The 71628-nt window shown below is 46.1% G+C and overlaps 1 protein-coding gene, 2 long non-coding RNA genes and 1 pseudogene across 4 annotated transcripts in view; 2 read left to right on the top strand and 2 right to left on the bottom strand.

The window, feature by feature from the left end:
- LDLR (low density lipoprotein receptor) overlaps positions 1-20979 on the bottom strand; it is a 36180-nt gene extending 15201 nt beyond the window's left edge. The window contains exons 1-8 of the mRNA XM_083419743.1: positions 20675-20979; positions 10689-10811; positions 7983-8105; positions 6287-6655; positions 5524-5646; positions 4142-4264; positions 1538-1657; positions 193-318 (exon numbers count right to left, since the gene is read on the bottom strand). Coding sequence (XP_083275869.1) covers positions 193-318; positions 1538-1657; positions 4142-4264; positions 5524-5646; positions 6287-6655; positions 7983-8105; positions 10689-10811; positions 20675-20747 — 1180 coding nt within the window. The 5' untranslated portion in view covers positions 20748-20979. The remainder of the gene's footprint in view (positions 1-192; positions 319-1537; positions 1658-4141; positions 4265-5523; positions 5647-6286; positions 6656-7982; positions 8106-10688; positions 10812-20674) is intronic.
- Positions 10844-18399, top strand: LOC310668009. The gene is made up of 2 exons (XR_014506536.1): positions 10844-11226; positions 17932-18399. It is a non-coding gene; the product is annotated as an uncharacterized lncRNA (long non-coding RNA).
- Positions 20980-46134: 25155 nt separating the features above from the next.
- Positions 46135-51314, bottom strand: LOC310667276 (TATA box-binding protein-like 1; annotated as a pseudogene). Its single transcript has 3 exons — positions 51309-51314; positions 49047-49136; positions 46135-46832 (listed from the first exon to the last, which is right to left on the bottom strand). The product of its transcript is annotated as a TATA box-binding protein-like 1 (transcript).
- Positions 51315-65406: 14092 nt separating this feature from the next.
- LOC310668191 lies at positions 65407-68069 on the top strand. The gene is made up of 2 exons (XR_014506651.1): positions 65407-65472; positions 66856-68069. It is a non-coding gene; the product is annotated as an uncharacterized lncRNA (long non-coding RNA).
- The last annotated feature ends 3559 nt before the right edge of the window (positions 68070-71628 follow it).

Raw genomic sequence — 71628 nt, 5'->3', positions numbered from 1 at the left:
GAAGGGGGGGAGGAAAAGAAGTAAATTCGGGTCCCCAATATTACATTAAACAGGAAGGAACTGCAAAAACAAGTTTCTGGGGCTGGATGTATTCCCAGGTGAATGACGGCTCCTGCAGGTACCCTAACTTTTTTGCCACCACCCTGCAATGGTTACAGTAATACTCTAGAGTAGAACACGCCCAAGACTTACCAATGGCTTTGCAGGCCTTCGTGGTAGGGTCAATCTGATAGCCTTCATTACATTCACACTTATAGCTTCCTTTCAAGTTCACGCAGATTTGGCTACAGGTATCAGGATTGAGACACTCATCGATATCTAGGAAAATCAAGAGGATGATACTCATCGCCTGAAGTCGGTAACGTACGACAATACATTGGGTCTCCGAGGCTCAAGTAAGTTTTCTCTACTGCGGCCAACCTGCTACTAGCCTGGAATCTCCCAAACAAAGAGGAGCAGGAAGTATCCCATAATGGTCTTGGGCTTTGAACTACTCAGATTTTTTCCACAGTGGTCACCACAAGAAACATCAGCCCAAAGTTCCATGACCAGGTCTATGGGATTCAACTTGACAGAGGCGCAAAAAAACATTTTATAGACCAGCTTGGGGAATCAAGTGACCGAGTTTGTTGCCTATGTGTAAGGGGAGAAAGGCACATTCGATTGTATCTTGCCTGCCTTTTTCTTACAGAGGTGGGACAACGCAAGGCTTTGCCAACGGCATGTTCATCTACAACTTCAGAAGCCACATTCGCAGACATCCTTTCGGAAAGGCCAAATTTTTCAACCTGGGACTGTGGCCTCAGCTGGATGGACTTGGCCTTGCTTTTCCCCAAGAAAACATATCATGAGAAACACCATGACCTCCCTGACTCCCATTACCTTTCAACCAGATGACAGATATGAATTACCATATTTTTCGCCCTATAGGACGCACTTTTTCCCCTCAAAAAATGAAGGGGAAATGTTTGTGCGTCCTATGGGGCGAATGCAGGCTTCGTGCAGCTCTCCGCAAGGCACGGGAGCCCGGCTCTGGGCTCCCATGGCTTGCAGAGAGTTGCCTGCATGCTGAAGCCTGGGTGCGCTGAGCTCAGCACGCCCAGGCTTCAAGCTTCGCGCAGCTCTCCACAAGCCGTGGGAGCCCAGCACCAGGCTCCCAGGCTTGCGGAGAGTTGCCTGTTCTGGGGGCTGGGGAAGCTCGGGCTTCCCCCGCCCCAGCCCCACGCCTGGGGGGGAAATAATTTCCCCCCCTTTATTTCCCCCCCAAAAAACTAGGTACGCCTTATGGGACGGTGCGTCCTATAGGGCGAAAAATACGGTACCTTATTTTTCCGTGTATAAGACGTCCCCAAGTATAAGACACGCCCTAATATTGGGGACTCCAAATTAAGAAAACACTCCTCAGCACTACTCGTGTATAAGATGAGCCCAAATTTTAAACCTAATTTTTTGGTTTAAAAAACCCCCATACACAGAAAAATACAGAGGTGCATTAAGAAAGCTGTTGTGGAAAGAGGAAGAAAACTTTCCCATTTACCTTCACATTTTCTTTGGTTAATCAGCTGGAATCCTTCAGGGCATAAACACTCGTACCCAATTTTGAGATCGTTGCATATATGGGAGCAACCACCCTTATTATCCAAACATTCATTTGTTCCTGGAAGGGGATAACAAAGAGCTTATAATGATGCTATTCTTAGAGAATGAATGAACGAATGAATCTTCATTTGCGTCAGCCATCGGCCATAGCAATAAAACAACAATACAATATACAAATAATAGAAATAAAAAGTCTATTATATAAAATACATTTTGGGGTTTTAAATCAATAGTCAAATAGTGGATCTTATTCCGATTGCCCCAGCTAAAAACCTTGCAACCTTTGCTGTCATCTGCTCATCTTGATCTGCCAAGAGAAAGGACAACGTGGCAGTGGCTGGCTGACCCAGAAAGGAAATAAAAGAGGGGTGATAATCTCATTCCTCAAGTCTTTATAAAGAGTGCAAACCAGAAGGGACTTGGGACTGCCATCTCCACAGGGACATAAGCATTTTCCGTGTGGAATCTATTGGAATCGTCCCTCTAATATTCTTAGAGAAATTGCTTACGGTCCTGACGAGACTTGTATAAAACAAATATTCAAATATTGACTCCGCCCCCCCATCCCCCAAAAAGAAGAGATTGATCAAATAATGCCATTTACACAAAGGCCTCCCATCAGTGAGCATTTACGCTGGGTTAGGTAGCGTGGATCTTGTATATTGCAAGAACTTCAAGTTATTACAAATTCAAAAAAAGTGTATGGATTATTAAACAAATATATTGATTGATATTATTGTTTCTAATTTGCTTTTTTAAAAAACCATTGTACTCATTTGATCACGTGAGATGTTGTGAGTCACTTTGGGCGCAATTTTGTGGAAAAGTGGCGTGCAAATAAACACACAACGACGATAAATGTCAAAGACCAATGAAGAAGATTGCATTGCAAATTTTGCCTCTGCCATCAGCTAGCGTGGATGGATGGGGAAAGCCATCACATCTAAAATATGGGGCTTGTAACAGGCTTGTGGTGAGGATTTCTGGCGCGAAGCACGTACATGTTGCAATCGTGTCCCCATTTTCAGGGACCTGCACCTCCGTGCTCAGCCTGGCAATTCCATGCTGTCTCTTGCAGAAATAGGAGCTCTAGAACTTAAAGTTACTTAAGATGTGCTACACTGGTCTTCCAACTTGTGGCGTCCCATTGGGATCCTCCTGCAGATTTAAAAGCTGCTGGGAAGGGTGAAGATTACCCTATCAGAGGCAACTTAGCAATTCATCACAAGAACTATTGCAGTGGGGAAAGCTTCTTTACAGCATCAAGATACAGAAGCTCTCCAAGGATAGGCAAATTTGAACTGGCAACACCGAAGAATGCAGCTCAGTCTCAGTGCTGGCGCAGGTCGATCCTTTATTGTGGCATGGAAGAAAAATGCCTCTGGGTTTTTGACTCACAAAACAACTTCCCTTCCACCTCTTGTGCTTTGTAATAAACTTGGGTTTAATCTGTTTCCACAAGATACAGTGGTGCCCCGCAAGACGAATGCCTCGCAAGACGGAAAACCCGCTAGACGAAAGGGTTTTCTGTTTTGGAGGTGCTTCGCAGGACAAATTTCTCTATGGGCTTGCTTCGCAAGACGAAAATGTCTTGCGATTCCTGGGGGTTTTTTTTCGCTCCCCACCCCCTTTTTCTAAGGCACTAAGCTGCTAATAGCCTTTTAGCAGCTAATCCGCTAATCCCTTAAGCCTTTAATAGCCGCTAATAGCCGCTAATGGGCTTGCTTCGCAAGATGAAAAAACCGCTAGACGAAGAGACTCATGGAACGGATTCTTTTCGTCTTGCGAGGCACCACTGTAACAAGATACATACGGGCTCATATCAGCTCCTGCTATTCATTATTGCAGCAGGGAACTAGTTACAGACCACAGCTGAATCTAGACATTTATTTTTAAAAAATGCTGCAAAAATGCCTTTTTTAAAAAACAGAGAGAATTTGCCCTCAGCTCACTATCGCTATCTAGTGTCACATTTGTATAATGCACTTAAAACATTATAGAGATAAAAAGGTAAAGGGCCCCTGGACGGTTAAGTCCAGTTAAAGGCGACTATGGGGTTGTGACGCTCATCTCGCTTTCAGGCCGAGGGAGCCAGTGTTTGTTCACAGACAGCTTTCCGGGTCATGTGGCCAGCAGGACTAAACTGCTTCTGGTGCAACCGAACACCATGATGGAAACCAGATCGTACAGAAACACCATTTACCTTCCTGCCACAGTGGTACCTATTTATCTACTTGCGTTGGTATGCTTTTGAACTGCTAGGTTGGCAGAAGCTGGGACACAGCAACGGGAGCTCACTCTGTCGTGGGGATTTGAACTGCCGACCTTCTGATCGGCAAGCCCAAGAGGCTCAGAGACTTAGACCACAGCGCCAACCAGGTCCCACCTAATTTGCAGCTGTATACCCAAGTCCCAGATGTACGGCAATACATCACTTTCATAGAATCATAGTGTTGGAAGGGACCTTAAAGTCCAAGCCAGAGGAGATGCAAGGCAGCCGTCTTACAGCACACCAACAGAGACAAGTATTAAAAATTCTTACGGCACTCCTTGAGGGGCTCATCCGACCAATCCCTGCAGTCTTTCTTCGCATTGCAGACCTTGTCCATGGTGATACATTCTCCAGAATGGCACTTGAATATGTTTGGTCCTTCACAGGTTGTCACTGTTACAAAATTAAGAAAGCACCTTTTTAATTCCGTCATTGCATTTCGGACCAATTTCCTTTTCAGTAGCCCTGGGAAAGCTACTGTAGCTTGAGGTAGGGTCTAGGGAAGCTTACAACACTTGCTTGGGAATAAGCCCCATGGAACTGAGTGAGCCAGGCAAGGATATACAGGGTCTTGGGCAGTCAGTCCTTCAAAACACACCTTCCCTCTGGGTTGCTGAGCTAGTGTTGGCTTTCAGACCGCAGCAAAGTCTTCCCTTCTTCACAGAGAAGAAATAAGAACCTAACAGGGGAAAGCTTTGCGAGAAGGGCGGCTGTTCTGAAATCCTACTTTTATATCTAGTTGTTTTAGAGTGCAATCCTAGCGTTTTCTACTCAGAAATAAGTCCTATTTAACTCAAGCAGCCTTACTCCCAAGCAAACAGGTTTAGGATTGCAGCAATTCTGGAAGCAAGCTCCGTTAAACACACTATGGCTTGCTTCCACATAAGCATGCAAAGGCTGGGGCTGCAAATAGTCCGTCCCGTTTATTTCCATGTTCTGCAACTCGATCTTATGCTTGTATATTGAGAAGCAAGCTTAAAGGGCTAGAATGCAGCTGGTCTTCTATATAAGCACAGGGCCTGTTGCCTTAGGATCACTGCTGAAACTTACAGGTGGGAGGAAAACAGTCCAACCGAGCCCTAACTGGTTTCTAAGTCCAACAGTTAAAATAGCTTCTAAGGTGAAAAAAGGCACCAAGCCAAAAAGAGGGAAGCAGTGCGAGGAGAGAAACAAATTCTTCTTCCACTTGCAAAATCTGCTCAACATTAACAGTTTGAGAGATGCACTGCCGTGCAAAATGTTACATATAAAAATCAATCATCTCTCAGATTCTCATAGCAGAAACCTGCTGCTGCTTGCTATTAAATGACTTTCTGGGGGTTACTTTTGTCCCACTAATGCCACCATAACGTAAATGGCACCATCTCATTTAAGCAGACAGAAATCTTAAGGAAATTTCTCGACAGTCACTGAGCAAACAAGAGAATATGAGAAGATTAAAGGATCTTTACCTGAGCAGGAAGAATTTTTAAACTAAGAGCCGGGATGATTAAACTGAGTAAAACATCTTAATTTAAATGGGGGGGGGGTGCTTTAGATCTCATTTTAAGGGTGTGGCCTATAATGTTGATGTAGTAGTTGTCACAGCAGTGCTGGCTCAAGCCAGGCTTCAGATCTGCCCTAGGTCCACAAAACCTGTTTGGGTTACATACCGTTGACACAGCCAACCTCGTCGCTCCTGTCTTTGCAGTCAATCTCCTTGTTACACTGCAGGCTCCCATGGATGCAAGTACCATCATTGCACTGAAATTCATCTGGGCGGCATGTGACTTTAGCTGCGGGGGGGGGAGAGGAAGCAGAGACTTAGAGAGAGTACCACTATGCTGAGATTTTAATTACCCAACAGCCTATCTCTTCACAGTGTAGAGTTTAATATGATTCCACATCACAATAGCTGCCCATGTTGTTAAAGGCACCCCAACAGCGTGCAAACTGCTGGCCCTAACTGTGGGCAGAAAGCAGTAAACGCCATCACTGTACCAAGTGCAAAATGATGCACATCCACCTTAACCTCTCATTTATCCCCTACAACAATTCAAAGTGTTGGTGCTGACCTTTAAAGCCCTAAACGGCCTTGGCCCAGCATACCTGAAGGAGCGTCTCCACCCTCATCATTCAAGCCCAGACAATGAGGTCCAGCACCGAGGTCCTTCTGGCGGTTCCCTCACTGTGAGAAGCGAGGTTACAGGGAACCAGGCAGAGGGCCTTCTTGGTGGTGGTGCCCGCCCTGTGGAACACCCTCCCATCAGATGTCAAGGGAATAAACAACTATCTGACTTTTAGAAGACATCTGAAGGCGGCCCTGTTTAGGGAAGTTTGTAATGTTTGATGTTTTATCGTGTTTTTAATATTTTGTTGGGTGCCACCCAGAGTGGCTGAGAAAACCCAGCCAGATGTACGGTACCCAGAACTTACCACAGTCTGCCTCGTCTGAGTTGTCTGCACAATCAAAACCCCCATCGCACTGCCATTTCTGATGGATGCATTCTCCGCTTCCGCAGTGGAACTCCAGCGGAGAGCAAGGATTGTCTTTCTCCAGCTTCCCACAATGCTCGGGCGACTCATCCGACCCATCCTTGCAGTCCGCATCTTTGTCGCAGGCCCAGAGCTTGGGAATGCACTCGGAGCTGTTGCAGTGAAACATTTCGGGGCTGCAGGTCGGGCCAGAGCAGCCTTCTTCGTCGCTGCCGTCCTCGCAGTCGCGGTCTTCATCGCAGACAAAACTCAAAGAAATGCAGTTCCCATCTTTGCACTGGAACTCGCTGTCGGCACAATGCTTAGGGGCTGCAAGGGCAAAAGACAAGAACGTCAAGTCATGTTCTGTGCCTGCAGGCTGGGCCAATGGCTGCAGCACGCTGCCCTTTTAAAAACAGCATGATCAATACACAAATGACTTTTACCAAGTAACAAATGACTTATTATTTATTGAATTTACCGTATATACCGCCGTATACCCAGGGGTCTCAGGCTGGTTCACAGAATAAAATCAAGATATAAAACCACAAAATACATAATAAAAATAAAAACAACAACCCAACAGCCCCCCCCCCAAAAAAAAACACAATTTAAAAGGGCATAGGATGTAAATCAGATCAACCACATGCCTGGTTAAAAAGGAACATTTTTGCCCAGCGCCTAAAGGTATATAATGAAGGTGCCAGGTGAACTTCCCTGGGGAGAGCATTCCACAGATGGGGAGCCACTGCAGAGAAGGCCCTGTTCTCGTGTTGCCACCCTCCACACCTTTCAAGGAGGAAGAACATGAAGGAGGGCCTCAGAAGATGATCTCAGGGTCCAGGTAGGTTCATATGGAAAGAGATGGTTCTTGAGGTATTGCAGTCCTGACTTAGGGGCATTACAGTCTAAACTATTCCTTTAGATCTTTCCCAACTGCCTTTCAGTTAAAATTTCCAAGGTGCTTTAAAGCGAAGGACAGTGAGGGGTGTATACAAGCTACTGCACCTATAGGCACTAGAACAGGCTTCCTCAACCTCGGCCCTCCAGCTATTTTTGGCCTACAACTCCCATGATCCCTAGCTAGCAGGACCAGTGGTCAGGGATGCTGGGAATTGTAGGTTGAGGAAGCCTGCACTAGAAGACAACAGATTAATCTCAATTACTTCCCTTTGGTAGTTTTTTCTTAGTCTCCCCCACCCCCAAAAAAGTACCCAAAAAGGGAAATCATGGGTTTGGAGGTCTGGCTGCTATATCTGTTTTCCTAGACTACAACAGGACAGAATAGATGAAGTTCTGTGCTATGGAAGCAACTCTTGAAAAGCAATGTGAAAGCTTTAACTGAGCGGCTACAGACAGGCAAAGAGAGAAGCTCTTCTATTTGCCAATAAAGATTACTGGTCACGCAGAGGCGCTAGGCTGCCAATTCAGTTACAGGCAATAGGCCCTGATGTAGAAGAACTGGTCATCGGCTTCAAATTTCAGAGTGTTATTGAAGCATGGGTTTTTACAATGCTAGTCTCCAAACCCAGCCTAAATCCAGAGAGAGGAGCAGAATCCAGGCGTTTTGCCCAACATTTTCCACCCCCTTGACCCTGCCCCACACTTTGGTAAAGCTGCATTACTAACATAGCAAAGCCCACAGAGTCCGACTTACGGCAGTTATCTTCATCGGAGCCATTCTCACAATCAATCTGCGAGTCACACCGCCAGGACATGTCAATGCACCGATTGATGCGGCCGCCACAGCTGAACTGCCCTGGCTCACAGGTCACGGACTCTGGAAAAGACAAGCCAGGCGTTAAAATGCCACCTCACGGTCGCCAGCAATGGAATGGGGCTCTGTGCCTGCTCTTGCATGGATGGCACAGAGCCACCAAGCGGTTATGGGGCACTACAGTGTCCATTACAGGTCAGCCTCTGCTAGGAAGACAGAAAACCAATAGTGTCAATGGAAGGCTGTCAAACTCACCTGTGCCAAAAGTCCAAGGCTTACATAACATGAAACAGAGTACTCCTGCCACATCAGCACACAATTGCCAAATTCCACTTGCACTCCCATGTATTGTACATACAGTGGTACCTCTGGTTACGAACTTAATTCGTTCCGGAGGTCCGTTCTTAACCTGAAACCGCTCTTAACCTGAGGTACCACTTTAGCTAATGGGGCTTCCCACTGCTGCTGGCGCGCAATTTCTCTTCTCATCCTGGGGCAAAGTTCTTAACCCGAGGTACTACTTCCGGGTTAGCGGAGTCTGTAACCCGCAGCGTTTGTAACCCAAGGTGTTTGTAACCCGAGGTACCACTGTATTGTGACTGGGCCAGGGGCAGAAGAGAGGTGCAATTTTCTTCCTGTTGCATCTAAACACAGCAAGTGGATACATTTCCCCTATTTCTGGCAGGATTTTTGCACCCTTCCTTTGGGGACACCCCACAGGACCCCATGCATTTCCACTCAACCCTCTAATACTAAACCATCTGGGATAAAAACAAACTTTGCTGTTGATCAGATTGATTCTGCTTTGCCTTAGGGCGTGTGCACACAACAAACAAAGCAATGTATTCATTTCTGCTCCTTTGGCAACCCCTTGGACCTTGTGAATAGCCGTTTCCTAAGGAACCCCTACTGGAAACAACTCCTGGCTCAGAGGCAAAGTTGTCAATTCTCAAGTTCCTTGGGGGCAGCTTGAAACCTGAAACCCATAAAATAGGTAATATCCTCTGATGCATCTGGAAAGGTTAACTCTCGACTTTGAGGGGGAATAACAGGAAATTATCAGAGAACTGCTATGACACATAGCAGCAGCGCTTTTGCATTTATAAGGAAAGCATCAATGCTTGCTTGGCTCACTCTTGACTACGAGGGGAAGGAGAGAAAAGAAATGGCCACCATTCTTGTTATTGCTTCCTTATGTCTGAACAGAAGCAGGTTGCTGACCAAGAGATGCCAAGGTCATTGGAAAGACCTTTTGACACCGATCCATTTGACACAAAAAGAAGGCTTGAGGCACCTGAACCAATCTCTCACGACTTTCAAGGCGCCCCAAGACACTTTGCTGTTTTGCTGCAACGGACGGGCATGGAAACTGATTTAATAAATGCACCGTTGCTTTGAGTCAATATCACATAGCTCAAATCTCTCAACAATCCCCTGAACGCCCAATGGAAATCCATCTGCCTAGCATTTAAGCCATAATGTCCCATGGTTTTTCACAGTGTGGAGATGCTGCTCAAAGTGGACTCCCTAGCTGCAAGGCTGCAGCCTCATATGTCGAAGTAAGTCCATTCCAAGGCAAGGCATACCTGCCCCAGTGTGATTTAAGGTTTTAAAAAAAAGAAGGTAAAAGACCCTTGGATGGTTAAGTCCAGTCAAAGGGAACTATGGGGTGCGGCGCTCATCTCACTTTCAGGCCAAAGGAGCCGGTGTTTGCCCACAGACAGCTTTCCAGGTCATGTGGCCAGCGTGACTAAACCACTTCTGGCGCAACGGGACACTGTGACGGAAGCCAGAGCGCAGAGAAACACCATTTACCTTCCCGCCACAGCGGTACCTATTTATCTACTTGCACTGGTGTGCTTTTGAACTGCTAGGTTGGCAGGAGCTGGGACAGAGCAACGGGAGCTCACCCCGTTGTGAGGATTCGAGCCGCCAACCTTCCGATCGGCAAGCCCAAAGAGGCTCAGAGGTTTAGACCACAGCGCCACCCGCATTCCCAGTAAGGTAAAGCTAACAGGTCTCTCCCCACACTTGGCTTTCAAAAATTCCTATTTCACCTGGCAGTTAAGCTAGTCACCCACCCTCAATCCAAGTCTTGCTTTCTTCATCTAGATCCCACAGGGGTGCAGAAGAGACTGCTCAAAGGGTTTAAGGAGGTTGGAGCATGATCTACCCTGTTTCCCCAAAAGTAAGACATCCCCCGAAAATAAGATCTACTTCCAGTTTTGCCTCTCGCTGTAATAAAAGGCCTCCCCTGAATGTAAGGCCTCCCCGATAATAAGGCCACCCCAGAATATATGGCCCCTGAAGCTACCATAAGGCGTTGTACCGTATACAGGTATTAAATTTCCTTTTTTGTTGTTGTTGTTAACAATAAATGTGTACCGTATTCTTCTTCATGGAAAAATAAGACATCTCCTGAAAATGAGACCTAGCGCATCTTTGGGAGCAAAAATTAATATAAGACACTGTCTTACTTTCGGGGAAACAGGGCACAAGACTAGAAGCCCTTAAGTGTTCCAGTATTGGCAGGGTCAAGGAAAACCCGGAGTGTTTTCTTACACGCACACAGAGGTTTTCCTTCAGCGCCCTCCTACGCAGGATGATTTGGGAGAGGGGGCGGGGAGTCAATAATAGTCAACTTACTACAGGCATCCAAGGATTCATCAGAGCCGTCCTGGCATTCAGCCTTGCCATCACATATCCATTTGTAAGGGATACATTCGCCATTCCCGCACTGGAACTCCTTCCTGCTACACTTCTCCACACCTGCAAGAGAGAAGCAAGCAACATCCTTAGCCGCCAGAAAGGCCAGTGAAACAATGATCTCATGGGATCTCCCACTGCTGCAATCAGAGTGTGAATTGCGCCAACATAATAGCTTGATAAGAGCCAACAAACTGAAGCACAACCCTTGATAAGCTTGAGGCAGTTTGTGGCTGGCTCCCTGTAACAGAAGCAGCAGCGTCTCAAATTTCAGTGGCGCCCTCTGCGACGCCAAACTCTGACACACACCCTTCCTCTCACCTGCCGTTGTGCGTCACAACAGCGCCGCCGGTCGAGGTGCCCCAGAGTTTCGGCACCTGGTGCAACCAAACTGGTCATGCTCCCTGAGATCTGCCTTTGCCACATGGCTAGGAGGTTGTCTTCTCCTGGTGGAGTTACTCTCTGTCTAAAGGAGTAGGTATGTAGCTTGGGGCTAGGTCTGGATCCTTTTGTGTTGCTTGAGTGTCAGGTGGCCTCAGTGGGGCAGAATGCCTTCCACCAGCTGCACCCCTCTTTGGACAGGGATAGTCTAACTTCTGCCATCTATGCTCTGGTAACCTCTAGGTTAGATTACTGCAAAACATTATACGTAGGGCTGCCTCTGGAGACAGTTCAGAAGCTTCAGCTGGTGCAGAATTCGGCAGCCACGTTGCTCACTGGGGGGCAAGACAGTTTGAGCATATTGCACCGATCCTGGCTCGACTGCACTGGCTGCCAATTTGTTTCTAGGCCCAATTCAAAGGGCTGGTTTTGACCTAATATGGCTCAGGACAGCAATACCTCAAGAACCACCTCTTCCCATACGAACCCTGCAATCATCAACAGAGGCCCTTCTTCATGTGCCTCCACCACAAGAAGTCCAAAGGGGGGCAACACAAGCGGGCCTTTTCTGCACTGGCTCCCCATTTGTGGAGGATTTTGACTGATTAACATCTTATACCCTTTTAAATGTGTTTGTGATTTTTGGCTGAAGGGCAGTACAGACGTACCTTGGTTGCCGAACGCCTTGGGACTTGAACGTTTCAAAAACCAGAAGTGAGCGTTCCAGTTTTTGAACGACTTTCAGAAGCCAAACATCTAGTGCGGCTTCCGATTGGCCACAGGAACTTCCTGCAGCCAATCAGAAGCCGCGCTTTGGTTTCCAAACGTTTTGGAAGTCGAACCGACTTTCGGAACAGATTCTGTTCAACTTCCAAGGTACGACTGCATACAAATTTAATAAACAGTAACAGCAGCAAAAATAACGACAACAATACAACAAGCAATGTCTTCGTTGTATTGTGGGATAACCCAACTCTACACTACAAGAACTCAGACTTGGACTTCTTTGCAACAAGAAGTACACTACTAATATGTAGCTACAGACAGCAACCACCACTTCCAATTTTAGACATAAGTGTTTAAAGAAAAGAAAATCCAGCTCCGGTCACTTCAGATAAAGGGGAAATACCTTAAACACTCAAATAAAGAATGTACACTCATTCTGCAAGATGAGCCTCTTTAGAAACTTGACAGTTTCCAGAAAGGAGCAGGGAACATACGCTCTGTCGTGCAGCTAACATCCTAAAGAAGATTTTGCAGATTGTGATGGGAGCTTCAGAGCAGCATGTCTGGCAAAACATGCTTCTGTGTTTCAGAGGCTCTTTTTTAAATACCTACTTACGGCTGCAGGTAGACATGTCAGCAAAATAAACAGCTGGCACGGAGAAGCTGTGTACATTTGCCCTGCCACGTATAAAGGTTTCAAACATAACTACCAGGAGCTGCAGGCTTTTTTGCGTGGAAATTGTAAAATTTAACCAGACACTCCAATTTGGGGCCATCCTGACCCAATTATCATAAAAAATTAACCTGGCCCTGGGCCCCTCTGATCATCCTATTTCACAGGGTTTTTGCAGGGAATCATCAAAGGGGCTAGAATCAAAGTGATGATATTGCTGTATCTCAACCATGGACATCCCTAGAGCCCACAAAAATGACCTTGTATTTAAGGTAAAAGGTAAAAGGACCCCTGACAGTTAAGTCCAGTCACGAACGACTCTGGGGTTGCGGCACTCATCTCACTTTACTGGCCGAGGGAGCCGGCGTTTGTCCGCAGACAGCTTTTCCAGGTCATGTGGCCAGCATGACTAAGCCATGGCGAAACCAGAGCAGCACATGGAAACACCGTCTACCTTCCCGCCGGAGCGGTACCTATTTATTTACTTGCACTGGCATGCTTTCGAACTGCTAGGTTGGCAGGAGCTGGGACCGAGCAACGAGCGCTCACCCCATCGCGGGGATTCGAACCGCCAACCTTTTGAGTGGCAAGCCCAAGGCTCTGTGGTTTAGACCACAGCGCCACCCACATCCCGACCTAGTATTTAAATATTAACTAAAGGTGGGGATGGGAATTATGAACCCCTGAAGACCCATTGCCAGCTAGATGGACCAATGATCTGATTGCAAGGCAATTCTGATGTTTACTCAGAAATAAATTCCGCTCATCCACTGGGGCATATTTCCAACTGATGATGCACATAACCGAAGCCGCTGCACAAGTGATCTCCCTTCGTGTATCCTTGCATGTGTGTATACTTTGCCTATAAGCCAATGTAATTCTCGGTGGGCTTCATGGTGCCTTTAGCTTAAAAAAATGCTCTGTTTCATTGAAAACCAGCAGGCTATAATCCTTAAAACAGGATGCACGGCTCAGGAAACATGCTTATTTCAAAACAAGGAAAACTAATTAAACTGGTCGCTCTCTTTTTAGCTGATTTAAATCCATTCGCTTTGCGCAAGGTTTTCTGCCAGTGTCAGCAAGGCAAGTAGGGAGGAGGAGGAGATTCAGTCGAGATATTGGCCCGTCCTCCTCTCTCCACCCTCCGCTATTAGCATAAGGCAGAGAATTGACAGGCCCAACACTTTTACAGCACAGGACTCTTACTTAGCAAACAGCTCTCTCCACCAGCAGAGTTAAAAAGAACAAACAAGGATATCCTCTCTACAAGCAGCACACACAACCATATAGGGACACACCCCGTTTTATCACTAATCGGGCCTCTCCCATTTTGCACTTTTGCCGGAGACAAAGGATTCTGAAAGAGAGAGAACCATTTCACACATCTGCATTTAAGCCTCAGCTAAAATACAAGAGCGGTTTTGGGTTTTGGGGGTGGGTTATTCAAAGCACCTGCATGCTTGATCCTTCCTGTTCTTACTTATCCCTGGTGCTCAGATACAGACCAATTCTGCGCAACATAAAAAACAACAACATCCAGCTTGCCTTACATTTGAACGGCATGTGCTGAATGTTTTCTAAATCGTTATCTGCAAATGTTTGTCCTTTACTGAGATGTAGGAAAAGAGAAAAGGTCAACAAGAGAAAGCCTGAAGGAATTTGCTGCAACCGTTTGTCAGAAAGTTCATTAATAAGGGAAATACGTCAGGGCTAGTGTAGTTAAACATCCACACTGATCTAGAATTTTTTTTAGGGGTGGTTGGCTTTTGCTGCCCAACTCCCCATGGGACTCTGAGTCCCATAAGTCTACGATGGGTCAGAGATAGATGGAGGCAGGAGGCCACGAAAGCAAGGCAGATCTTCATTTTTCTGTTGCAACAGAGTACCCTCTCCTGGCGAGGAGGCAAGAGAGACCCAGAACCAAGAAGAAACTTCTCTTTTAAGGGTTTGCAGGAGAAAAAGGACATCCCCCCTACAAACAGAAATTACATCACGTGGAGCTGTGGGTAAAAGCCTCAGCGCCTAGGGCTTGCCGATCGAAAGGTCGGCGGTTCGAATCCCCGCGGTGGGGTGCGCTCCCGCTGTTCGGTCCCAGCGCCTGCCAACCTAGCAGTTCGAAAGCACTCTTGGGTGCAAGTAGATAAATAGGGACCGCTTACTAGCGGGAAGGTAAATGGCGTTTCCGTGTGCGGCTCTGGCTCACCAGAGCAGCGATGTCACGCTGGCCACATGACCCGGAAGTGTCTTCGGACAGCGCTGGCCCTTGGCCTCTTGAGTGAGATGGGTGCACAACCCTAGAGTCTGTCAAGACTGGCCCGTACGGGCAGGGGTACCTTTAAAAGGACACCCCCCCAACAAACAGAAATTACATCACACCTAAGGTGAGGTCACTGCGGCTCACACAGGCCAAGGGGCGATTTAGCAAGTTTCACAGAGTTCCAGGTTTGCACAAAACATTAGCTTTTGATAAGACAATCGGGATGCCCAGGTTGGGCATCCCTCAATGCAGAGCATCTGGGCAAAAAATGACAATTAATACAAAGGTGGTTCATAGATATAGGAGAGGAATCCCTTCAAGAACTTCCCCTGATTGCTATCTGCCTCTGTGTTCTCAAGGGAGATTAACGAGGGAGAGGAGATATTGAGAGTCATTAGGAGAGCCAAGATGGCTTTTGGATTGCTCTCCTGTAGTATTTTAGACATGTGGTTTATATACTTATGTACAGTGGTACCTCTGGTTACGAACTTAATTTGTTCTGGAGGTCAGTTCTTAACCTGAAACTGTTCTTAACCTGAGGTACCACTTTAGCTAATGGGGCCTCCTGCTGCGGCGCAATTTCTGTTCTCATCCTGAGGTAAAGTTCTTAACCCGAGGTACTACTTCCAAGTTAGCGGAGTCTGTATCCCAAAGTGTTTGTAACCCAAAGTACAAACACTGTATCTGAGTTTACCTTGCGCAATTATCAACATTTATTCTATACAGTGGTGCCTCGCAAGACGAAATTAATTCGTTCTGCGAGTTTTTTCGTCTTGTGAATCTTTCGTCTTGCGAAGCACCGTTTCCCATAGGAAATGCATTGACGGTTTCCCATAGAAATGCATTGACGGTTTTAAGAAAAAGGCGTAAGACGTTTTCGTCTTGCAAAGCAAGCCCATAGGGAAATTCGTCTTGCGAAGCAACTCAAAAAACAAAAACCTCTTTCGTCTTGCGAGTTTTTCGTCTTGCGAGGCATTCGTCTTGCGAGGTACCACTGTATTTGAGACCTTTGAATTCCTATAAAAACACGCAGCCTCATCCAAGGAAAGGTGTCAAGAATAGCTAGAAACTGAAATCGCATGCCTCTCCCATGCCCCAAATACCACTTGGGAGCCAGGCGCCATCAGTGGCAAAGCCCACCCAGTGCCTCCTTGCTCACTTGCCCCATTAACACATCCTTTCTATAACCTTTTGGCTGGACCACAGTCAACACCAGCATTGCCTCACAGGTTGAACAAAGATGGCAGGAGACAGGAAAGATGGAGGGAAGGGAGATGCGACAGAGAAGGTGCTGGAGGAAATACGAGAGAGATGATAAAGGGCCAGGTTTTTTGTTGTTTTTTTAAAATAAGGCCCATATTTTTAAAATAACAATGCAACTAGAAATAGTAAATGGAGGGTGCAGGAGAAGGAAGCTGTTCTAAGAGAAAAATGGTGTAGGGAGAAGGAGGAAGGGTCAAGGAAAACTAAAATGGAAAAGCAGAGTTAAAATATACCCAAAAACCAAGGTCTGTGCACATATGTGAAAGGTGAGTTCGTCGCCAAGAGGAAATTGTTGTGGGAAAGAATTTAGCAAATTCTAAAGAGGGATTAGATATGAACAGAAGAATGACATCAGTAACGTCAAGCTGCTTGTGCCAGTCACCACTTGCCACCATTTCATGAATGGCTCTGCCTCTGCGCCACCATTTTGCGATTGGTGGGCCTCAGTAATTTTCTGTCCTCTCACGTAGGGATTGAGGGTAATGGGTTTTGAGACCCCTGAACCCTAGCAAAGACTGATAATTATTCAATAATTTTGAACAAGCGGAGTTGGCAGCTATAGTACCAAAATGCACTGCTAAATCCAGCTATTGCTCCTTAATCTCAGGGGAAGGAGAGAAATCCTGTTAGATTATGCTTGGCTCTCAGGTCCATCAGGGAACGGGATTGATAAACTCGAGGGAGTTGTAGGAACAACTTAATTTGAACATATTCGTGAACAGGGTGAAGCACAGTCTTGTTAACATCGAACCTAAAACATCTAGGCCTACCCTTGAAACATTACTGTGGAAAACCCAAATCCACCCGGCCCTGTTTTTATTTGGCAGAAATTTATTTCCAAATCTGTCACTTCTTGGTCCCCTTACATTTTCAAAGTCTTCTCCTTGCATACAGACCGGGAACTTTTTCTTACACAAGTGGATGTGAGGGTCCTTGGTTACTCTTAAAAACCCACAGACTAAAACTCATGAAATTCATGTGGCCCATACATAGTTGGCTTTTTATGTTCATTTCCCCCCTTTTCTTTTTTAAAAGCGTACCAGAGTCATGAGCTTCGAGTTGCATTGATCACAAGGTGACAGTAAATGAAAGCAAAAAGAGGTTTCTTTCTGCTGGAAGGCAACCCCGGGCTGTTGTCCGACCACAGCAAGTCCAAGTCTGGAAGTTTTCAGTGGTTAGTGGTGTACTGGGCATGGATGAGCTCAAATATCACCTGATCTAGCCTCAAAGCTGCCGCCAGAATGAGTCAAGAACGTACAGCATAGGCACCTACGGCCCCCAATTTTAACCACGGGTACTGGAAGAGATTTGAATCCAGAGAAGTACAGTTAGGATTCTAGCCTCTGAGAAGTAGCAATACCACCAATATGTTGCCCTAGCCAAAGCGACACTGTGGTACCTTGGTTGTCGAACTTAATCTGTTCCAGAAGTCTGTTTGACTTCCGAAAATGTTCGTAAACCAAGGCGCGGCTTATGATTGGCTGCAGGAACTTCCTGCACTCAATCGGAAGCTGCAGAAGCAGCGCCAGACGTTCAGGTTCCAAAGAACGTTTGCAAACTGGAACACTCACTTCCAGGTTTGCAGCGTTCGGGAGCCAAAACGTATGAGTACCAAGGCGTTCGACAACCAAGGTACGACTGTACAAGCTGCTAACTAAGAAGTATCGCTCTTGGCAACAAATGGCTGGAGTATGCATCATAAGAGGTCAAACCAACCTCTCTATCTAGCACACATAACATGCAAGCAGCGGGGTAGGATGTTGCAAACAGGAAGGCCACACCGTTTACGATGGTCTCTGTATCACAATGTGGTTTGGGCAGGGCAGATGGGTCGGCATTCCTGCTTCTTCTTCACAATTACCCATTTCCTCCTTTGATTCTAGGGCTAGCAACATTCCTCGGAGGGCTGAGAGAAGGTTGACCAGGAGCACCTTGCAAACATTGATTGCTGCTCAGGATGAAGGTGGGAAAAGGGAACCTTGTCAGTGCAAAAACACCTGGGAGGCACCAGACTGGGGAGCACTTAAAGAGAACGATTTCGTCAGAACTCCTATTGTTCATAAAGAGGAATCCATGCTCTGGGAGTCGCACCTTAATATTACCAGAATGGCGAAAAGGGGTTTCAAAGTGGAGCTTCACTACAATGTCCAACAACCTCCTTTTGTAAACATGACTGAAGTTCACAGCAAAGTTTTTAAAGCAAATACCCAGGACGCAGCCAAACCTGGTGCTACCGTCCTTCAGAACTTTGCTCCCAAGGGGGCAGAAACGGCGTCCCTCAATAATTAACAGCTTCATGGCAGGAGATACGCTGCCTTTCACATTAAAAGACGGACATGCAACTATCAAAACTTTGCATGGTGTTAAGCTTTTGGAATAGCAGCAAGGATCTAGGTCACTCCTAATGGGAGTGATGCCATTCATTTCTACATCGGTTCGGCGTCTTGTATAACCAGTTAAACTTAAATTTAAGTTGCAATCAAGAACTGGCAATACATCATAGGCTTCTTCACAGATGGAGAGGCTGTTTCTACACATGCAAATGTCTGCATTTGTTGGTTTGTACAGCTACAAGCGTACCACTCAGCTAACTGTGTACATAGGAAGACGGATTGTACACTTGTTGAATGTAATGTGTGAACATGCCTTATGAGCCCAGGAGGCCACACATCTTGCGCTCTCTTTGACACAAAAGAAAACAAACATTTCTTTCGCTGTCACATCGAGACACCAGCATACAGGGTTAGTTCAGGCTGGCAGAGGTGAAATTAGCAGAGGCCAATAGGCTGAAGGGTCCAAACAAACAAAACAGTCAGAGAATCCTTCACATTGAAGGAAGTTTAGCCCACGTTTGCCAGAGGTGCCTTCCCAAGCAGAGCCGAGAGGGTGTTTCTTTCTACGACACCCATTGGCGGATTGCAAAGAAGCCGACAAATGGCCCGTTTGGCCCACAAGCCAATGGGGAAGCAGAGCGTGTGGGGAAGGGGAACGAATGGGCGAGGGCCGGGTAGCGGGTTGGCTGGACTTTGTGCCGCTGAAGAGCAGAGGTGCCTCCCTTTCTAACATGCACCTTCCGATAAACCCCACCCAACACTGACACTCGCTCCCCTGCCTATCCCTTCTTCCACCCAAGTAGTTGCTACTTCCAAAGAGGCAAATGACACCATTGCATGTCCTGAGATCCATAGCCCTTTAAAAACAAAAGGGCTTGCGGTCATTCCTTTCCCCAGGTCTTATTAAAAGATGCAAACATGCCAGGAGGTGCAGTTCCTCTCTGCCATCAAACCACCATCCGTTTCCCAGACCTCCTGCCCATTTTCAAAAAGACACAAGACACTCCGCAGCATTTCCAAACATTCTTGCTTTCTCCACCTCGCCCCCCCCCCTCCAATATTGTTTTACACACAATCCCCTCCTGGTAAAAGGGTCCCATTTGGAGCCTAGGCTAGCAACTCTAAAGCAGAGAGTTCCATGCATGTGTCTTTGCTTCTTCTCAAAAATCAAGTTTTAACTACTTCTTTCCATGTGCATGCCTGACCCCTCCCTGGGGGGAAAAGATGTGCTTCCTCACAGGGAAGATCTGTGTCTTTAAATGAGCAAAAGGAAAGGAAATAATGAAAGGAGCAAAATAATCCTGCGGGATCCTATCGAGAAATCATTTAAGAACCTCATCCTACCCCAGGGGAGGTTGCTCATTAACAGTAAAGGCTGCCAGGTAATAAATCATCCCTGGGGAGGGAATCTATTTCACCCAATATTATCATTATTATTTATTAAATTTACAGTAGCAAAATACAGTGACACACACATCCCAGGCTAAGGCCCCCACCCTGAAGCCATTAAAGCGATGCTTAGGCTTGGGAGGTCTTGCTCCTGAAGGATGGATGCAGTGTGATGGCAAGGAAGAAGCTGCCCTTATAAGCTCAGGGCGGGGCAACCAGCAGCAGACCCAGTCCTTCCAGTGGGCCCAGCCCTGAAACAGGTATGGAAGAGAGATCACGGCTCAGGTGGGGGGGGGGAGGAAGGGGTCGGGCACCAGCAGCCCCTCCTAAGCTCACCAAAGTTCATACCTGTGGAATCAAAAGCAGAGGGTGCTGTGGGGTGGGCAGAACAAGGGGGGGGGGAGAAAACTATTTGTAGCCCAATAATTCAGTTTCCGGTCGACGCTATTTAGGAGCCCGATATCTGTGGAGGGGGTTGTTACTTGGAGATGCCCTTGTTTAGAACACCCCCCCATCTAAAAGAAGCGGACCTAAGGGAGGGCTGCGGGAACCGGAGTCACAAAAAAGGCACACACCCCCACCCAGACCTTAGAAGAAGCAAGCTGAGCCACCGGAGGGCCGGCCTACCTCGCAAGGTTGTTGCGAGGATAAAATGGGGAGCGGCAGGATGCGCGCCACCGTAAGCTTCTTGGGAGGGAAAGTGGGGATGCGAATGCAATAAAGTAGATAAATACATATATACATTTCCCTGGCCCCCGTCCCTGCCAGGCAACCCACCCTTAACTGGGAAAGGAAGCCTTTTGCTACCAGGTCTTCTTTTAAAGAGGAACGTCCAGCCCTCTCGTTCCGCAAAGGGAAGGTCCCATATATGTACATATATTGAGATCGGGATTAGGGCGCTTACCGTTTCCAGAAACTTGGGCGCAGAGCACGACCGCCAAGGCTAGCAAAGGCGTTTGCAATCCACCGGGACTCATCGTGGCTCCCTCGGGCTGCTGCTTGCTGCTACTTAATTTGCTCGTCCCTTGTCCTCGATCCCACCGGGAGAGTAAAGCAGGGAGACCCGCGGCGCGCAAACGGGGAGGCTGCCCGGCGATGGGTCCTTAAAGCGCCGCTTCTCCGCACGTGCGCGCACTTGCCCTGCTGAACCAGATTTGTAGCATCCTCTCCGCGCGGCTCCCCCATTCAAGCGGCGCGGGGGAGGAGCTTCCAATGGGGTGATTTTCAAACCTCCCCAATTCAAGCGCGTGGGGGAGGAGTTGCGAACGCACCATGTGACGTCAGCGAGTTAACCCTTCTTTCGCCGGTCCTTCTCCCCTCCCCGCCCCCTTTGGGTGGGGTGGGGATATCCGCCTTGCTTTGCGCCCAGGGTGGGCGTGAGAGCGCGCGAGCGTTTCTCTTCCTGGTTTCGCCCTATGCGCCTGATCTAGAAAAGTAGGGGAGGTTGGCTTTTGCTGCCCAATGGGACTCTGAGTCCCCCATGGGTCAGAGATGAAGGGATGGAGGCAGGAAGCAGCGAAAGCAAGGGAAATCTTTATTTTTTCTGTTGCAAGCTCCCTTCCCCTCCTGGCAAAAGGAGGCAAGGGAGACCCAGAACCAAAAAGAAACATCCCTTTTAAGGGTTTGCATTACATCAGGCATAACGCCAAGGGATATTGTTCCTGAGGATTTAGCAAGCTTCACAGAGTTCCACACACAGTTTGCACAAAACATTGGCATTTGATAAGACAACCTGGATGCCCGTCGGACATCCCTCAGTGCAGAGCATTGGGCGAGGTATAAATAATAAACTATTGTTATAATTATCTGGGCAAACGATGACAATTAATACAAGGGAGGTTCGTAAGAAGAGGAATCAATTCAGAAATTTCCCGGTTGCGATCTGCCTGCTCGTTCTCAGGCAAAGGGAATTAAGGAGGCAGAGAAAATATTGAGAGTCTTTAGGGGAGCCTAAAGACTGTGGATTGCTCTCCCCTACTATTTTAGACGTGTAATTTAAATTCTTGTGTATGTGTGTTTACCTTGTGCAATGATCAACATTTATTCTGTATTTGAGACCTAAGAATTCCTGTAACACGCCAAAACGCATTTGACACCTCCGTGCATTGCAGGCGGGCGGTTGGACTAGATGACCCCGGGAGGACCCCCTTCTAACTCGACAGTTCTGGGATTCTATCCCACCGCGCTTTGGAACCGAGAAAGGTGGGGCTCGGGCTCTGGCGTGAGGGAGTTGCTGCAGAGGCTGCTTCTTTTTAAACACAGAGGAAGGAGCGGCTCAGGGGGTCTCGTAATTTGCTCCGGCATGAATGGAGAGATCGTGCTTCAGTCTTGCAAGCGCGGCCGGAAAGAAAACATTGCAACGAAACTTTTAACACTGGCCGTCACTCACGATTGCATGACTTTCGTGCTTTTTTCCTCACTCACGATTGCATGACTTTCGTGCTTTTTGCACACTTCTTGGGCAGGGCAATTAAAAAGAAGAAAAAGTACGCATGCCCTGTCAGTACTTAAGTGGCATAAAATAATCAATAAATTAGATGGCAGATACAAAAAGGCAACGCCTCCTGGCGTGAACAGGAAACAGAGACTGAAGCTGCTGCTCAACTACCAATCCGAATACGTTTGGGTGTGGACTACTACGGTTGAATCAGAATCACAGTTGGAAGGGACCCACCCGGGTCATTTAGTCCAACCCCCTGCAATGCAGGTATCTTTCGCCCAATGTGGACTCGAACCCAGGACCTTGAGATAAAGAGTCTCAATGCTTTTACAGACTGAGCTCATGCGGACAATGTCCAAATGCAGACAAGCCATGAGTTTGCCTTCAGTGCCATCACTCCTGCCAAAATCTGACTGGCTCCATGATGTCGTGTAAAGGTAAAGGGACCCCTGACCATTAGGTCCAGTCGTGACCGACTCTGGGGTTGCGGCGCTCATCTTGCTTTCTTGGCCGAGGGAGCCGGCATACAGTTTCCAGGTCACGTGGCCAGCATGACTAAGCTGCTTCTGGCAAAACAGAGCAGCACACGGATACGCCGTTTACCTTCCTGCCGGAGTGGTACCTATTTATCTACTTGCACTTTGATGTGCTTCGAACTGCTAGGTTGGCAGGAGCAGGGACTGAGGAACGGGAGCTCACCCCGTCGCGGGGATTTGAACCACCGACCTTCTGATCGGCAAGTCCTAGGCTCTGTGGTTTAACCCACAGCGTGACTTATCGCCAATTGATATGAGAGCTTCATATAGTGCAGATAGTCAACGTGGTGACCCTTAGATATTTATTGTACTACGACTCCTAATAGCTGCAGTCGGCTTGGCCGGTGGTCAGGGATTATGGGAGCTGTACTCCAACAATATTTGAAGATGTAGGGACACAAACAAAGGAAAAGGAGAAGAGGGAATTGCTGTATTCCAAAATCAATATTGATCAATACAGCAGCAGTGCAGGAATTTTTTGATTCCTAATTGTAGCGAACCCAACAGCAGCCCAAGTGTTATCTTATTCATGGGTTCTCAAACCTTCTACTCCCCAGGGTCACCTTCAGATGACTGGAAATTGCTGAGCCCCACCAGCCACAAAATGTTGCCGTAGGAGCAGAACCCATCACAAAATAGTGGCAGAGGGAGGCAGAGTCTGCCATTATCAGCAGGCAATTACTGACACCACTTTCTCTTGATATCTAATTTGTTGTTGTTTAGTTGTTTAGTCGTGTCCGTCTCTTCGTGACCCCATGGACCAGAGCACGCCAGGCACTCCTGTCTTCCACTGCCTCCCGCAGTTTGGTCAAACTCATGCTGGTAGCTTTGAGAACACTGTCCAACCATCTCGTCCTCTTTCGTCCCCTTCTCCTTGTGCCCTCCATCTTTCCCAACATCAGGGTCTTTTCCAGGGAGTCTTCTCTTCTCATGAGGTGGCCAAAGTATTGGAGCCTCAGCTTCACGATCTGTCCTTCCAGTGAGCACTCAGGGCTGTTTTCCTTAAGAATGGAAAGGTTTGATCTTCTTGCAGTCCATGGGACTCTCAAGAGTCTCCTCCAGCACCAAACTCAAAAGCATCAATTCTTCGGCAGTCAGCCTTCTTTATGGTCCAGCTCTCACTTCCATACATCACTACTGGGAAAACCATATATTTTACTATACGGACCTTTGTTGGCAAGGTGATGTCTCTGCTTTTTAAGATGCTGTCTAGGTTTGTCATTGCTTTTCTCCCAAGAAGCAGGCGTCTTTTAATTTCGTGACTGCTGTCACCATCTGCAGTGATCATGGAGCCCAAGAAAGTAAAATCTCTCACTGCCTCAATTTCTTCCCCTACTATTTGCCAGGAGGTTATGGGACCAGTGGCCATGATCTTCGGTTTTTTTTATGTTGAGCTTCAGACCATATTTTGTGCTCTCCTCTTTCACCCTCATTAAAAGGTTCTTTAATTCCTCCTCACTTTCTGCCATCAAGGTTGTGTCATCTGCTTATCTGAGGTTGTTGATATTTCTTTGGGCAATCTTAATTCCGGCTAGGGATTCATCCAGCCCAGCCTTTCACATGATGAATTCTGCATATAAGTTAAATAAGCAGGGAGACAATATACAGCCTTGTTGTACTCCTTTCCCAATTTCGAACCAATCAGTTGTTCCATTTCCAGTTCTAATACATCTACGGAAATGGCTAAAATTCTTTGCCATAGATAGTGTTGTCCTTGTGGCAAGGAGTTCCAAAGCTCAGTTTTTCCTCAAGCCAAGTACAGACATTGGTTCTGGGGGTATTACATGGGTAGCCAACATGGGGTTCTGCAACTCCCATCAGTCCGAGCCAGTATGGCCAATTTTCAGAGATTATGGGACTTGTAGTCCAACAATATCTGGAGTTGAGGGCACTATGTTCACTACCCATGTACGGTATTTAGCTTCTCTATTTAGACAGCATTTGCTGGTCCAGAGGCTCTAAGTGGAGAACGCTCACATGCTTCTCAAAGTATTTTTACCCATCTCCTGTAGTTTCTTCTCCCATTCTCCTTTCACAGTCAATTTGTATCTTCTTTCCATCACTCTGCCACACCAGTTTCTTCCATCCCTCCTTCCTGGTCCCTTTACATTCATTTCTGCCTCCTGTAACAACCTTCCTCTCTTATTCCTTTCATTTCTATTATTTTATGAACTTAATCATTAATAATAATAACAAATATTATTTGATACCATCTTCTGAGGCCCTCTTTCGTGTGCTTCCTCTTTGAGAGGTCCGGAGGGTGGCAACACGAGAACGGGGCCTTCTCTGCAGTGGCTCCCCGTCTCTGGAATGCTCTCCCCAGGGAGGTTCGCCTGGCGCCTTCATTAGACACCTTTAGGCTCCAGGCAAAAACATTCCTTTTTAGCCAGGCCTTTGGTTGACTTGATTGACATCCTATGCCCTTTTAAAATGTTCTTTTTGGGGGGGGTGTTGTTCTTGAGTTGTTGTTTTTATTTTGATTATCTATATATTGTGGTTTTATATTTTGATTATGTTCTGTGAACCGCCCTGAGACCTCTGGGTATAGGGTGGTATATGAATTCAATAAATAATAAATAAAGATTTTATCTCATTTTCAAATTTCCTTCAACTGTTCCTCTTCCTTTTCCCCTCAGAGAGTAAGTAGACCTTCCCTACCTAAAACTTCCCTTTACTCACCACCCAAATCCTATGGTATGGCTCGTGAGTCAAGCAAAGAGGAGGCACACAGTGTCCGAAGGCCTGCTGTTTAAGAAACACCGACTCTGCTTATCATCACAAAAGAGGAAACATCATTTGAAAAGATGTTTGGGACATGATGAGGTTCCTGTTTGTTTTGTATTGTGGAACATTCATTTCGAGATTTCGGTAAACGTAAGCCACAGAGGAGAAGCTTGCTAAATAGCTCGGGGCCAAGGAGATTTACTCAGATGGCAACTCAGCTGATATCAGTGAGGCTTACTCCCATGAAGTGTGCTTCTAAGTAGACATGCGCAGGATTGTACTGCAAAGCCTCCCGAGTGGAAGGAACAAAGGAGGGCTTAGCATACTTTAGCAAAAACACATAATAGTTTTGCCACTGTGGTTAATAGAAGCTGCGCATAAACTATATGTTCCTCTCCATGTAGTGCCTATTGATAGATTACTCACAGAGCATCATCAGAGTTTAGGAAACGGCATGACTCTTTTTGAAAGCGTAGATCACAGTGTACACTAAGGTCCTTGAGCAAGGACCAAAAAAAAACTTGCCTTTCAGTGTCTATTTTTGAACATCATGTAGCCAGCCTCCAAATTAAAGAGGAAAGAGATTTGTTCCATTGTCATACACAACTAGACAGACACACAAGCAAATGCCAGCACAGCTGGTTGATCTCTGGATGTAACAAAGGTCCACATGGTCTACTCAAGGCTCAGCCACTAATCCTCAAAAAACAGTTTTTAGCCTGATTTTTGGGGGGAGGACAAGGGACCACATGTCATTCCCACTGTTCTGCTCACATTTCAGATGTCGTGGAACAAAAACCCACTTTTCTCTTAACAGCGAGTAGTGCAAAAATGATTTTTAATACCTTAACATGACGGTTCCCCATTAATATATGTTCATTGTATCACAATTCTTGCCTTTGTCCTGGATTTTCCCTGCTTCTGCTCTCCACCTCCCAACACCGTGTTTTCCTCAGTTATCTATCTGCTGCTAGTTTCCAGTGCTCTCTCAGTCTCCTCTTCTGCCATGGAATTATTTGCACTCAATATGCCTTGCTTTTGAGTAGGTGGCGAGTGAGCCTTGCCCCAAAGATGATGAAGAAGAGGAGTTTGGATTTGATATCCCGCTTTATCACTACCCTAAGGAGTCTCAAAGTGGCTCACAATCTCCTTTTCCTTCTTCCCCCACAACAAACACTCTGTGAGGTGAGTGGGGCTGAGAGACTTCAGAGAAGTGTGACTAGCCCAAGGTCACCCAGCAGCTGCATGTGGAGGAGCGGAGACGCGAACCTGGTTCCCCAGATTACGAGTCCACCGCTCTTAACCACTATACCACACTGGCTCTCACTGATGTTGCCTCCTACATTGCATTGCCATCTAGAAAAGGAGGAAAGCAGCCTTCCCACAAGAAACTGTGTGCAAATTTAGTTATCCAACTTAGCGCAATCTTAGGCAGTTTACTGTGAAGTAATTCACACTGTAGCCAGGGCTTCCTCCCAGGTAAGCATGCATGGGGTTTCAATCTGTAGGCTTACAGGGAAATAAGCGCCACTGAACACAGAAGGACTTGATTCTGAATAAAGATGCAGAGGAGTGCCCCGAAAAAACAGTAATCTCAACTGCAGTTTCTTTAATCGAATACAGTGGTACCTCAGGTTACAGACGCTTCAGGTTACAGACTCCGCTAACCCAGAAATAGTACCTGAGGTTAAGAACTTTGCTTCAGGATGAGAACAGAAATCGTGCTCTGGCGGCGCGGCGGCAGCAGGAGGCCCCATTAGCTAAAGTGGTAGCTCAGGTTAAGAACAGTGTCAGGTTAAGAACAGACCCCCGGAACAAACTACCGGTAAGTTCTTAGCCTGAGATACCACTGTAAAAGCTACAGTAGGAACTTTCACTCTGGCGTGCCATAGTGAAGCCATCGTGAATTCCTGCATCTGAGAAAACAGTTTCGGTCAATGCCAGATTTAATTAATGATGCTAACCATGTTCTGCAATCATTCAAGATCCACATAGTGTCTTTATTAGAACAAAGGAGTTCCCGCAAAAGCCTCCAGGTAAAAGAACATTTACCGTATTTGGGTGCTCCTGACTTAACAGGCTGAACCTCCTGGTGCCTGTTTTCACCAGAGTACCGTAACTGCTTCCATCTGAGTGTTTGTAAATGAACAGATCTACAATATATTTTGGGAAACGATTTGTCTGTTTCTTCTCTGTGTTTGGATGCCTCTTGAGATATTCCATTTAAAAGTCCAATATATTTCTGGTTTCTAAGAATTCCAAGGCACTGCTGGGTACTCCCCACTAGTAAGATTAAAGGTAAAGGTAAAGGGAACCCTGACCATTAGGTCCAGTCGTGACCGACTCTGGGGTTGCGCGTTCATCTCGCTCTATAGGCCGAGGGAGCCGGCGTTTGTCCGCAGACAGCTTCCGGGTCATGTGGCCAGCATGACTAAGCCGCTTCTGGCGAACCAGAGCAGCACACGGAAACGCCGTTTACCTTCCCGCCGGAGCGGTCCCTATTTATCTCCTTGCACATGACATGCTTTCGAACTGCTAGGTTGGCAGGAGCTGGGACCAAGCAACGGGAGCTCACCCCGTCACGGGGATTCGAACCGCCGACCTTCTGATCAACAAGTCCTAGGCTCTGTGGTTTAACCCACAGCGCCACCTGCGTCCCTACCAGTAGATAGCTACCTTTAAAAGATGGCGCTCCAGTTTCCCCCATGCATCCTGTCTCCAAATGCACACTCAATTTGTGGGGTGAATGTTGTGAGCACGAGGAGGCATGACACCTGCCTTCTGCTCATAAGTGAGCCCTATTCAGTGCAAAGGGACTTACTCCCTTCACGTTCCCCACCAGCCCAAGCACCTTTTTGCAAGAAGAGAACAGGCAGGGAGGAACACAATTACCTAGAAGAAAGTTCCTTTGCACTCAGTAGGGCTTACTTAGATGTGGGTGGCAAGTGAGCCATTAGGGGCACAATATACTCAGAGCAAACCACCTGTGCTCCAGATGGAACTGCTGCCTGAAATGCATGGCTAGCAATAACATTAAGTCAGAGCATGGGACATGGGTGGCGCTGTGGTCTAAACCACTGAGCCTCTTGGGCTTGCCAATCAGAAGGTTGGTGGTTCGAATCCCCGTGACGGGGTGAGCTCCCTTTGCTTTGTCCCAGCTACTGCTAACCTAGCAGTTCAAAAGCGGGCCAGATAAACCCTGGATGGTTAAGTCCAGTCAAAGGCAACTATGGAGTTGCGGCACTCATCTAGCTTTCAGGCCGAGGGAGCCGGCGTTTGTCCACAGACAGCTTTCTGGGTCATGTGGCCAGCAGGACTAAACCGCTTCTGGTGCAACGGGACACTGTGACAGAAACCAAAGCACACGGAAACGCCATTTACCTTCCCACCATAGTGGTACCTATTTATCTACTTGCACTGGCGTGCTTTCGAACTGCTAGGTTGGCAGGAGCAGGGACCAATCAAGGGGAGCTCACCCCATCGCGGGGATTCGAACCACCAACCTTCTGATTGGCAAGCCCAAGAGAAGGGGTCAGCAAACGTTTTCAACAGGGGGCCAGTCCACTGTCCCTCAGACCTTGTGGGGGGCTGGACTATATTTTTTTTGGGGGGGGGGGAATGAATAAATTCCTATGCCCCACAAATAACCCAGAGGTGCATTTTAAATAAAAGCACACATTCTACTCATGTAAAAACAGAAGGCAGGCTCCACAAATAACCCAGAGATGCATTTTAAATAAAAGGACACATTCTAGTCATGCAAAAGCACACTGATTCCCGGACCATCCACAGGCCAGATTTAGAAGGCGATTGGGCTGGATCTGGCCCCCAGGCCTTAGTTTGCCTACCCATGCCCAACAGGCTCAGTGGTTTAGACCACAGCGCCACCCGTTTCCCCAAGACCTTGCATAGTGGAGTGCTTTTGAATGTTTATTTATTTTAAAGCATTTATAAACCACTTAATATTTTTTTGAAAGCTCCAAACCCCTCGCAGGTCAATGCAAACTGCAATTTCCAGCCCAGCCTTGTTCACATCTGATTGTGAAGAGATTTGGGCAAGTGGCAGTGGTGGCTTCTTCTCTTTCACAGCTGCTCCCCTGCTGCCAAAGCCTTGCTTTCCAGGGTTGCGTGGTGAGATTGCACGAAAATGCCACGAAGCCGCTGCCATGTGATCTCGATGCTTCATTCTGCCTCATGGGCAGCCTAGCCCTGGGAATGGCACACCTTTCTCTGCCCACTGATTCCCCAATGGCAAATCAATCCCTGTCAATGGCTTTTCCCACAGGGTTTCAAATGCAGGCAAGCATAAATATTCACCGCAAGCAAGGGAGGGAAATCTCTTGAGCTGGATTAGGGAAAAGCAGATAGATTGATTTCTTATTAGCATTCAGTACTGCTGCCCCACACTTCCATTCAAATTAATGCTCATAACAGCTTGCAAAAAAAGGTGGAGATGTCATATACCACATTAAAGACTCACAAACTAAGGGATCTTTCAGAGGGCTTGCTTACTGAGCAGCCATCTGTTTGTAGTATTATTAGACAATGGCGGTTATTCAATGAGCATTTATTTTTATTTATTTGTAAGAAGGTTAGATGAGATTGCATCAAAGCAAGCGTGACCACACCTTCTCCAGGGCACTTCCCTGTCCCTTTGTTCTTAGCAGAAACTCTGATCTTTTTGGGCTATGGGTTTGTTGTGCAAGGTCATCTTTAATTGCACAGCCATCATAATATACCTTTAGGCAGCAGGCGAAAGTTTACCTCTTTAACTATGACTTTATCTGTTTCTTTTTTTAATTACCGTATTTTTTGCTCTATAAGACTCACTTTTTCCCTCCTAAAAAGTAAGGGGAAATGTGTGTGCGTCTTATGGAGCGAATGCAGGCTGCACAGCTATCCCAGAAGCCAGAACAGCAAGAGGGATCGCTGCTTTCACTGTGCAGCGATCCCTCTTGCTGTTCTGGCTTCTGGGATTCAGAATATTTTTTTCTTGTTGTCCTCCTCCAAAAACTAGGTGCGTCTTGTGGTCTGGTGCGTCTTATAGAGCGAAAAATACGGTATTTATACTTTTCCAGTTTCAAACCTTGACTTCCTTCCCCCTCTTTCAGTGGTTCCTTAAATTTATTTTTAATATCTTCTGCATATCCAAATTAACTTAATTTGCTCATTTATTCATCTATGCTTTTATGCATTTATTCAATATATGCTTTTATGAAACTGCAGGTTATTACAACAACCCTGCCAAAGTTCTTATCTGTTTACAATCTATCTGTAAATATTCAATAAACCATTTCCATTCTTTTATTTTTTTAAAAATTGTTATCTTGATTTCTTATTCTTCCGGTAAGTTTCGCCATTTCTGCATATACCATAAGTTTTTGTATTGATTCTTTCTTTGCTGGGACTTCTGCTTCTTTCCATTTTGGGGCACCCAGATTTTGGCTTCTATCTGTGGCTCTCAGAGTGGGTGGGTGGGTGGGGTGTATTTAATGTATTATTTTGAACCACCCTAATACGGGAATGATTAAAAACAGCAGCCATTCAAAACAGCAGTAGAACCTAAACTAAGGGCTCATCCACAGTCATGGGTGTAGCCGGGGCGGGTGGGGGAGCCAGCTCCCCCCCCCCCCATCAAGTAAATAAAAAATACTTAACTACAAGTAGAAATAATCAGGATATTTGAAATTGAAAGGCTCTACCACAAAAAAAGGCTCTGCTCATCTCTCTTGCTCAGCCATGCAGCATAGAGCAGTCATTCAATACCTTTGGAGAGTAAAGACCTGGCTAAGGTCAACGATGACAGGGGAACATGTAAGTGGGCTAGGCTTGCTGAGTGTGCACAGAAAACGCGCATTGGTGAAAAGGAGGAATTTGAGAAGGAAGTGCTGAAAAGGTTTTTGTTTTTTTTTTAAAAAAAAGATGAATAGAGGCATGCTCTTGGTAATTTTGCAAAATATACTCCTAAACTGCACAAAAGGTAGAATCATAGAATCATAGAGTTGGAAGAGACCACAAGGGCCATCGAGTCCAACCACCTGCCAAGCAGGAAACACCATCAGAGCACTCCTGACATATGGTTGTCAAGCCTCTGCTTAAAGACCTCCAAAGAAGGAGACTCCACCACACTCCTTGGCAGCAAATTCCACTGTCGAACAGCTCTTACTGTCAGGAAGTTCTTCCTAATGTTTAGGTGGAATCTTCTTTCTTGTAGTTTGGATCCATTGCTCCGTGTCCGCTTCTCTGGAGCAGCAGAAAACAACCTTTCTCCCTCCTCTATGTGACATCCTTTTATATATTTGAACATGGCTATCTTATCACCCCTTAACCTCCTCTTCTCCAGGCTAAACATGCCCAGCTCCCTTAGCCGTTCCTCATAAGGCATCATTTCCAGGCCTTTGACCATTTTGGTTGCCCTCCTCTGGACACGTTCCAGTTTGTCAGTGTCCTTCTTGAACTGTGGTGCCCAGAACTGGACACAGTACTCCAGGTGAGGTCTGACCAGAGCAGAATACAGTGGCACTATTACTTCCCTTGATCTAGATGCTATACTCCTATTGATGCAGCCCAGAATTGCATTGGCTTTTTTTACTCCCTGTTGTTAATTTTTTATTTAACTTCCTAGTTTTCAAACGCCTGAAGATTTTGACAGATTTCTTTTTCTGAGCACTTGGAGTCAAAAGAAAGTAATTTTAAACAACTGTTGTTGAGATGTTTCATTCTGTACCTGCTAGACAGAGCCAGACAGAGGATGGCGACAGGTGAGTGTCCTACTCCCTCCCAACTGAAATCCTGGCTATACCCATTTCCACATTTCTCCTTGCCCTGCGCCTAGAAAGCATAGGTCTGAGAAGTTTTCTGCTTGTTCCGTGATTTTTAGGCACGGTGCTGAGTTGTTTCCCGTTTGCCCCACTCTATAGGAACAAATATAATTCAGTGGAAAACCTTATTGATATTTGCTCCGATTCAACAGAAAGGAGCAGGTTTTCCTGGGGCAGGATGATTGGGAGTGCAGGTGGCCCCCTTAAAATGTTCCCTGAATAAAACTGTTTCCAAGTCCTGTGTGAAGGAGGGGTCCCACCCCTTTGCCACCCGACACAGAGCTCCCTTTCCTTTGCTCTCTTAATGGCTCATCGCTGAGGCAATCACCTGACCGCAGGAAGCTAGCCTTGCTTATTGAGCTTTTAACACTTGCTGGGGATGAAAATGGTCTGGCATCCAGTTTAATGCTGCAAGCCTTGATTAATTTCTAACACTTACTAGATCCTGCACCCCTGAACACGTAACGGCAGAATAGCAAAGAGGATTTCCTTTGTTTACATAAATACAAAATATGGTATTGCAAATCCTTTGCAGGTCACATCTAGGACACAACAATGACGTCAGTTGTGTGTAACACAGCAGGTCCCTCTCAACGTTGCATCCTTCCCTCTGAGGAATTCAACTTGCACTAGTTTTGCCATCCACCTTCCTTTTTCTAGGCAGCAGGGGATTATTTTAAGAGCTTTCTCACACCAGATGAAGACACAGCCACTTTGGGGTGCAAAGAGGGCACATGTTTCATCATTTCGTGGTTGAAACTAGAAACACACTTCTCCCCTCCCTCCCTCTCTCACACACAAATCCCTTATTGCATATTGCTACAGACTCTTCTCCAACCACTGCATGGTGTCTTAATATACTCTGCAACAGATATTTATTACACTAGCTGCTGAATCAGATAAATAGCTAAACTGCCCATAGCAGTTTCCTTTAAAAAACAAAAACAACTCTTAGCAGAGGGAAGAATTCAGTGTTCAGCTTAGCTGATCATTCCACCAGTGCAAGTATTTATCTCCACTACCCCAGGCACTGTTCTGGGTGTTCTCCCACACTCCTGTGGCAATTTGGGGGTGACATGAGGGGGAAAGAGGAGGGAAAGAACCACGGCATTAGCAGGATTTGTGCTGGCTCCCTCTAGTGCTCCTGTTGAGCTGAATCTGGACCGCTGGACTGAATCTGGACTGAAAGCAACCACCTACCTCTAATCATCTCCACTACTGGCAAAATTCAATTCAGCACTCTCACATAGAACATGATGTCAAAGATAAAGCAAATTATCCAGCATTGCGTAGGAAAAAATTGACACCTGAGATAGCAATTGCAGTTGAGAATAGATTGAATTCACAAACTGCAATTAAGTTAAGATCAATTATAATAAACAATTTATCAATAGACTCCTCCCTGACGGCTTACGAAAATCTAATTGAGTCCTTGCAGGATATGGTTTCGGTTAACATAAACTTAACCGGCAAGCCACGCACTGCAAAAGGGCGCCGTTGGTTTGACCAAGAGTGCTGCACAAAGAAGGAAGCCTTAAGAAACGCTTATTTGGCCTATAGAAACGCTGGATTAAACTACTTACCTCCATCTTATTTCAAAATCAAAAAAGAGTATGAAGCTCTTTTGGCTTCAAAAAAAAGGCAGTCCGAACGAAATTCCTGGTCCCTGCTATTGAATGCCTCACTAAACAATGAAACTAAACTCTTTTGGCAACTGGTCTCCGACTCAATGAAAAATAGTTCCTCAGCCCCCAGCTGTGTCATTCCAGCTCAGGTTTGGGAGAATCACTTCAGAAATATATTTATGGAAAATCCAAACCTCCCTTCCAGCTTACAGGAGGATGACAGGGCAGAATTGTCACTGCTCCCTAATTGGAGGCCGGTTACTGTGGAGGAAGTCCATACATTAATTGGGAATCTGAAGAGTGGAAAGGCTCCGGGGAAAGACTTTATCGCAGCAGAGTTGATTACATCAAACCAGCACTGGTGGGCTCCGCTTCTGGGAGCACTCTTTACGGTAGTAAATAACTCGGGCAAGGTACCATATAGCTGGAAACATGCTATAGTAGTTCCAATCTTTAAGAGAGGCCACCCAAATGTACCTTCCAATTATAGGCCTATTAGCCTGCTCTCAATAATTGGGAAGCTGTATGCCCGTTTCCTCAGTAGCAAACTTATTATAAGATCTCTGGAACTTGAACATGTCCAACAATGAGCGCTCACACCTCCCTTTGTGGGGCCCCCCCTTTGCAGGACCGCGCACAGCACCTCTGGCCACGTGGGACTCACCAGCTGGTTGGGCTGGCCCGCCTCCCTGCGCTAGCCATTGGGGGTTCCTGCCAAACCCCAGTTAACCTATCAGCACTCTTGGGAGGCGGAGCCAGCAGCAAACATGCAATCGCGGTCTCAAGTGGCAGTTTTAGGCCTTGGGCGGAATCCTTTAGTCTATCTTCCCTAAATTGGGGTGGGGTGGGCGTGAAGTGGTAACGCACCCCACCCCCCACAGCGGCGAGTCCAGGGTCCCCTCTTAAAGGGGTTTGTAAAATGGGAGCCACTGGCCATACACTGGGCGTGAGCACACGAGTGAGCGGGCCTGTGCTGAGTGAGTGAAGGTGTGTGTGCTGCTCCTGCTGAGCGTCAGCTCGGTTTTTTCCCTTTTAGCCTTCTGGCGCCCCACAGAATTCGGCGCCTGCAGGCTAAAAGGGAAAAAACTGAGCTGATGCTCAGTGGGAGCGGAGACCGCACCCTCGCTCACTCAGCGCGCTGGTTCGGTGTTCCCCAGACTCTCACCTGGCGCCCTCTAGAACTTGGCGCCCCGGCGCCCCACACCACTAGGGTCTATGGGTAAGATGGCCCTGGCTGGAGAGATGGTTATAGAGGAGCAGGAGTGGAAATACATGGCGAAACCTGGGACAAATACTGCCATCCAACAAAAGTGGAGGGAAATATCCAGGTGTTATGTACTGAGTTGAATAGGATCCAAACTGCAGCAGTCTGATTGGTCCTAGAACAATAGGATCCAAATTGCAGCAGTCTGATTGGTCCTAGAACAATAGGATTCAGAATGCAGCAGTCTGATTGGTCCTAGAACAATGCAGCAGTATGATTGGTTGGCAGGAACCACCCAATCATGCTCCAGATATAAGTGAATCCACAACCTGATTGGCTTACAGTAGAATTCCAGAATTAGCCAATCATGTGCAGCCCATTGTGTAAATAATGTACCGTATATAAAGCAGATACTTTGAGGGGACATTCATTCATTCCTCCTCACCACTATGAGCTGAATAAAGAGCATGAAATCACTTTGCGACTCTGAGTATATTTCACCAACAATTTTAGAAAGTGGGTGGATTTTATTAATCTTCAAAGGTTGTGATCTTATCTTTATGATGGAGCTGAGGAGTTCCTTCTTTCTTCCCAAGGACAACAAAAAGGCATCTTTGCCGAACCTGCCCTTGGGAATGACGCTGAACCATGACAAAGTGTTCCCAAGGGATTTCCATGCCGGGAACACAGTCAAGTTGCCACTTAAAGCAGCAGCTGAAAGAAAGAAAAACTAATGAACTCCCAGCCAAGGTAAGACCACCATCCTGGAACATTGGTAGAATCGGTATGCTGCCCTCCGCCTCCAGGTTAAAGACCCCCAAAGGTTAAGCAAGCTGCCAGAGCATGGAATGCAAAAATAAATGAAGTACTGACAAAGGGGAAATTCACCCAAAGTAAAGCAGATCTCTGCCTGTATTCAAAGAGAACAGATCAGAGATGGATTCGTGTACCATTGCACGTAGATAATCTGATGATCTGCTTTGAACAAGAAGGGAATGATCATGAACTAATTCAAGTATTAAACCAAAACTCGGAAAGAAGTGTTATAAGAATTTTAAGGTCTCAAATAGAGAATAAATATTCATAAATGCACACATATCTAAATATAATCATATGTCTGAAATAGTGCAGGAGAGCAATCCTGAAGCCATTTTGACTCTCCCAGTGACCTCAAATATTCTTCTGCAGTAAGGGAGGCAAATGGGGAAAGCCTTCTTATTGTCTTTTTGCTTGCAAATCCTGTCTTAAGGGCGTATTTGTGTATGAATAGGGTGAGTCTGTGACCTGGACTTAGGAACTAAAATGTTAACCATCACAAAAGAATGGGCTGGCTGCCCAGATAATGCAGTCAGTGACCATTATTAGGTATCCTGGCAGACAGGATTTCTGCCTTAGGCTGCCTCCTTCTGTGATGTATGTATGATGATTTTGGGGTGGTCTTTGACTAAGTGGGTTGCACAATGTCAAAAGTCTTTAAAAGTTCCTGCACACTTTTGTTCAGGGTCTTGGAAGGAGGGAAAGGAACTCTGTTGCAACAGAAAAATAAATATCTCCCTTGCTTTCTCCTGGATCCTGCCTCCATCCCTCCTCCTCTGAGCAATCATGGACTTAGGGGACTCAGAGTCCCATGGGGAGTTGGGCAGCAAAAGCTGGGAGGGTAATCTTGGGCTACAGGGTGGGCAATTTCAATACAGTGGTGCCTCGCAAGACGAAATTAATTCGTTCTGCAAGTTTTTTCGTCTGGTGAATTTTTTGTCTTGCGAAGCACGGTTTCCCATAGGAAATGCATTGACGGTTTCCCATAGGAATGCATTGACGGTTTTAAGAAAAGGCGCAAGACGTTTTCGTCTTGCGAAGCAAGCCCATAGGGAAATTCGTCTTGCGAAGCAACTCAAAAAACAAAAAACTCTTTCGTCTTGCGAGTTTTTCGTCTTGCGAGGCATTCGTCTTGCGAGGTACCACTGTAGTCTATATAAGGGCTTGCGCACCATTGTTCGTGTTCTCCTCCCTCCTGCGTGTGATGAGTACGGACCCTGTTGCAACCGTTCCTTGAATAAAGATCAGGCTTACTAGCTGCTTTGCTTCTCAATATTCTCTGGTTGGCCTCTGTTATTTTCTCCTACCAATAGGGAACCTTAGAAGGCCTCTGTATGGGCTCCTGGATACCCCATAAGGAAAGAGGAGCAGATTTTCTTACAACAGAAGGATATAGGAAACATAATACGCTACTTGGGAATACAAATAGAAAGAGAATATGAAGACCATTACCTTCTTAAAGCCACAAAACTGAAGAATCATAGAATTGCAGAGTTGCAAAGGACCCCAAGACTCAACTAGTGCAACCCCCTACAATGCAAGAATCATATCTAAAGAATCTCTGATAATAGATGGCCATGCAATTTCTGTTCAAAATCCTCCAGAGAAGGAGAGTCCACCACTTCCCATCCCAAGGTAGTTCTTTCAACTGGTTAATTGCTCTTACCATATACAGTGGTGCCTCGCAAGACGAAAAGAATCCGTTCTGCGAGTCTCTTCGTCTTGCGGTTTTTTTCGTCTTGCGAAGCAAGCCCATTAGCGGCTTAGCGGATTAGCGCTATTAGCGGTTTAGCGGCTATTAGCGGCTATTAAAGGCTTAAGGGATTAGCGGATTAGCTGCTAAAAGGCTATTAGCGGCTTAGCGGGCTTAGTGGATCAGCTGATAAGCGGCTTAGTGGCTTGGGAAAAAGGGGGGGGAGGGGAAAAAACCCCGCAGGAACTCGCAAGACATTTTCGTCTTGCGAAGCAAGCCCATAGCAAATTCGTTTTGCGAAGCACCTCCAAAACGGAAAACCCTTTCGTCTAGCGGGTTTTCCGTCTTGCAAGGCATTCGTCTTGCGGGGCACCACTGTAAAGAGTAGAAAGCTTTGGAATTAGAAATTCAAAGGCAATAAATACTTCAGCTGCCTGAAAGAGATCAAGAAGCATGGTATTACCATTAAAAGGTAAAAAAGGTAAAGGACCCCTGGACGGTTAAGTCAAAGGAGACTGAGGGGTTGCGGCTTTCAGGCTGAGGGAGCCAGTGTTTTGTCATGCTGATCACATCACCCGGACAGCTTCCATCAACTTTGCCTCCAGCTCATCAACTTTGCCTCCCTCCTCAAAAAAAACAAAGAAGCTCAACAACTTTTGTATCTGGATTTTCACTTTTTGAACTATGGCAACCCTAGGTTCGCATTTACCCAGTTCATAGATCAAGATGATATCCTGCGAAAGAATTGGAATCGTCATATAGTTCAAGGAAGAACTGTCTGTACTAGGTGACATCTTGTTCCCATGCATGCAAAGCTTCAAAGGAAGATATGACGCAAAGAGTACGTGAAGGCCACTTGGATATAGAAAAATTATAATTATAGATAGACTTTTCTAGAGGCTACTGGCCAAACATAAATGTAGACAGAGAAAGAAGAGGGAAAGCCTGGCATGTCAGGAATTTATATCAGCTCTGATAGAAAAACCTGTGATGTTTTGGGGAGAGCTTCTGCATCCACAGTCAAAGGTGGGCACTGGCTTGAGCAAGCAGGATAACAGACTGCTAATAATGGACTGTTTTTCCAACTACCCTAAGATAGCTCATCTGGGCAACATGACAGCCATTTAAGTAATCACCCTCATTGCATCAGTATTTGCTCAACACTGCATGCCTACTGTAGTACAAACAGATAACACACATCAGTTTGATGGCCACAAGTTCCAAGGATTTGCAAAGCTAGATGGGTTTATCCACAAAACATCCAGCCCAAGATATCTACAAAATCCAGTGAACTTGTTGAGAATGGCCTAGGGAAGAGATTCCTAAATAAAGCAATGAACTCAAAGGCTGATCCTTATTTGGCATGTCTTACTTACAGAACTACCGTATTTTTTGCTCTATAAGACTCACTTTTTCCCTCCTAAAAAGTAAGGGGAAATGTGTGTGCGTCTTATGGAGCGAATGCAGGCTGCGCAGCTATCCCAGAAGCCAGAACAGCAAGAGGGATTGCTGCTTTCACTGCGCAGCGATCCCTCTTGCTGTTCTGGCTTCTGAGATTCAGAATATTTTTTTTCTTGTTTTCCTCCTCCAAAAACCAGGTGCGTCTTGTGGCCTGGTGCGTCTTATAGAGCAAAAAATTACCACGCAGCATGGCCTCTTCACAAGAAAACTACTGCTCAATAGAAAATTCTGCCACAAGTATGACACAGTGAGATCAGTTGACAACGTGAAATTTACACATGCAAAAATCTGTGCAAGGTCAAGAGAAAAATGGCATTACGATAAGGGTGCTAAAAACTTGCCACCACTTCAGGAAAATGACAATGTGTTGCTTTCAAATGGCACAACATGGAATCAGAAATCCATAATGTCCCATCAAGGGGATCCGCTATCATATCAAGTGATCATGCCACGAGGTTCCACCTTTAAATTATTATTATTTTTTAAAAAAATCATTTTCACTTTTAACATTTATCATCATACATAAATCATAATCATTTTACAAATGGGATTCTCAGAAGCCCCAAACTTCCCTCCACCCCTCCATGGTTTCTCCAGATATTCTTTTCAAACTGCATCGTACCATATTCTCCATATTTTCTTACATCTCGTTTTCTATCATAGTTCTCACTTCATTGCAAGTGTTTTTAAAATCCTGTCAGTGTTTTCAATTGTTTACAGTGTTCTTTCAAGTAACTTTTAAAAATTCCCCGTTCTTTATTAAATTTACTGTCCTCTTGATCTCTGGTTTTCCCGGTCATTTTTGCCAATTCAGCATAGTCCGTCATATTTATCATATTTGTCCTCCTTCCACCTTTGGGCAAGCACAAGGTTCCACCTTTAGAAGGAAGAGAATACATCTCCTACTGATTCCAAAGGATCATGACCATAGACAACCCATACCACTCTGCACCAAATGAGGCACTGAAATCCATGAAAGAACTGGCAGAAAGATACTTCTAATTTTTTATGGCAAGGGAAAAGGCCCAGAATTAAACATCTAATTTTAATTGATATAAAAGACAGAGGAGGCTTTTCTCTGCCCAATCTGAAGTTGTATTATGAGGCAGCCTGCTTCACCTGGTTAAAGGAGTGGAGTATGCTGCAAGATTCGGACCTCTTAGATTTGGAGGGTTTTGATAACCGATGGGGTGGCATGCGTACTTGGACTATGGGAAAGCTAAAGTTCATAGAAATTTTTCAAATCATATTGTCAGGAATTCGTTATTTGCAGTCTGGGAGAAATACAAAAACCTGTTTGAGCCCAAAGTTCCTTGGTGGATTTCCCCAATAGAGGCCTGTGCGGTGAAAAGGAAAAATACTCAGGGAGTCTGGCCAACATATAAAGTACTCTTAAAGGAAGAAGATAACCAATTAAAGTTAAGAAGTTTTGAGGAAATAAGAGAGTGCATATCGGATTGGTTCCAATACCACCAATTATTTGAGACATTCAAATCTGACAAACAGAAGGGTTTTGCAACAGAGATTTCTGATTCAAATTTGATTTGGTTAATTTCAAAACTAAAACACTCTCTAAGATGTACCAACTCCTCCTTGACCCTTTTACAGAGATCCAACAGCCATAAGAAAGACAGACAGACTCGTCAGCATTTGTTAAGTTTTGATATTAGTGCTTTTTTTCTAAAATAAATAAACTGGGAAGTCAAGGAGGAGGGGATCACAGCGTCTATGGTTAAGTGGTCTCAGGATTTTGGGTACACAAATCCCACCATGACACAGTGGGAAAATCTGTGGAAAACAAATTGGAAATTCACAGGTTGCTACACTTTGAGAGAGAATTTCCTAAAAATGCAACATCAGTGGTACTTTACCCCTTGGAAACTCTCTAAAATGTATAAAAGTTTCCCAAGCAATTGCTGGTGATGTAAAGAAAAACCCGGTACTCTATGCCACATGTGGTGGCAGTGTAAGGAAATTAAGGCATTCTGGGAGGATATCTATTTAGAACTGGAAAAAATGCTAAAAAAATCTCCTTTAATAAAAACCCAGAAGCCTTCCTTTTGGAAATTACAGATTCGGACATTCCCAAAAAGGTAAGAGAGATCTTTTTATACGCCACAGTCGCAGTGAGAGTTCTTATTGCAGCAAACTGGAATAGTGACAAAGTTCCTTCAAGGTTAGAATGGATTCAAAAATTGGCTGAATATGCAGAATTAGATAGCTTGTCTGACAAAATAAAGAATAAACCAAAACAGGTATTTATTTCAAAATGGGAAGCCTTCAAACTATATTTGAAAAATAATTATTGTAGCTTAAAATCTGTTGCAGCATTCGAATAATTTCAGTAGTAGTTTCAAATATGATGTGAGACCTAAGATAGATTAAAACTTATTTAAATTCTGATAATAACTTGATATGTATTGGCAGCAAGTTAATGACGAGTAATTGAAGTAAGGAGCGGACGGGAAGTCTGATCTACAATAAAAAGACCATCTTTATTTTATTTTATTGTTTTGTTTTGTGATTATTTTCTTTTGGCTTTCTGTTGATGTATATGGATAATTGTCCTTTTTGTGTATTAAAGTGAATAAAATAAATAAAAAATAAATCCATGAAAGAGGAGGAGGCCAGCAAAAGAAAATGGTATGAGCAAACAGGCACCAGAAACTGGAACCCTTTTACAGAGATCCAACAGCCATAAGAAAGACAGACAGACAGACTCGTCAGCATTTGGTAAGTTTTGATATTAGTGCTTTTTTTCTAAAATAAATAAATGTTTAGAGGTAGTCTCATTTTCCTACTTATATTGAAATACTGCCCCTCAATGAGGCCAAACTTAGATTCACAAAATGTTCAGGGGTACGCATACCCTTACGTCGTCCCCCTCCCCCCCGAAAAAAGCACTGGCTGTTACCTTATTGTGTTCTTGTTTGCTACCAGTTGGTACTATTAATATCAAAAGAGGGAATCGTGGTGATATCCCTTTAAGAGGTTTGTCATGTTTGGGAGGGAAACCCTCTGGGAGTTTGTATATTTGGGTGGTGCCTCAGCAAGAGGCAGAATGCAGGTGGGAGGTAGCACAGGCCCATGATGAAAGTAATATTAACTGTCTCCTCCAATTGTTCAATAAATGAAACATTAGATTGAAGAGTTCTGACATCTGTCAGGAAGGTTTAGGTCTCCACCCCGGACCAAAATAGGGTGCTGATTTCATTGGAGCCATAAGGGGTGAAGGAGGTGAGAGTTGGCTCCGCCTTTCACAATATACAGTGGTGCCTCGCAAGACGAAATTAATTCGTTCTGCGAGTTTTTTCGTCTTGTGAATTTTTCGTCTTGCAAAGCACGGTTTCCCATAGGAAATGCATTGACGGTTTCCCATAGGAATGCATTGACGGTTTTAAGAAAAAGGCGCAAGACGTTTTCGTCTTGCGAAGCAAGCCCATAGGGAAATTCGTCTTGCGAAGCAACTCAAAAAACAAAAAACTCTTTCGTCTTGCGAGTTTTTCGTCTTGCGAGGCATTCGTCTTGCGAGGTACCACTGTAGATTTTAACCTATGGGGAAAACTCTGGGAAAGTGATTTGAAGTTCACAGCATGTTATTCTTTGAAGGAGAACTACATGAAAATGATTCACAGATGGTACTTAACTCCGAGTAGGCTTGCTAAGATGTATAAGACTGAATCAGATGAGCGCTGGAGGCGCAAAGAGGTGGAGGGAATGCTCTTTCATGTGTGGAGGACTTGTAAAAGGGTAAAAGCGTATTAGGAAATGATCCATAATGACTTGGAAAAAATGTTTAAAAGTACTTCCCCCCCAAAATCCAGAGTCCTTTCTGTTGGGGATAATTCAGACTGAAATTCCAAGGTGTCACAAAAGGTTATTTATGTATGCCACTACTGTGGCCCATGTTTTATTAGCCCCAAAATGGAAAACGAGCGAGGTCCCAACCACAGAAGAATGGCAACTTAAGTTGACAGAGTACGCGCAGCTTGCAGACTTAACATATAGAATAAGAGAACAAGAAGAACATACGTTTAGAGAAGACTGGAAGATGTTTATTGAATACATGGGAAAGAACTGTGTACAGCTGAAAATGCTGGCAGCAGCATGAAGATAAATTCAGCAGTGTCAATAAGTTATGATGGATGTAATAATGTAATAATGAATGGTATAGTTTCTGTAGAATATGCAGGGATTTATGATATGTAAAATGAACCATGGAAAGAGAAGAAGGGAAGTCATTGATATCTTAAGGATGTAAAATGAGTATTTTAAATGGTAAAACAGAAAGTTTAATGAGAGAGAGAGATGGTACTGCTTTGATGTCTTCTGTCTGCTTATGACATTCTAGGCTTTCCTCCCAGCATTACGAGGGGATATTGCTCTCCTATTGCGCAGGGGTCAGCAAACTTTTTCAGCAGGGGGCCGGTCCACTGTCCCTCAGACCTTGTGGGGGGCAGAGGCGGACTATATTTTGAAGGGGAACAAATGAACGAATTCCTTTGCCCCACAAATAACCCAGAGATGCATTTTAAATAAAAGCACACATTCTACTCATGTAAAAACACCAGGCAGGCCCCACAAATAACCCAGAGATGCATTTTAAATAAAAGGACACATTCTTCTCATGTAAAAACACGCTGATTCCCGGACCATCCACGGGCCAGATTTAGAAGGCGATTGGGCTGCATCCAGCCGGGCCTTGGTTTGCCTACCCATGTCTTAGGGCACCCACCAGGTGAGCAGCTAACGCTGTCGCAGAGCCCTGACAACAGGTGTTCCCTGCCAACCAGGTGGGATATAGGGCAGGGCCTCAGCAGCTTATCCATCCTTGCCATCGGACAGTGGCGTAGCGTGGGGGGTGCAGGGGGGGCCGGCCACACCGGGCGCAACATCTGGGGGGGGCGCTCACACTCGCAGCTCTCTGCCCCTACCTGGCTCACTCACTCTCTCTCACTGCAGTGCTGGCTGTGCGAATCCGATCCGAGCCGCCAGGTTGCCGCCCACTGCGGAGGGGAGGGTGCCAGGCATGCGGTGTGGTGCGGAGAGAGAGTGAGGGACTATCTGGGGGGAGGGACAGTGCAGCGGGGGGGGGCGCAAATTACTTGCCTTGCCCCGGGTGCTGACAACCCACGCTACGCCACTGCCATCGGAGAAAGGATTTTATAAGGGGGGAAATCTGGTGACCAAAGGACTGCAATGCAGCACAGACAGGATGCTGAAGTTACTTGTCATGGGGACACGGCGGAGATGTAAGTGGAGCAGCAAAGCAGGCTGCAGATTCTGACAGAGCACCACTGAAATCAAGGAGACTGCTTCTTCTTTCTGCGTAAAGCCTCAAGAATTGCAGCGGCATTCCCCACCCCACCCCCACAAGAAGGGCCAAGGGCAGGGGGGAATTATAGCTTGCCTTTGATCACCAGGCTAGCGATCCTTCCGGAGGGACGTACGCAACACCCATCTGAAGGGCCTCGTGATCCCTGACCTGCCATAGCATCACAGAAAGCCTTGGTGAGCGTAATTGTTTATCTGCCCTTGAATCATTTGCGATGTTTGCAGAGAAAGCGGAGTCCAAGGCCCGGGAATTCAAGGAAAGTGCGTTATGAGTGAGATAAGAACTTCTGGACAGATGAAATAATAGCTGGTTGCAGTCAAGAGGAGTCTAACAGCATTGAAAGACCACAGCGATGCCCTCCATGCCCAGTGGCGTAGCGTGGGGGGTGCAGGGGGGGCCGGCCGCACCGGGCGCAACATCGGGGGGGGGGCGCTCGCACTCGCAGCTCTCTGCCCCTACCTGGCTCACTCACTCTCTCTCACTGCACTGCTGGCTGTGCGAATCCGATCCGAGCCGCCGGGTCGCCGCCCACTGTGGAGGGGAGGGTGCCAGGTGTGCGGTGCGGAGAGAGAGCAAGGGACTATCTGGGGGAGGGACAGTGCAGCGGGGGGGGCGCAAATTACTTGCCTTGCCCCGGGTTAGGGGGCGCAAATTACTTGCCTTGCCCTGGGTGCTGACAACCCACGCTATGCCACTGTCCATGCCTTAAACATTTTGGTCTTTTCAGCTGTTTTGGAGGAGGTTATCACTGATTATTTTTCTGCTCTGGCCTGTCAATTTCATTGTGAGACTGTGTGGGGTTTTTTTGAAAATCCCCCTGTGATCGGGTGTCTTCTCAATTATATAGCATTTGCAATTCCTTGGGTGAGATTCACCCAGGGCCAGTTCACTCTTGAGGTAAAGTAAGGCAACTCACTTCAGGAGACAGGATCACACCGCCTCCGAGGAATGAATTGTTGCAGCAACGGCTACAGTGCAATTCTTGGAAGTCAGATATGCCCCTCAGCTGCACACTGGTTCCTTGGCAAATAGGAGGTGATGCTAGCCTCCTTCCACTCTTTTTTTTAAAAAATAAAAGTTTTGCAGACTTTTATTTGTGCCTGTTTTATCAGGTGAAAAAGGGTAACGTCTACAGCTTCTTTGGTGCCCAACAGTCAGCGTACAAAAATGTAAAGAATATTCACAAATAAAAACATAAGCTCAACCTATAGGAGTGTTTTCAAATTTAGTGCATATCATGACAAATCTGCTTATGAACACACAGAAATTACTGCAGAAATAAATAGAATGTCTTGTGTTGTTGTTGTTGTTGTTGTTGTTGTTTAGTCGTGTCCGACTCTTCGTGACCCCATGGACCAGAGCATGCCAGGCACTCCTGTCTTCCACTGCCTCCCACAGTTTGGTCAAACTCATGCTGGTAACTTCGAGAACACTGTCCCACCATCTCGTCCTCCGTCGTCCCCTTCTCCTTGTGCCCTCCATCTTTCCCAACATCAGGGTCTTTTCCAGGGAGTCTTCTCTTCTCATAAGGTGGCCAAAGTATTGGAGCCTCAGCTTCAGGATCTGTCCTTCCAGTGAGCACTCAGGGCTGATTCCCTTCAGAATGGAGAGGTTTGATCTTCTTGCAGTCCATGGGACTCTCAAGAGTCTCCTCCAGCACCATAATTCAAAATGTAAAAGAGATAAAAACAAGAATGTCTTGGAAAAAGCAGCAATTTCGTATCTTGTAAACGTTTGTTTTTACAATATAGCACTGTTCCAAATAAAATCCAAAAGGGACTGGAGTTTATCACCGTGGCCAAGAGTTTGCACCTCCTCAGCTGTGTTGGTCCAGTTGTCCTTTTCTTTCTCACCTTCTTCTTTTTTGCTATTTGTCCAATGCGCAGCAGTCTTATAAAAGGTGCTTGGTTAGGTCGCCTAACTGTGAAGTGGCAACGTATAAAATTTCTTTCCTGCTTTCAAACACAAATGGATAAATTTGTTCTACTACAGTGGAACAGCCTTCACGTTTGGCCCTGTAACTGTGATACTTCCTGTTGCAAAAATCTGTAAAGTAGCTCTGAGAGATTTTATTCTGTAGCACACTGCAGGATGAAGCTCCGGTTCATAACTAGCATGGGGTCTGTTGCTTTTTTGTGAATTCCAGCAATCTGATTTCAAAGGGCATATTGCATACTGCTAAAACATTGACAACTTTAAAATCTGTAAAAATCACCTGAAAACCTAGTTTCTGCAGACTAGGAGCTAATCGTCTGGCACCAAATTTAGCTTCTTCTTCACTTGTAGCTCCTATGCAAATTACTTTTCCTGAGGACCAAATTGTTGCTGTAATCCTTGGTTTCCGAAGCTTCATTAATACTTTTCCAACATCACGCTTGTATATTACATTTGCTCCCTCTAACACAATCTTTCAATGACATCTTGTTTGTTTTTATAATAATATTTATTACTTTTTGAACAATTTAAACACTACAAAACAAAACAAAAACAAAAAAGAACAATACAATACAATACAAAGACACTACATAACACTAACACATTAAACTAACAAAACCAAACAAAAACAATTTAAAACACTCAAACAATTTCAATATCTTATCTTTCATTCACTTATTTCACCGACCTCCTCACACCTCCCTTTTTGTATTCAACTTTTATCCATTGTTTCAGCAATTCCTTTCCATCTTCCTCTGTTTTCTATCCTATAATTATCTTAACACATTCTAACCTTATTTTTTCCTTTAATATTCTATTAATCTATTTATACTTAAATCCTTATAACATTTCTACTAAAGCCATATAACTTCATTCCAACATTCTTCAAACATTCATTAATTTTACAGTATTTCTGTAAATAGTCTTTAAACTTTTTCCAGTCTTCTTCCACCGACTCTGGAAGACTCTGACTGCATTTGTGATTAAAATGTGCAAGGCAACATCACTCTCCACATCCATTGGGGTGACTCAGATTAAAACCTCAAGATTCTAGCACGACACCATGAAGATCACATCTGAAATCCTATAGGCTCCCGTGCAGCCCAGTTGCTGCGCGACTCGTCGCCATTGACGTTTCAACATGCCGCTACCGCCTCCTTCTCTAGCTCACCTCCTCCTACTCTTGTTCCCAATGTAGGTACAGTGGTACCTCGGGTTACAGACACTTCAGGTTACAGATGCTCTTAGCAGCAACCTTGTCTATACACACGATCTCTCTCTAACACTCAGTCTCTCTCTCTCTTTGATGTGAGGCTGGAGCGGAATAAGTAGAGAGCAGAAACCGCCTCCTCCTCTCTGGAGAATCAGCAGAGAACATCAGCAGATTCTTGGATATGGGAGGGGTGAAATCTCCTCATAGGCATCATTTCGAGGTTGACCTCAGGTGCCACAATGAGTTTTGTCAATGGAAGCTCTGCTCAAGGACTTCTGCTTATGCAATGGGCCTTTCCTCCACTCTCCTCCCCACCCCACCTCACCCCACCCCCTGAAGTTGGCTCTTGTGGGGTGCGGAGGATTGTTCCATACGGCAAGCCAAAATGCTTGCGCCCGCAGAATGACAGAGTAACATTGAGTTCCTTCCATATTATCGCCAGGTTTTTTTCATTGAATGCATTGTTTAAATGGAACAGTCTGCTTTTAGCCACCAGATTACAGTCTGGATATTTTTATTTGTCCTTTCAAAATGACTGCAGAAGCAGGAGATGGAGAAATCGCAGCTTCTCCTGTGTGACCTTTTCATTTGCCTGCCTCCTCAATCTGCTCTGTGGTGTGTGGGCTTTGTATTTTGGTTTTGGGTTTTTTGCTGTTTGTTCTTTGGTATTTTTATTAAAGATTTTCTTGGTTTACAAAAGTATGTGCAATCTCTCTCCCCCCCCCCCATAACATTTTTTTTACAGATCAGTTTCATTTGTTGAGACATTAGGAAGAAAAGGGGGAAAGGGGGGGTTGGTGGCAATATTTCTATTTTACTTAATATGTGTGTGGGGTTTTGTGTCAGTGTCGCTTGTGCAGGTTCTCTGCTATTCACTTGTGTTCCTTTGGTGGTGAGAGAGGTTGGGGTTGGCCTCGGGTGTGGTTGTTTGTTTGTGATTGGCTGTGGTGATCTTTGTTTTCATGTGTGAGTGGGGTGGGTGGGTGTTTTGAATCAGGTTAGCCATATTGATTTGTATGCTGTTGGTGGATTTTTGTCATTCTTGTTGGGTTGTGTATGTGATAAAGGGGAGCCATACCGGGGTGAAGGCATCGTCTTCTATTTGTCCCCGTGTCAGTTTCAGTTAATTGGTTAATTTTTCTAGTAAGGCTGTTTCCCATACTATTTGGTACCATTGGTCCATGCTTACTCCTGACAGGTCTCTCCAGTGTCTGGTTATGATGTTTCTGGCTGCTGAAAGTAGGGTTATGAGTTCTTTGTGGTGTAAATGGGCATTGCTGTCTTGGAAGATGTTTAGTAGTAGAACAAAAGACCGGCAGAGAGAAAATGGGCTGGAGAAAGAGAAACCACCCCTTCCTGCTTTAATAGTCAAGTGAAAGGGGCAGAGATAATCTCTAGGCTGAAATCTGACACCCACAACCCTGCCTTTGCGTTAACTTTGCATGAGAATGGGGAAGGAGGCATCTAACAAACCTTGTCTTTGGAGGTCCTGCGGAAGGGCTTCCCAAGGCACTGTGGGGCTTCCCCACCTCTTCCCCTGGTGTACCACACCTGCCACTGGCCCTGGAGAGGTCAGGAGGAGCCCCAGAACAGAGCTCAGGGTGAGGGAAGGGGAGGACCATTCTGTCTACCAAGCTGATGTGCTTGTGCCAGCATAGCGCAGTGGCGTAGCGTGGGGGCTGCAGGGGGGGCCGGCCGCACCGGGCACAACGTCTGGGGGTTAGGGGGCGCAAATCCACGGGTTAGGGGGCGCAAATTACTTGCCTTGCCCCGGGTGCTGACAACCCACGCTACGCCACTGGCGTAGCGTGACATCAAATTCTATGTTTACTTTTTCCAAAATGGTGCATGCTATTAAAAATGAAAAGTGCCCATGGTCCAGCAATTTCCCATGCTGGAATATGTCACTGATAAAGCTGTAGTAGGCATTAAGAAAGCAAGGTTCAAGGCAGAACCAAAAAACAAAACAAAAAACCAGAGTCCTTTCTGTTGGGGATAATTCAGACAGAAATTCCAAGGTGTCAAAAAAGGTTATTTATGTAAACTGCTACTGCAGCCCGTGTTTTGTTAGCCCCAAAATGGAAAATGAGCGAGGTCCCAACTAAAGAAGAATGGCAACTTAAGCTGACAGAATAGGTGCAGCTTGCAGAATTAACATATAGAATAAGAGAACAAGAAGAACATACGTTTGGATGTACGATTGGAAAATGTTTATTGAATATATGGGGGGGAAATTGTGTACACCTGGAAACGTTGGCAGCATTGAGATCAATTCAACAGTGTAAATAAGTTTCAATGGATTCAATAATGGAATACTGATTGGTTTAGTTTTGGTAAAATATGCAGAGATTTATGTTATGCAAAATGAACCATGGAAAGAGAAGAAGGGAAGTCATTGATATTTTAAGGGTGTAAAAATGAGTATTTTAAATCGTAAAACAGAAAATTAAATAAAAATTCTATACAAAAGAAAAGAAAGCAAGGTCCAAGACAGAACTGCGGCTGGGACAAAACCTCTCACACAGGGATGGAATGAAATGTACTGCACAGGAAAAAGGAACTGGGTAAGAGGGCATAGACCTGCTGGGTTCACGGAGCTGGAGTCTCTTGCACCTTTAAGAGTTGCATAGAAGGCATAATCCTGCCAGGTGCTGCTTTCTCTTTAACTGCAATAATAGGCTAGGAGAGCCAACTGTCCATTGCAGGAGTGCAGCTGTCCACCTCTGAGCATTAGCTCTTCTTTTTAATGGCATTCTCTTCCTTTTGCCCTTGGGCCAAACTGAATAGGCAGGGCAGTGCATGAAATACATGCTTGCCCCATTCACATAGAATGTGGCAGCAGGGAGCTAATCTTTACATCAACAGAACATGTGGAGGAGGAGAACAGAGCTATTCCATAGCTGTAGCTTTGAAATAGGTTTTACAGCTTAATTGGACAACATGACAGCCGTTTAAGTAATCACCCTCATTGCATCAGTATTTGCTCAACATGGCATGCCTACTGTAGTACAGATAACACACATCAGTTTGATGGAGTTCCAAGGATTTGCAAAGCTAAATGGCTCTATCCAAAAAACATCCACATCAAGGGATCTACAAAATCCAATGAACTTGTTGAGACTGGCCTAGCGAAGAGATTCCTAAAGAAAGCTATGGACTCATATGCTGATCCTTATTTGACATGTCTTCCAGAACTAGTCCCACACAGCATGGCCTCTTCCCAAGAAAACTACTGCTCAATAGAAAATTCATCACAAGAGCTGGAGTCTCTTGGACCTTTAAGAGTTGCAAAGAATGGAAAATCCTGCCAGGTGCTGCTTTTGCAATAATTGCAACATTGTTTTCATCTGCCTGTTCTGCAGTTGAGGACTTCTTGGATCATTCTTTGTCTAGCTCCTTCCCTTTGATCTTACCGCCTTGGGTGACCCTGCTAGGAGTAAGAGATTCCCGACAGCTTGCAGTGATTCTTCAACATCAACTTCTTTGGACTGGTCATGTTGTGCAGATGCCTGATTATCGTCTTCCAAAGCAACTATTCTATTCCAAACTTAACAATGGAAAGTGTAATGCTGGTGGTTTTGTTGCCTATGGACCTGGCATTGCACAGCACCAATGACGGAGCTGGGTAATCCCTGCTCGCCCTACTCTCGTCCCTTGGGATGGGACGTAGATTGGAAGGGGTTCGAGCATCACTGCATCTCAAAACTCTTCACCGATAGTGATATCTAGCCCCACCGCCATTCCTCCCTAACCCTTCAATAGTGGGAATCCCAGACCCCATACTAGCCTCTCCAATAGAGGGGTAACATCCCCTCACTAACAAGTCATCCCTGGGCCAGGACTCCTGGGTCAAAATGGTATGGGGAAGAGGTGAAGGTTTGATAGAGTAAGTATCCCTAGAAGATAAAACCCAACCAACCACACCCCAAGCGGGGAGGGTGGTCCCATGGTGTTTCGTTAACTGTCAATCCCCCTCTCCCTCCTGGATTGATTGGAAGACTGTTGGTTCTGTCTGTGGCTGTGGGAGTATTAATGAGGCATGTGCTATAAAATTAATTGATTAATTGCAGGAATAACATTATGCCAATTTCAGAGACAGGAGCAATTTCTGAGTGATCGTAGGATTTCAGGTGTGCCCTGACACGCCGAAACTCTGCCCATGTACCAGTGATAGCAGCATAAGTTGATTTACACCATGTGAGTGTAAAAGGAGAGTGAAATTGGCATGTATTTGCATTCCACACAACTAGGTTAGCCTCTCCCAAGCTAATCTTCTCTTGATGTTTCAGCCCAAGTCAGCACAGCCAATGGTGTGATGGGAGTTCAGAGCATCTTGAGGGCACCTGTTGTTGTTGGCAGGGAGATGATTTGATGGAGAAAGTTTTACCTGCTACGTTTTCACTTTCATGTTGCTCTTACTGGGAAAGGCGCAAGAGTGGTGAAATAACACCTAAATCCTGGCAACCACACTGAGCTAATCACATTAGGCAATGCTCCTCAGCAGCGAACCAAATATTAATTTCTCCAGGTGCAGTTAGGAGTCCTTCTTATGCTGCAGCAAACACCTACTATTGCTACTGCTTGATGAGATTAAACTGCCGCTTCAAATTATTGGGTTGGGTCTAGGTCATTATATTCAGAAGCTGACCCAACTGAAATCTAACTGACTGTATTTACTCGAATCTAATGCTCACCGTTTTTGGCCAAATTACGTTGCGAAAATTAAGGTGCGCATTAGATTTGATGGCACATTTGCTTTCACCACCAAATAATTTTGAGGGGTTTCAAGGTTCTGAAAATTCAGGTGCGCATTAGATTCAACGGCGCATTAGACTCGGTTAGTCACTTGATTCCTGTTCAATACTCTGGTTTCTCTTCAGGTTCACCTTTTTCTCGATTCCCATTTGGTACAATGCAGTGGAAAATTAAAACGAGCCTTTTGGTGTACAGCAACTGCTCCCTTTTCAAGAGAGTGCTGGGTTGTGCTGTCGTTATAAGTGAGCTTCTGTGTTTCTTGTTGGCACCCCTGATCTGGGGAAATAGAGCTGCGTGAAGTCCTTGAAGCAAGATTTAGGTCGCTATTTAGGAGGCTGAAAGCCAGAAATGTCCAAGGTAGCTTTTTCCCTGAAATGCTGCCAGTTCCACAGCTGAGCAGGGTCAATTTGTGGGCGAGGTTACGCGCTGGGAAACAGTTTGAGACAAACCGGGCATGTGCAGAAGGATGGACCTAAACTGCTGCCACTTAAGTTAAAAAAAGATGGTAGAACAACTTTTAAATCAATTGTGGCTGGCTGGCTGGGGGAGCCAATGGGAGGTGAGAGGCAAGTGCTATGTAGCTTTTGCCCCGAAAATTTTTTTTGAACATCTGCAAATCTTGGGCTTCCCCCATCATGCCAGGTGATATTTCCTACTTGCATGTGGAACGGGTGGTGCTTTTTTGGCTCTGCAAAGATCTGCACATCTTCTGAGTTTGCGATTATACTTTATGTATAGCTGCTGCTGCAGCAAGCCATTCTAGGTGTTGCTGCCAAGCTTGCTTTTGCACCAGGGGAACGTTGCAGAGCTCGGCCGATGTCTGGGGGATTAGTATTCCACCACCGGCATCGAATCTATTTGTTTCCCACCCGGGTCATTTGTCTGAGGAGTAAGGGATCTTCCTTCCACAGGCCATTCTCAACCTGCCCTCTGTTTGCGTTCAGAGTTCAGCTTGTGTTTACCAACACAAAACCAAACATATGCCTGCCTTGGTTTGAGGACACGGTTTTATGGTTCCAGGATTCTGCTGCTACAAAGACTCCTAGAGCAGCTGCAACCCAGGGGCTTGTTCACATTCCCCAAATGCCAGAGGAACCCCCTCCCCTCTCGGCATCATCTCCCCTGGGGTATACAAGGATGTCTGTCTGGCTCATTTCAATGCCATTAAAAAGGAGATACCGTATTTTTCGCTCTGTAAGACGCACCAGACCACAAGACACACCTAGTTTTTGGAGGAGGAAAACAAGAAAAAAAATATATTCTGAATCTCAGAAGCCAGAACAGCAAGAGGGATCGCTGTGCAGTGAAAGCAGCAATCCCTCTTGTTGTTCTGGCTTCTGGGATAACTGCACAGCCTGCATTCGCTCCATAAGACGCACACACATTTCCCCATACTTTTTAGGAGGGAAAAAGTGAGTCTTATAGAGCAAAAAATATGGTAAAATGCCCTGTTCCCCAATCGTTGCCACCTCTCTCTCTCTCTCTTTGTGTGTGTGTGTGTGTGTGTGTGTGTGTGCACGTTACTTTTTAAAGTGACTTTTTCTGTGAGGGTGAATTGAAGGAAAGGAGTCAGCGGACTACAGTGGTACGTCAGGTTAAGAACTTAATTCGTTCTTGAGGTCCGTTCTTAACCTGAAACTGTTCTTAACCTGAGGTACCACTTTAGCTAATGGGGCCTCCCGCTGCCGTTGCGCCGCCACCGTGTGATTTCTGTTCTTATCCTGAAGCAAAGTTCTTAACCTGAGGTACTATTTCTGGGTTAGCAGAGTCTGTAACCTGAAGTGTCTGTAACCTGAAGTGTCTGTAACCCGAGGTACCACTGCAGTGGGTTTTTTGGGATGAGGAAGATTCCTCCATTGCTAAGAGGATATTCCTCCTCCTGTCCCACAACCACACACACAGACACAAAAGGTCTGATGTTACCGCAAGACACTTTTGGGCACTACCGGGACGCTTCTCCACTGCTGACCTGATGTTTGCCCCGGACTCCTCATACCAAGCAGCTAGGTCTGGATGGTCATTTTAATTTTGCACAATGCTTCCAACATATGGTTGCTCAAGGGTATTGTGGGGTGTGGCACTCATCTCATTTTCAGGCCGAGGGAGGAGGCGTTTGTCCGCAGACAGCTTTCCAGGTCATGCGGCCAGCAGGACTAAAACGCTTCTGGTGCAACAGGACACCGTGACAGAAACCAGAGTGCACAGAAAGATGGAGTGGACTTGTTCTCCATTGCTGCAGAGAGTGGGTCTTGAGCCAGAGGGCTGGAATTGTCAGGAGGCAGAATCTGGCCAAACATTATGAGAAACTGCCCAACCACAAGAGTCTTCTGACAGTAAAGGTAAAGGACCCCTGGATGCTTAAGTCCACTCAAAGGTGACTATGGCGTTGCGGCGCTCATCTCACTTTCAGGCCAAGAGAGCCGGCTTTTGTCCACAGACAGCTTTCCGGGTTATGTGGTCAGCAGGACTAAACCACTTCCGGCGCAACAGAACACCGCGATGGAAACCAGAGTGCACGGAAATGCCGTTTACCTTCCCGCCGCAGCAGTACCTATTTATCTACTTGCACTGGTGTGCTTTTGAACTGCTAGAATGGCAGGAGCTGGGACAGAGCAACGGGAGATCACATCATTGTGGGGATTTGAACCGCCGACCTTCCGATTGGCAAGCCCAAGAGGCTCAGTGGTTTGGACCACAGCAACACCCGCGCCCCACCTTCTGACAGTAGAGTGGACAGGCTCACCTTCCCTAGAGGTATTCTAGCAGAAGCTAGATGGCCGTCTGTCAGGGATGCCTTCATTGCATCCTAGCTGGCAGAGAGTTGGACTTGTTGGTCTCCAAAGTCCGTTCCAAATCTAGGGCAGTAATGGGTAGGGTTGGGGAATGGCAGGGATTGAGGTGGAAACCTGCAAAGACCTCACAGGGCAAGCCGACAGAATGACTCAGTGGGTGGGACAGGGCCAGTCATGAGGCCCTAAGCTACTGAAGGTAATGGGGCCCATTAAATGTCCAGCTGTCCTTTGTCAACAACAAATTGTTGCTGCTTTTTGTGTTGAATATATGCTATATGGTAATTTATGGACCTAATTGGTATCTAAAACCATTTGCACATGTTGCACATGAAAGCCAGTGTGGTGTAGTGGTTAAGAGCAGTGGACTCGTTATCTGGTGAATTGGGTTTGATTCCCTGCTCCTCCACATGCAGCTGCTGGGTGACCTTGGGCTGGTCACACTTCTCTGAAGTCTCTCAGCCTCACTCACCTCACAGGGTGTTTGCTGTCGGGGAGGAAGGGAAAGGAGATTGTTAGCTGCTTTGAGACTCCTTAAGGGGAATGAAAGGCGAGTATCAAGTCCAAACTTCTCCTCCTCCTCCTCCTCCTCCTCCTCCTCCTCCTCCTCTTCTTCTTCTTCTTCTTCTTCTTCTTCTTCTTCTTCTTCTTCTTACCATGCAACCAGTCCACGCAGAATGTAGGTACTCTGTATATAGAAATGAGCAAACCAGTGATATTTTAGGGAGTAGGCTAGCAGGCGGGGCCCATGACTTCCATCATAGGAGCCTACACAACACACAACACTGTTGCTGTATGTAGGTTTTATTTGATTTTTATCTTATATTTTGGAAATGTACATCCAGGTTTTTTCCCTTTAAATTTTTTGGCCCCCCCCAAGAGAGTGGGGCCCTAAACTATAGCTTGTTTAGCTTATAGCCTACGTCAATTCGGCACAGGGGTGGGACTCAGCTTAGGGAAGCCCTGCCGAGCTGCTTCCACTTGCAAAGCTACTCCCCGCACAGCCCCAAAATTGACTCTGAAAAAATATGGAATATGCAGAAATGGCGAAACTTACTGGAAGAATAAGAAATCAAGATAACATTTTTTTAAAATAAAAGAATAGAAACGTTTTTTTGAATATTTACAGATAAATCATTAACAGATAAAAATACTGGCAGGTTTACTGTAATAACCTGCAGTTACATAAGAGTATATATATTTAAAGAAGATGAATAAAGGAGCAAATTAAGTTAATCTGGATATGCAAAAGATATTAAAAACAACTTTAAGGAACTGTAGAAAGAGGGGAAAGGAAGTCTAGTTTTGAAATGTCAATATGATAGCAAAATTAGCGAAATGTATAAAATTAGTGAAATGTACAAACTTGAAAAGTATAAATAAATAAATGAAGAAAGAAAATTGGCCCCGGGGGAGGGGGTTAGGTGGGTCAAGACATCTCTAGAGAAGTGTGCTATCTGGCAAGCCAAAATGTTTGCCTCCTTACAGCAGTTAGGATTTTGTTAGCCCAGAAATTGGCAAATGAGTGAATACGGAGGATTGACAATTAAAAATGACAGAATGTGCAGAGTTAGCAGGTCTAAGAAGTGAAATAAGAGAACAAGAAGATCAAGTATATAAAGAGGAATGGAAAAATATTTTTGTGGAGTATCTGGAAAACAACTGTAAACACGTGAAAACGTTTGTAGGGTCAAGGTAAATTCAACAGTTATAACACATAACAAAGGAATCATAAAGGAATGAGGGAGTTAGATGGATAGCCAAGAATATGTGGGATAGGTGGGGAAATTAAAGGAACCAGGGGAGGGGAAGAAGGGAAGTAGTAAATGACTGGTTTATTTTAAAGAAAGATGTGAATGGGGACAGGTTTATTTTAATGTGAATGTGACCAAACTGCGGGAGGCAGTGGAAGACAGGAGTGCCTGGCATGCTCTGGTCCATGGGGTCACGAAGAGTCGGACACGACTAAACAACAACAACGTTGAAAAATATAAAGTGGTTTTTTAAAAAGTTTGCCCTGGTGGGACGATGGCCTTAGCACGACATTGAACTCCTCCCATAATATTCAGGAAGGAAGTCTAAAGATGTAGGAATGGGGCAGGGTTGTTGATGTTTTTTGAAGGCATAAATAAGAGATACTGTTTGCCTCCACGCTGAGGGCCACAATCTCTCCTCCTCTCTCACTGCAGAAAGATGTATTTCATTCTAGGATTTCAACACAGCACCCTCATGTGGGACGTTACTCTATGTGCAGCTATGCACATCTGCTGGGAAGGCGGCACCCAGCCCACATCTCAAGAATCTCTGGCTTCCCCATAAAGGCCCTCCTACATGCTGCTGATTTGCAATGACGCGCAACAGACCACTTTGCAACTCCTCCCCTCTCTGCTATGGGTTGGCTGCAAGACTGCATGGAGTGGGGTAGAGATATGCAGAGAATGTGCAGCATCCCCAAGCCCAAAACAGCTGCAGAGGGCAGCCTTCTCCTCAGATCCTGGGCTGGGCTTCCTGCCTCTGAAGCAGCTTTCCAGACCACAGCCCTCCTAGGTTACCCTTGGGTGGAAGGGCGGGTTGGTTGGAGTGGCAGAAACCGAGAGTGTTTGCATGCAATGTTTGCAGGAGCTTTGCTAGGCAGCAGATGAGCCCTTAAGCCGCTCCTTTTGTGTTTCAGTTATTTTCAATTTGCCTCTCCCTCCCTCTAGAATTTGTACTATGCGCTGGGGTCCTTCAGCCATTCTGGACGTCTGTTTAGGTCACGATGAAGCAGGTTCTTGCCTAGGAAAGCTCAGCCGGTGTGGGAGGTTGTCAGTTTTCAAGGCGCATACAGAGCGGCTGCCTCGGGCGGCAGAAGCACTAGAGGCAGCACCCCACCTGCCCTGCAGATTCTGCCACTGCCAGGATGCCCCACTGTCGCCACATTTTGGGGAGAGGGCGCAGTGTTGCTGATATTTCCCCCCGGGTGGAAAAGACAAATAGCGAGGCCTTGTGGAACACCTCTTTCATGCCATGTTTTGGGAGAGGAGCGTGTTCAAGGGGTGGCACATTCTTGCCTCGCCTCAGGTGGCTAAATGGGCTGCCCCTGGGCAAATCTTTGGCATCATTCACATGCTCACCCATCTGGAAACCCTGTGTGTCTAGTAGAGCATGGGTTGCACATGTATTGGTCTATTTGCTGTGGAACTGACAGAGTGAGCACTACACAGGGCCATCTTAAGCACATCCGGTACCATGGTGCAAAGATCTCTCTGGCACCCCACCCCCTGTTTCCCAGAGTTGTCAACCTTTTCCCAAGCCTCTGCAGGAACCGGTCTCCTACCATGGGGGCTTGGGAAGGAAGCTGCACATCCGCCAGCCATATAGTTGGTGGGACGCAGCTTCCATCCTAAGCCTCTGCGGGGATCGCTCTCCTCCCGAGGAGACTTGGGAGGCAAGCTGCATGCCCACCAGCCATATGGTTGACAGGGTGCAGCTGGCGGGGGTGCAGGAGGGAAGGGGGGGCCGCTGGCAAAGCTCCCCCACTTGCTGGGCCGCCCCAAGAGGCCGGCGCCCTGGCGCAACGCGCCACTAAGCCCAATAGGAAAGACGGCTCTGGCACTACATGCCTTATGTTCAGCTCCCGTAATCATTCAGGTTTTTTCCCTTTAGGCCAAAGGATCATAAGGATCCGATTTCTGTGGTTCATGCAGGCACTTTGCATCCCACCCATGTTGTCAAAAACGCACCATCACCCATGGGATTTGGAGATACATGAGTCCTTTGTCTTAAAGCAGTGTGATATCGCTATGGACTGAAAGTAACTGCCACAGTTATATGGTGTGAGAGGTAAATGTAAGTTTACTCCTTTCTTTTTTTCCCTTTTTTTAAAAAAATAATATTTATTAGAGGTTTAATAGTTACAGAGAAAAGAAGAAAGAAACAATAAAAAATTTAACAGAACAAAACAATACCTTACAATACATCAATAATAAAAATAAAAATAAAAAACAATACAACAAAACAACAAGAAAAACAAAAACATTTAAAAACACATCCAATATTTCCATATCTTTACCTTTCATTTACTTGTTTCATCGACCTCCTCACACCTCCCTTTTTTGTATTCTAGTTCAATTAGCTATTTCAGCAAATCCTTTCCATCTTTCTCAATTTTTTGTTCTATAATTTATCTTAACACAATGTAACCTTAAATTTTCTACTTTGGCCCATTAACAATCAGTTTTTGCTTAATTCTTTATCACATTTCTGCTAAAACCATATAACTTCATTCCAGCATTCTTTTAACATTCATTAATTTTGCAATATATCTGTAAATATATTTTGAATTTTTTCCAATCTTCTTCCACCGACTCTTCTCCCTGGTCTCAGATTCTGCCAGTCATTTCCTCCAATTCCATGTAGTCCATCAGCTTCATCTGCCATTCTTCCCAGGTGGGTAGATCTTGTATCTTTAAGTATGTTTACTCCTTTCAAAAAAAATTTTAAAGACATCTCAGATGCTGCCTTATGTGTGAATGGTCTACAAAAATGCAAACGCAACAGCTAATAACTGTTAGTGAATATATAATCGGTTATGATGTCTTTCAAAATATCCTGAATAGTTCAACTGTTTTGGAATAATTATCAATGAAATATTCATACTAGTGGGGATCATGCTAGTGGATCCCCACTAATATGAATATTTAATTGATAATTCTTTGCGGATGAAGATTTTATTCCGAAACAGTTGAACTTTTCCGGATATACTGTGGTTTTGAGACTTTTGTGAGACGTCTTCCTTTGAGAGGCGGCTTGACATTCCTCGCCATTCATTGATTTGTCTGATTCTTTGTTTGATACATATCACAACTTGTAGTTACTTGTATATTTTGTGAGATGTGTTGTATGATATATACATCATTTCGAAGTGGCTTATTCGTATATTTTGAATGACATAATAAGCAATTCACTAACAGTTATTAGCCAGCGTGTTGTGTTTGCATTTTTGTAGATTGTTACATTTTGCAACACAAGGGTTTGTGTTTGTTCAGATTATGTGTGAATGGTGCATAAATAAAATCTACTCACAGTAGCCGCCCCATTATATCTCATTTGGCTTTAAACCAGAATGGTTTGGAGTCTTGGGGCCAATAGGCCATCCTGCACTCACCCTAGAAATAGCCCCCTATGTGGTACTATTTTGTCCACAACTCTCTGTACCCTTAGGACGCAGGTGGCACTGTGGGTAAAACCTCAGTGCCTAGGACTTGCCGATCGCATGGTCGGTGGTTCGAATCCCCGCAGCGGGGTGAGCTCCCGTCTTTCGGTCCCAGCTCCTGCCCACCTAGCAGTTCAAAAGCACCTCTAAGTGCAAGTAGATAAATAGGGACCGCTTTATAGCGGGAAGGTAAACGGCGTTTCCGTGTGCTGCGCTGGTGCTGGCTCGCCAGAGCAGCTTCGTCACGCTGGCCACGTGACCCGGAAGTGTCTCCGGACAGTGCTGGCCCCCGGCCTCTTAAGTGAGATGGGCGCACAACCCTAGAGTCGGACACGACTGGCCCGTACGGGCAGGGGTACCTTTACCTTTACCTCTGTACCCTGAAATGTCAAAACCTTCATCAGCTAGCCCTGGGGGTATCAAATAAAGCATTTGGGGGCAGGGGAAGCTTTGGTGGGGAGAGACCCCAGCAGACACCCAGCAAAAGCAAGCAGACCCAATTCCTCCAAGCCTTGTTGGACCTTAGAGGCATTGGGGCAGAGGGGCCCACTTATAGATGGCAGCATGACCCATATACGCACACCCGTCTTCTCAGGGGCCATGACACCCAGTGCTGTTTATTTCTGATTTGGTGGCCGCCTGCTTGCTTTCTGCTCACACAAGGTGTGGCAGTTGTCACTTGCAATGAGGCATCTCTGACTCAGATGAGACCAGTGGCGTAGCGTGGGTTGTCAGCACCCGGGGCAAGGCAAGTAATTTGCGCCCCCTAACCCGTGGATTTTCGCCCCCTAACCCGTGGATTTGCGCCCCCTAACCCGTGGATTTGCGCCCCCTAACCCTAACCCCCAGATGTTGCGCCCGGTGCGGCCCGCCCCCCCTGCACCCCCCACGCTACGCCACTGGATGAGACTGAGGAAATAGTTTGCCTCCATTTTTTGTGCCCAGGCCCCCAGAGTGGGGTCTTCTCTAGCTTCACATTTCCATGATGATTACGGGGGTTCTGACAGCTGTTACCTCAAGGCCCACCAACCAGACAGGACAGCGGAAGAGTTCCACACAGACTTTTGATTTACACAGAACTCATCTGTCTGGTGAACGTTTCTGTGTGCCTTAAGAGGCAGCCCCTTCTAATGGAATCTGCCCCCACTTCAAAGACAGGTCTTGAACCTTTTCTTCCCTGGGACGGACATTATCTGAGGCAAAGAAGCCATGTCAAGAAGACCTGGCAGCATTGGCACATCTGAATTACTCATAGGTACCAAGCCTTAAATTCTTGGACAGGTTTGTCAACAAACCTGAGAAGTGGGGAAAGGATGACTTCATCCTGTTTCATGTTGTGGGGAAAAGACTCTTGAGAACCAGAGCCTGCAAGAGCAAATCTGGGAGTGGCAGGTAGGAACATTTCCTATTCTGGTGCTTCTTCCTGGCAAACCAGAGACCAGCAGTGGGTATGCAACAGGCATGGGGACCAAATGGAGACCTCTGGGCCTCTCTGTCCTGCCCATGGGACAGGCTATGCCACCTCTCTAGACCACAGCGGTGGCTTGCGAGAGGGCAGGGTGGGGTAAGGGGGCAGCAGTGAGGTTGGGCAAGCTACCAGACAATCCAGGTGTCTCTGTTTTCCAGGGGCAGACCCAGATATACAGAAGCTGCTTTGGTTCTGTTTTGATCCCGGAATGTCCCACTTTTCCTTAGGACGTCCCTGATTTGGATGTAGTCCTGATTTGGATGTAGTCTACCTTGATTTCAGCAAGGCATTTGACAAGGTGCCCCATGATATTCTTGTAAAGAAGCTGGTAAAATGCGGTCTTGACTATGCTACCACTCAGTGGATTTGTAACTGGCTGACTGACCGGACCCAAAGGGTGCTCATCAATGGTTCCTCTTCATCCTGGAGAAGAGTGACTAGTGGGGTGCCACAGAGTTCTGTCTTGGGCCCGGTCTTATTCAACATCTTTATCAACGACTTGGATGATGGACTCAAGGGCATCCTGATCAAATTTGCAGATGACACCAAACTGGGAGGGGTGGCTAACACCCCAGAAGACAGGATCACACTTCAAAACGACCTTGACAGATTAGAGAACTGGGCCAAAACAAACAAGATGAATTTTAACAGGGAGAAATGTAAAGTATTGCACTTGGGCAAAAAAAATGAGAGGCACAAATACAAGATGGGTGACACCTGGCTTGAGAGCAGTACATGTGAAAAGGATCTAGGAGTCTTGGTTGACCACAAACTTAACATGAGCCAACAGTGTGATGCGGCAGCTAAAAAAGCCAATGCAATTCTGGGCTGCATCAATAGGAGTATAGCATCTAGATCAAGGGAAGTTATAGTGCCACTGTATTCTGCTCTGGTCAGACCTCACCTGGAGTACTGTGTCCAGTTCTGGGCACCACAGTTCAAGAAGGACACTGACAAACTAGAACGTGTACAGAGGAGGGCAACCAAAATGGTCAAAGGCCTGGAAACAATGCCTTATGAGGATCGGCTAAGGGAGCTGGGCATGTTTAGCCTGGAGAAGAGGAGGTTAAGGGGTGATATGATAGCCATGTTCAAATATATAAAAGGATGTCACATAGAGGAGGGAGAAAGGTTGTTTTCTGCTGCTCCAGAGAAGCGGACACGGAGCAATGGATACAAACTACAAGAAAGAAGATTCCACCTAAACATTAGGAAGAACTTCCTGACAGTAAGAGCTGTTCGACAGTGGAATTTGCTGCCAAGGAGTGTGGTGGAGTCTCCTTCTTTGGAGGTCTTTAAGCAGAGGCTTGACAACCATATGTCAGGAGTGCTCTGATGGTGTTTCCTGCTTGGCAGGGGGTTGGACTCGATGACCCTTGTGGTCTCTTCCAACTCTATGATTCTATGATTTCCTTGGAGAAATGTTGGAGTGTATGGAGTTATGCAACCCCCGAGCCAAGGAGATAAGTAGTTTTTCAACCTTTAGAAGACATCTGAAGGCAGCCCTGTATAGGGAAGGTGTTTTTTAAAAAAACATTTAATGTTTGATTATTATTATTTATATGTTAGAAGACACCCAGAGTGACTGGGGCAGCCCAGTCAGATGGACAGGGTATAACTAATAAATTATTATTAGTAGTAGTAGTAGTAGTAGTAGTATGGAATAGGATGGAGAAATGTTGGAGGGTATGAGTTCCCCTGACCTTGCCGCTGCAACCTTGTCCCTACCCATCTGATGAACACTACAGTAGCACTATTGAGAGGAAACTGCCGCCTCTTTCCCCTGCAATCAACACAAGATAATATCCCCAAGGCAATTATCTGTAAACAAACAATAGACATCCATGCAAATGGCAAAAGTAGTTTCTCTCCCAAATAGATTTTATCTTAAACAATAGCAAACACAGTAAATAAAGAGTTCACTTGTAATATAATACAGTGGGACCTCAGGTTACATACGCTTCAGGTTACAGACTCCACTAACCCAGAAATAGTACCTCAGGTTAAGAACTTTGCTTCAGGATGAGAACAGAAATCGTGCTCCGGCGGCGCAGCAGCAGGAGGAGGCCCCATTAGCTAAAGTGGTGCTTCAGGTTAAGAACAGTTTCCGGGTTAAGAACGGACCTCTGGAACAAATTAAGTACTTAACCCGAGGTACCACTGTAACTGGTTTGGTGCTCAATTTCTTCTCTTTCCAAAATGGATTTTATCTTGAACAATTGCAGACACGGTAATAAAGAGTCCACTTGTGATATAAAAAGGTAAAGGTAAAGGACCCCTGGACAGTCAAAGGCGACTATGGGGTGTGGCACTCATCTTGTTTTCAGGCCAAAGGAGCTGGCATTTGTCCACAGACAGTTTTCCAGGTCATGTGGCCAGCATGACTAAACTGCTTCTGGTGCAACGGGACACCATGACAGAAGCCGGAGCACACAAACACGCTGTTTACCATCTTGTCACAGCGGTACTTATTTATCTACTTGCGTTGGTATGCTTTCGAACTGCTAGGTTGGCAGGAGCTGGGACAGAGCAACAGGAGCTCACCCCTTCATGGGGATTTGAACCACCAACCTTCTGATTGGCAAGCCCAAGAGGCTCAGAGGTTTAGACCACAGTGCCACCCACAGCCCTACTTGTGATATACCAGTGGTTAAGTGCTCGGGTGTCATTCCGGTAATCCGACATTTTGTCACTAAGGAGCTTAGTCATCAAGCTTTATAGTAAATAATGTGCAAGAGAAGACAGTATGTAAACAACTTAAAGCAGGAGCATATCTGTCCCCATCTGCATGTTTCCATCAGGAGGAGCATAGAAATAGGACGATGTCCCTTAGTTTGTTAAACTTCCTTCCCCTGACTAATGTCCAGCTATGTGTCTCATCATGCCATCCATGCTCCGTGCCCTCAAGGGCTTTTGTCTGGACAGGGCATACCCCCAAACCCCATGACAATGCCTCTTGAACCCCTGAATCGACACCTCTTGTCCTAGAGAAATGTGGTCACAGAACAGGGCCAGCTCACCCTCGCTGTGGGGTGAAGCCCCCCGAGGCAGCACCCACATGGCTGTCGGGACCTGCGTTCGACCGAGCGACTCCTCCGACGTGATTAACGACCTGAGCCTTTGATAAGGCTCCAAGCACGTTCCCATTAGAGTTTCAAAGCAGCAGAAGTGACGAGATTTATGAGCTACATGCTAAGAGTTTTATTACTAAGCTACGCAGACAGAAAATAAATACATCCTCTCTCTGTGAAAGCAGAGAGCAACTGCAAAAACAAAGGAACAGGAAACAGTAACATCACATCCGTCTCCCGTCTTCCATGAGACTTCCAACAGTCTGGAATTTCTCTGGAATGTAAAACAGAGTCCTGTGACTCCAAGAGAGCCAGTGTGGTGTAGTGGTTAAGAGCGGTAGTCTCGTAATCTGGGGAACCGGTTTGCGTCTCCACTCCTCCACATGCAGCTGCTGGGTGACCTTGGGCCAGTCACACATCTCTGAAGTCTCTCAGCCCCACTCACCTCACAGAGTGTTTGTTGTGGGGGAGGAAGGGAAAGGAGAATGTTAGCCGCTTTGAGACTCCTTAAAGGGAGTGAAAGGCGGGATATCAAATCCAAACTCTTCTTCAAGCAACTGCACAGTGGCAGCAAACAGAAATCAACATCCTCCCCCTTTCTGTGAACACCACTGGGCAGTGTGTTAGTACAATCTCAGTACAAACCCAGATTCTCTACATAGGTACAGTGTTGATCCTTGGACAATAAATCATCAGGAATTTCATTACCTGGCATGTAGGACACTGTTACTAGTCCTTTCTGAACACATTCCCCAGCGTGTTGCAGCTTCAATTGCAAGTGCTTCATGCTTTGCTGACTTCCACTGCAGGTGGAGAAGCATTGGTGCCAGTTTCCGGCTAGAGATCTCACTGAGATATCACGGAGAGTGAGAGATCTCGTCAGTGGCGCAGCGTGGGGGGGTGCAGGGGGGGCCGGCCGCACCGGGCGCAACATTTGGGGGGGCGCGCTCGCACTCGCAGCTCTCTGCCCCTACCTGGCTCACTCACTCTCTCTCACTGCAGTGCTGGCTGTGCAAATCCGATCCGAGCCACTGGGTTGCCGCCCACTGTGGAGGGGGGGGTGCCAGGCATGCGGTGCGGTGCGGAGAGAGAGCGAGGGACTATCTGGGGGAGGGACAGTGCAGCGGGGGGCGCAAATTACTTGCCTTGCCCCGGGTTAGGGGGCGCAAATTACTTGCCTTGCCCCGGGTGCTGACAACCCACGCTACGCCACTGGATCTCGTGAGGCTTCAGCAAGGTCTCTTGAGAGCTCGCCCTAAGTTAGCAGAGGGGGCAGCGGGGGGTGGCAGTGCCAGCCGAGGTGAATGGTGGGGTGGCAGGGATGGGGTGATCAGTGCTGCACAGAGGCGTGGAACTTTCCATTTCGCCTCAAGCGGCGAAGCAGCATGTCCCACCCCCGCCCCACAAGATTGTCTGTGAGTTGATGAATGTGTCGCTTGAGCTGGGGAGATGGGGAAAGATTCCCAACCTATAGATAGACAATGTGCATTCTTAAGGAACCACAGTATTTGCTATATGGCTGTGTATACATGCTGCCACTCCAGAGCTGTTCTTCTGAGAAATTTATCTCAGTCTCTTTCTGCAACTACCGTGGGAATTCCAGGGGTTTTCAGTTTCAGCCTTGGTCAGGTCAGACATGAAGAAGAAGAAGAAGAAGAAGAAGAAGAAGAAGAAGAAGAAGACAACCAGTGGAGCCTACTTCCTTTTCCCACACTCAGTGAGGTGTTTTTTTTCTGAGAGTACTCGCGGGTACGCAGTGTTATGTTGTGGGCGAACATAGCAGACGACACAGCGATTTCTCCAAAGCAGCTCTTTATTTGTAAGCTGGACAGAACTGAACAGCAAGCAGCTCAGCTGGCCTGCTTTTATAGGCAGCCAGCTGTCAACAATGTAGCAACAACAACCCAGGGTTTCCCCCCTAAAATAACTGACGTGGACCTGAGTGAAAACTACATACACAATACTCCTGGTGGCCAGGGCGAGAACTTCAGTACATAACACACAGTACAAGCACATTTTCTTTCTTTAAAAGTGTTGCACTTACTCTAGCCCATGGGTAGGCAAACTAAGGCCCAGGGGCCGGATCTGGCCCATTCGCCTTCTCAATCCAGCCCACAGACAGTCTGGGAATCAGCGTGTTTTTACATGAGTAGAATGTGTGCTTTTGTTTAAAATGCATCTCTGGGTTATTTGTGGGGCATAGGAACTCATTCTCCCCCCGCAAAAAAATATAGTCCCGCCCCCCCCCACAAGGTCTGAGGGACAGTGGACCGGCCCCCTGCTGAAGAGGTTTGCTGACTCCTGCTCTAGCAACTTCATAGCGTTTACTGGCACCTTCTTTCTAGAAGAAACAGCCCACACTTATTTAAACCAAGCAAAAAAAAATAATTCCATAAATGAGCCACAAAGACATCTAGTAGGGTTTGTTTGTTTGTTTAATTTATTCCAATTGTATCCCACTTTTTCCTCCAAGGGGTTCTAGGTGGTGCTCATGTTCCCCCCCCCACTCATTTAACCCCGACAACAACCCTGTAAGGTAGGTTGGGCTGAAAGACAGGCGCTGGTCTAAGATCACCTAGGGAGCTTCACGGTCCAGGACGGATTTGAGCTTGGTCTCTCCCAGATCCTAGCACGACACTCTTCACCACGACTCCACAGTGGCACTCGAAGCACTGAGTGAGCATGCTTTTCTGTCAGAGCCCTGGTGGTGAGCATGGTGCGTCTCCGGGTCAGGGGCAGCAAGCCGGTTTGCCCCAACCACAACATTGCGTCAGTACTTCTCTTTAAGAGAAACCACCAAACATTCATGTGTACTGGAGAAAATAAAAAGACATACTGCCTTTGTCTGGGATGTGACGTAAGTTTAGTCCTCTCTCTCTCTTTTTATTGTTTTCTTTCTTATTTTCTTTCTCTTTCTTTCTTTCTTTCTTTCTTTCTTTCTTTCTTTCTTTCTTTCTTTCCATGTTTATACATTTCACTAGTTTTATACATTTCACCAATTTTACATTCATTTTGACATTTCAAAACTTCTTCTGCGGTTCCTTAAATTTATTTTTGATACCTTCTGCATATCCAAATTAACTTAATTTGCTCCTTTATTCAACTTCTTTAAATATATACTCTTATGAAACTGCAGGTTGCTACAATAATCCTGTCAATGTTTTTATCTGTTTATGATTTTTCTGTAAATAGTCAATAAACCATTTCCATTCTTTTATTTTTTAAAAAAATTGTTATCTTGATTTCTTATTCTTCCTTAAGTTTTGCCATTTCTGCATATTCCATAAGTTTCTGTATCCATTCTTCCTTTGCTGGGACTTCTGCTTCTTTCCAAAGTTTAGTCCTTTCTCAGCAGACTGCAGATCATTCACACCCTCCCAGGTTTTGTTTTTTTGTCACATCAGCGGAGTGTGACAAAACCTTGGGAACTGGCATTTTGATGTCATGACTTCAGAGGCACATTTAGGGCAAAGCGACCGCACTGGGCACCGAGCCGAGTGGGCGGTGCAGGGCATCAGATCTATGATGTAGTGAAATGAGCAGAACAGAAGGGGGGGGTTGCCAAATTTTGGCCTCGCACAGGGCACCGCTGAAAATTGAAATACCGAAGTCCACCTCTGGTGACTCCAACCTTGAACAGAGCTCCTGAAGTAAAACCTCTCTTTCCCCCATTTTTCTTTTCTGAAGGAAGAACAGAACAGAAGCAAAACACTCACAGGTATGGAGGTTCCACTACTGCCTCTTCCTAGAGGCGAGTTTTTGACACATGTGATGGCATACTCAGTAGGTGAAGCTAATGGCACAGCAGTGTGTGTGTGTGTGTACAGAGGGGCTATTGCCCTGGGTGCAAAGTTAGAGAGGAGCCCAGTGGCGTAGCGTGGGGGGTGCAAGGGGGGCCGGCCGCACCAGGCGCAACATCTGGGGGGTAGGGTTAGGGGGCGCAAATCCATGGGTTAGGGGGCGCAAATCTACGGGTTAGGGGGTGCAAATTACTTGCCTTGCCCCGGGTGCTGACAACCCACGCTACGCCACTGGAGGAGCCCCACAAAATTTCAAAAGAGAAATAATCCACTTTGAGGGGTTACAAGCGGTGTAAAAAATTCATGAAATAAATAATAATAATAAAATAAATGGTCGGCACTGTTCCCTCCCCAGTTTCCCTCTCCCTCCCAGGAAGACCCTTCCTCACCCCCATCGCCACCCGGCCTTGACAGGAACCACCGGTTAGGGGGCACAGTATTTGCCTTGTCCCTGAGGTGAACGTTGTGCGTGTCTCTTTTCTTTGAAAGAGTATGTCAAAAGGAAAACTTTTATTTTTGGAAACAGGGCACCTCCTAGTGTCCAGAAGTGCTTTTTGCAACATATAATTTTGGCTGCTTGACTTCGGATGTATGCCTAGCTTAAAACACAGCTAGGTTGTTTCTTTCCCCACCTCCTTTGTTCAGATTAAAGCTGGTTTTCTGGAAAATGCATCAACATTCAGCGTCTCCTAAGAAATCCCGGGATAGATACAGGACTGATACGGATTGCAACTAACATTGTTGTGTGTAAACCATTTCCCAAACCAGGGGTGGGACTGCAGTGAATGTAAACTGCCCTAGAGGCACTGATTTTATCCCTATGGATCTTTTTGGAGGAAAAGCAGACTTTGGGGCCACAAAATGACAATTCAAAGTGTTGGTGCTGACCTTTAAAGCCCTAAACAGTCTTGTATACCTGAAGGTGCGTCTCCACCCCATTGTTCAACCTGGACACTGAGGTCCAGCGCCGAGGGCCTTCTGGCGTTTCCCTCGCTGCGAGAAGTGAGGTTACAGGGAACCAGGCAGAGGGCCTTCTTGGTAGTGGCACCCGCCCTGTGGAACACCCTCCCAGCAGATGTCAAGGAAATAAACAACTATTTTACTTTTAAAAGACAACTGAAGGCGGCCCTGTTTAGGGAAGTTTTTAATGTCTGATGCTGGATTGTTTTTAATATTCTGTTGGAAACCACCCAGAGTGGCTGGGGAAACCCAGCCAGATGGGCGGGCTATAAATAATAGATTATGATTATGACCCCCCCCCCAAACAGTACCTTTACTTTCTCAGTTTTCACTGAGTTTTTGAGCTCCAGTTTCCCCTTCTGCTCCTGTTTCATCGCCATCACCCCCTTCCCACTGCCCTGGCTCTCTTTTTCCCCAGGTGATCCCAGCCAAGCAGGGATTATATGTAGGGAATGTGATGATATCACGGCACTATGTAGCCAATCAGATTTGGCTACGTGACAAGGCGGTTGAAAACAAATGAAACCAATCCTTCGCTGTAATGGTTCTAGGGGTTGCTCGTGCGTAAGTTGCCGCCACTCCTGGCTAGGTTACCTGGTTGAACCCTTTCTGTCTGGACAGCCTCAAGTTTCGTGGCTGCCTCAGTCGCTGGCAGAATCCGTCAGTGGGCCTTTCTTGAACCTTTTCCAGCATAAAAGCTGTTTGACGCCCAGTCTTCTCCTACTCTCCCTGCGCGGAAGTCTTCTGCGCAGGGAGGGTGTGGGCAGCGGAGTACTCTCTCCGCTGGTCTCCGGCGAGGAGTCCTGAAGCCACCTCTCCGATTCCCCCATCTGCCCCCCTTCTCCACTGGTGTTACGCTGATTTCCTTCCCCAGCGGATGGGCTGCCTCTCTTCCTACTGGGACCCTCTCCGGCATCCCTCTGGAGCCTTCTCTCCGCCTCCAGCTCCGATGGCAGTTCCCTGACATTCGCCTTGCTCTAAAATGATGTGGGGCCTCAGCTGATGCCAACTCCTGGGAAATCTTTGGAAGGTTTCTCCAGCCCTGTTGCAAGAGCTCATCCCTACTTCCGTTTGCCCCACAATTTCTTAGGTCCCAGAGGTTTTTCTTTTGTCCCACCACTTTCCCGCCGTTTGCTGCTAAAGCAGAACCAATGTCAATCTCTGAGGAAACCCAACGTACGTTTGTTCTGATTCAACAGCAAAGAGTGGGTTTTCCCAGGGAAAGTGAAATGACAAAAGCAAAACCGCTCAGACCTGTGCCTGGAAATCAAGGGAAATATGTTTCCAGTATGTCAGAGACCAGGCTGAGGAGTACGGCTCTGATGAGGAATGGTGGGAACCTTCCCCCCCCCCCCCCCCGCTTCTGACCAGGTTCCTGGAAGCTGCCCAGGAGCAGTGGAGTAGTATAGATTTAGAACAGTGGTTTGCAGAGGGGCATAATTCTGAAGACAAAAGTTGGGAAGAACTGGGGGGTGAACAGCAAAGTGAAGAAGAACTGGAAGAGAGAGAGCTAACAGACTCTCTCTCACTGGAAAGTGTCCAGCCTATCAGTTCAAGGTCACACAGAGCAGATAAGGTGGCTACATAAAAAGCACAGTGGTTGCAAGATCAGGTTGCAAGGAGCGGAAGTGACTAGGGGTGAAGTGGGTTGTTGTTGTTTAGTCGTTTAGTCATGTCCGACTCTCCATAACCCCCTGGACCAGAGCACGCCAGGCACTCCTGTCTTCCACTGCCTCCCGCAGTTTGGTCAAACTCATGCTTAATTGGAAGCGCCTTCATTCCGAGAATGGATGCTTTGTTCTTTTGCTGTGATCATTAAAAACTCTTTAAATAGTGAGAGACTCTTTTCACTTTGTTCTGCTTATCTACGGCCGGGGGGGGGGGGGTGTAGGAAGCCAAGTCCCCGAAGCCTGACATGGTACAGCAACAAAACTCCATGTTCCCACACAGTGGCGTAGCGTGGGTTGTCAGCACCCGGGGCAAGGCAAGTAATTTGCGCCCCCCCCCCGCTGCACTGT

The sequence above is a fragment of the Podarcis tiliguerta genome (genome assembly GCF_965153285.1).
Source record: "Podarcis tiliguerta genome assembly, chromosome: 17".
Classification (NCBI taxonomy): Eukaryota; Metazoa; Chordata; class Lepidosauria; order Squamata; family Lacertidae; genus Podarcis; species Podarcis tiliguerta.
Note: the sequence above shows the minus strand (reverse complement) of the source record. Positions and strands in the feature narration are given on the sequence as shown.